The sequence below is a fragment of the Platalea leucorodia genome (genome assembly GCF_965183815.1).
Source record: "Platalea leucorodia genome assembly, chromosome: 3".
In the NCBI taxonomy this organism is placed as follows: Eukaryota; Metazoa; Chordata; class Aves; order Pelecaniformes; family Threskiornithidae; genus Platalea; species Platalea leucorodia.
Window position 1 is genome coordinate 47,012,552 of NC_138825.1, and position 60,948 is coordinate 47,073,499.

The 60,948-nt window shown below is 43.5% G+C and overlaps 2 protein-coding genes across 8 annotated transcripts; both read right to left on the bottom strand.

The window, feature by feature from the left end:
• Positions 1–16,529: 16,529 nt before the first annotated feature.
• On the bottom strand, positions 16,530–18,935 carry ACTA1 (actin alpha 1, skeletal muscle). The gene is made up of 7 exons (XM_082306311.1): positions 18,834–18,935; positions 18,604–18,744; positions 18,110–18,434; positions 17,807–17,968; positions 17,395–17,586; positions 17,097–17,278; positions 16,530–16,947 (listed from the first exon to the last, which is right to left on the bottom strand). The coding sequence occupies exons 2-7, from the start codon at positions 18,730–18,732 to the stop codon at positions 16,804–16,806; spliced, it is 1,134 nt and encodes a 377-aa protein (XP_082162437.1). The 5' UTR covers positions 18,733–18,744; positions 18,834–18,935; the 3' UTR covers positions 16,530–16,803.
• A 583-nt stretch (positions 18,936–19,518) lies between these two features.
• NUP133 (nucleoporin 133) lies at positions 19,519–60,683 on the bottom strand. Of its 7 annotated transcripts, none has more exons than XR_014227711.1 (27): positions 60,446–60,683; positions 57,536–57,654; positions 56,629–56,732; positions 55,439–55,546; positions 53,559–53,690; positions 50,946–51,116; positions 50,154–50,309; positions 49,999–50,069; positions 48,719–48,866; positions 47,691–47,838; positions 46,817–46,974; positions 45,577–45,668; positions 42,315–42,478; positions 40,567–40,661; positions 40,206–40,430; positions 39,101–39,223; positions 38,562–38,661; positions 37,279–37,521; positions 35,890–36,023; positions 34,101–34,259; positions 32,550–32,685; positions 30,641–30,759; positions 29,047–29,127; positions 26,945–27,009; positions 24,425–24,513; positions 22,805–23,363; positions 19,519–22,195 (listed from the first exon to the last, which is right to left on the bottom strand). XR_014227711.1 is itself a non-coding variant. In XM_082307198.1 (26 exons), exons 1-26 carry the CDS (start codon positions 60,628–60,630, stop codon positions 22,222–22,224), a joined length of 3,339 nt encoding a protein of 1,112 aa, XP_082163324.1. In that variant the 5' UTR covers positions 60,631–60,683; the 3' UTR covers positions 22,207–22,221. The 7 variants fall into 7 exon arrangements, 4 of the variants coding, with proteins under 4 accessions (XP_082163324.1, XP_082163321.1, XP_082163322.1 ...); XR_014227712.1 differs by having other exon boundaries at positions 19,520–21,866; XM_082307198.1 differs by lacking the exons at positions 19,519–22,195; positions 22,805–23,363 and adding an exon at positions 22,207–22,235.
• Between the last annotated feature and the right edge of the window lie 265 nt (positions 60,684–60,948).

The window sequence follows — 60,948 nt, forward strand, 5'->3', positions numbered from 1 at the left end:
AGGTTGCACACCATTGCTGACAGGTCAAGGGGATCCCAGGCAAGGCAACAGGTCTTAGGGCCAGCAGTAACGGGGTACTTGTTAAGGTGCTGCCCCCAGCAACCCATTTGCAAGCTGCCTAATCAGGCTGAGAAAAATCCAAGCTTACATGCCAGCCAAGGGAGAGGCAGGAGAATCGGGGGAGATTCCTTACCTGCTCTCTTTTTATCTCCTGCTTGAGCAGCCCCAGTGACCAGCAGCCTGGCCGGCGAGCCTGGGTCGCTGCCTGGCTGTTGCCCCTCCCGTGGCCAAGGCGAGGAACCGGCTTCCAGCTGTGCAGCTCCCCCTGGGCAGTGCAGGGGACCCCGCTCGCGGCTACATACTTGCATGTGTGTTTTCCGTGATGGACATGGTGCGGGCTTCTCCGGAGGCGGCACAGCTCAGCAGGAGCAGCGGGGAGTGGGCGTGTATGGAGGTGGCTGCTTGCTCGCCCCTCACTGCCCCACCACATCCCTTCTTCCCAAGCGGCCGGTGAATGGGGCGTAACTCCAGATTCAGCTGCTTCCTGAAAATGCACGTGTATTCGCTTGGCATCTCCAACCTAGGGCTCTTCTAAAGGCTTAGGGCCGCTTTTCCCAGTGTGAATGCACCCCCCTCACACACTGCCTTCCCCCGTCCCAACAGCCAGCCTCTCTCCCTCCAGCAAATTAACCCTCGTTCCCCTATGTTGTCCATCAGATTTGCTTGCGTCCCCCTGCTCTGTGCAGGCTGCCCACTTGCCTTTCTTTCCGACAGAGCAAAATGTGTTTCTTCACAGCTGGACTGTCGCGGGTAGACCCAGGAGCTATCACCTCTCATGGATTTCCTGGGTCTAGTCCTGCTCCAGAAAACCATCTCTGGACTTTCTCATGCCTCTAGGCCCTTCTAGCTTGTTCCTGTATCTCTCTCCCTCTGAGGTGCAGCGCGGGGGCAAGCAGGAGGAGCTGGCCCAGCGTTGGTGGGGATGTGCTGATTTACTCTTGCAGGGAAGGGACTGGTCCCAGGTCTGTGCCCAGCTCCGAGGCTTCCCTCACGAGAAAGGGCAGGTTTGGTTCAACATTCTGGATCGTGCTGTAGGGACAGGCACTCCAGCCATGGTGAGAAGGCAGGAGGGGTACTGGAAGGCAATTTCCATGTACGTGTCCCCTGTCTTGGTCCCGTCTGCCTTCCCTCACCCCCCATTTTGCTTTCTTCCTCTCTGCGTGACCAGCCCTGCTCCACACTGTCAGCCTGGCCACATCCCCACCAGGAACGCGGAGCGAAGCTGGAGAGGGGGTGGGAGGTGAAACACTGTGGGAACCTGCAGCCACCTCTCCATCTCCATGCTTAAAGGGGATAGTTCAAAACAACGAAACCCAGCCTGGGAATGTCTGGGTTCTGAATGTCTGTCAGAAATAACTTGTGTTATTTCTGAAGTTCCCCTGAAATAAAGGACAAGCAGGGATCGAGGCAGTTCTCCATGTGGAGGGATCTCACTTCCATAAAAAAATCATCAAGGCAGAACTGGATCATGCTCCAAGTGGCAGAGCCCAACACTGTCACTTGCAATGTGCAAGATGTTATCAAGTTCATGGTCTCAGTAACACCTGCAGGATGCCGCATCCATGAGCCAAGGCAGGAGGCAGCCCGTCTGCAGCCATGCAGGGAGAGGCAGGCGGTGGAGCAGTATCTGAGCACACACGCTTCCTCCAGCCTTATCTCAAGCTCAGAACGCTGCACAGAGCCGTTCCCCGCTCATACGCCCATCCCTCTGGAGCTCTGGGGCAGCAATCCAGCCACTGGTTGGGATTACTTTTACTGTTGTTCCTGTCTGTATTCCTTTTTTCAGTCCCAGGCACGTCTTCCTCTTCTCCTCTCACCCCTGGACTGCAGCATGGCACCCAAGAGGCTGATGCGGCATTTGACACAAGCAAGGGACTACAAATCTCTGACATGGGCTGGCCACCTCTGAGAGCACAGTGAATCTCTGTCCCTGGGAGAACAGAAATTTTGGGGGAGAAATGGAGGCGCCTGTGCTGTAACCTGCTCCCCATCTCACAGTAGTAAGGGAGTGCTGCTGAAATGATCAGCTCTGAAAGACCAGTGCTTCAGACGGTCACCGCTGGGCTAGTGTCACCTCTAGGTGATGGGGACAGAAGCTGTTCCTATAGCTTCAGGCTGTTTTTTCCAGCATAGGAACCTGCATGCCTCACCATTCCCCACAAGCAGACCTGGCCCCTGCCTGTCATGGGGCCCAGTGCCTGTCCTGAATCTAACACCAGGATGCTCAGTGGTGGGACTCAGTTTCCCAAGGAATAAACTGATGGGTAATAATAAATGCATTGTGGAAAATAAGTCAATGCTTGAAAAAAATTCACTGAATTTGCAATCAGAGGGCTAAGGAACAAGCCCAGCTCAAGTGCATGTTCCTGAATCTGATTTTAAACACCAGAAATTAGTGGCAGCTCAATGTTGACTCTTGGCTGATTTCGGTGTCAGTTTGTGAAATCTGTGTAGCCTAATCTCATTGTTCCTCCCCCTGGAAATGGTGGGTCTTGAACACAGAAGAAACCTCATCCATTTACAGACCTCAGTGGCATGACTGTGTGCCTTGAGATCGTCCATTGAAGATTACCACAGCCGCCTACCTTTTTTCCGAAGCACCTCCAGCACCAGTTCAGAAAAGCCTGCATATTAAAAACTCTTCCCCAGCCCACCTAGAGAAGCAGCCCTGAAGGACCTGCCGGCTCCGGCTGAGGATGAGGGGTGGAGGAGGATGCTGCGATGGGGCAGGGGGCAGGAGGAAGGCTGTGGCAGGAGGAAGGCTGTGCGGGGAGCTCCCCGAGACGGGGTTTCCCTGCCTCAGCGGTACCCGGCACACAGGAGTCCCAGCCTCTTGACGGGGCACTGCTGTGCCCTGCCGAGGTTCAGTCCCAAATAAAGCCACTTGCATCGAGGGCTCAACTCCCTTCGTACCAAACAGGAGCAGGGCTCAGCTGCTGAGCTTCTAAATTGCTTCCAAAATTGCACAGGGGCAGCAGAAAGAAACCGGGAAATGACCGCTGGAAAGAGAGAGTCAGGCTTGGGAACCACGAGCAGCAGGCTGGGGGCAGGCTGACAGCTCCCCCTTCCCTCCATGGTGTTACCTTGGCTGGTCCTCACTTCTGTCCGTTTGGGAAGAGCACTGGCTTGGAGGGTGAGCGGTCGGGCCCCATCCTCCCCGCCTCTCACCCGGGAGCTGCCGCCTTTGCTGCCTCTTTAAGTCAGGGTAGGGGAGACCTCGCAGGGAGCCTTCCTATGGGGAACATGATGGGGATGTACAGTCAAGACTCAGGGAATGGGATCCCTAATATGGTCTCAGCTGCACTGACTGGCTGGGGGCTCCCGGGGGAGGAATGGAGCCCCTTATAAAAGCACCCAGGTCCTCCCATGAAGGCAAACCTCCCTGGGCTTTAGCAGAGCTGGAGTGAGGCTTGCTTGATATGGGAATTTTGTGTGCCCTTTGGAGATTATCCAGGCTTTCTTGGGTTTCACACGGCGTGAGGAGGTGGCCTGGGCTGTGCGTGACCTGGTGGATGCCAGCTGAGAAAGCCCCTTTTCAAGCAGCACATGGCTCCTGCTAGTGTCGCTCTGCGGAAGAAACCTGCTGGGACCACCCTGCCGTGCACGCCCTGCCTTGCGCCCTGCTCCCCGCTCCTGGCCACCGCGGTGGCAGCAGCACACGCCTCAAAGGGTGCATACCACTGCCGCCACGCCAGCCCCCACCTCGTTGCTCCCCTCCATGGCAGGACCCACAGCAGCTCTGCTTTGGTTTTGCTTCTTCTAAATCTGCCCAAGTGCCCGTTAGTGTGCTACGCTGATCACCTCATCCCATCCACATCCTAAGCAGCGTCCTTGGCCCTGGGAGCCGTGCGTGGGAGGCTCCCTGCCCCGCAGCGCCAGCTGGGGCTGGACCCTGCCCACACTGGGGCCACTGCATGCACCATTCCTCCTCTGCCTTACTGGAGGTGGCAGCACCCGGGGAGCCGACCCGCGCAGCCCCGATGGGGCCAGGGAGGGTGCTGGGCCAGGGGTGGGTCACGCGTGAGCTGGGGTGGCTGGTGCACCCAGGTCCAGCCCCAGCTGTTTCCTAGGGTGTGCACATGGCAGACACTTGGAGGAACGCGTGTGCCAGGTACCTGCTGGGACTGCACCGCAAAAGTAGCACCACCGCGGCCAACACAAACAAGTGGCAGAAAGGACAGCGCTCTTCTAACAAGTCTTCCCTGCACGAGGGCATCAAAATAAAAAAAGAAAGAAAGAAAAATGAAGGAAAACATTTTACTCATTCTAGAGAGCAAGTCCCTGCCTTGCTCAGAAATATGAACTCGTTAGCTGCTGACTACATGTTGGGGCAGCCACCACCGCGGCAGCAGCGGAGAGCACCACAAACGTGCCGGAAAACATGCTGCAGTTCCCCATTTAGAACAAGGCAGTCGGGGGCGAGTGCAGCCCCCCTGAAATAGCGCTTCAAAGGGGAGCTAGCCCGGGCAGCCACAGTTTTTTTTTAAAAAAAAAAAAAGGGCCTTGAACAAAATGTCACCACCGCAAAGGCATTTTCTCCGGTCTCACATGAACTGCATGGCACACCTTTAAATGGACATAAAATGTGCCATCAGTGGGGTGGGATCCATTTTTAACCCTTTGGAGTCTGCAGATGTGCAAACCCCATGTGTGCAGGTCTCTGGGGCTAGCGAGAGGCACGCAGTCAGCCATTTGGCTATCAGACTGGGAAATGGCTGTGTAGTCCAAGGTGCCCAGGGGAGGGTGAGATGCACGCTGGCGGCCCGCCAGTAGCCACCGGCGGCAGGACGGTGCTGCCATGGAGGCTCAGCCCATCTGTTAGCACTGCTGCGAAGCCGGCGGGGCTGGACACCGGCCATCCTGGCCTGTGGTCTGGCATTGCCCTGCGCCCCACTGCCCCGGCTGCACGGGCAGCAAGCGACAGGCACCCGCCGGCCTGGGCCTCCTCCATTTCTGTAATTAAACCGCTGGCCTACCCGGGGCAGGGGGGTTGTCTACAGCCCTTCACGCCGTCCAGCATTTTGTGGAAGGTTTCCCATCCTGTCTTAAGGGCTTCCTCGTCGCTTCCTTGTAGAAAGCCTAGCTGTTCAGCAAAACATAGTACCAGTTTAAAATACAGAAAAACAAACACTACAGCCATTTCCCCAGGTCTCTCCAGATTAAAATTTTAATCCATTTGTCTCCAGACACCTGTTTGTCCCCTCTGGTGCTCTCCATCCTAAAATACTCCAGCAAAGCAGCTTCCCCACAAGGACAGTCACCAAAAAGGCCAGCCACTCTCCAATGGCAGCTACAGACGTCCTTATAAAAAAGATACCTCAAACCTGCCTGGATTTCGGTTCTTGGGGGAAGGGGAGCAAGTGCAACCTGTGCCCAGCGGGAAAAGCCCCAGCTTGAAACATTGCATCCCCCCCCCCAGGCACCAGAAATTATCTCGAGAATGGTTTTGACAAATGGATGCCCTTGAAAAAAACCTGTGCACCACTTGTGAGTGGCTCCCCTAGAGAGTGCTGACATCTGTGTATATTGTTTATAATGAATTATCTACTCGGCACGGGGAACCTGTTGGCTCTGGAGAGTGGTGTGAGGCTGACTTTCATCTCCCCGGCTTGCTGGTGTGAATCCAGCCTGAGCCGCCCGTACACCAGACCTCTCCCCGAGCCCACAGCGGCAGCAAGGGGAAGGCTGCTGGACCCCCATTGTCCCCGCCGCCCCGTGCAAAACGAACCATCGGTGTCCAGAAACACCGCTGTAAGTGTCGGCTGGGCTGCACGTGGAGAATTACATGCCGGTTTGCCCTTCGAGGGGGCCAAGGGTGCTGCCAGGGGCTGGTTTTGGAGCGGCGGCGGAGCTGGCTGCGGAGCTTGCTGGCTTCTGCCCCAGCACCGACACTCGCCTGCCACCCTGGCGAGAAAGAAATGACTCCCGCTGCACCCACCGCTCGCCCTAGACCAGGGGTGGTGGACAACACAAGGAAATTCAGGGGATACACAACTAAAACAGCTGCGCTGAGCTGAGCTCACCAGAGGAGCTCGGTAGCAGCTATGCGCTCGCTGAGGGGAAACGCGAGCATTATCCACGAGCAAACTTGAGCCGTGCGTTTTGCTCACAGCGGCTGACGAGGCAGGTGGCTTTACTCCTGAGAGAGGAGACCGGGAGTTTGGGACTCTGGGTTGTGGTCCTGGCACTCCCACAGCCGGGCGGGCGTCCCTGCCCTCCCCACGCTCCCAATCCCCTACTGGCGCAAGGGCAGAGCAGCGTCTTCCCCTGGCTGCGAAATACTAATTCACTTGTAGTTGTACTGTTGTCTATCATACAGCAGTATGTGATTGCTTCCTTACGCTGTCCCTGTGGTCCTCAGACCGACTGCCTGCCCCGAGACCTCGCAGAGGAAGGTGCTCAGCAAAGCTGAATGAATGCTACAGCAGCCCGGCCTGGCTAAGCTGGGCAGGAAAGAAATCGCCTTCCTGTGAAGTCCTTCAGAGTCAAACAATGTCCACCAGAAAGCAGTTAGCTCCAGGAGGCACACAGAAAGAGGCAAGCAGGAATGAACCCAGTACCTTCAGGCACTGAAGTCTCAGAAACAAGCAACTCCACAACCCCACCGATCTGCTTTCCAAGGAAGATTATGGATGTGCTGGACTTGCCTACATTGATATTCTTAACCTGACAGCTACCTCCTAAGGCTCCAAGGAAGACAGAGAAGTAGGTCTCCTGCAGAAATCACCCTCCATCCCTCCCCTGTCAAACGTCTCCATGGAGAGGAGCAAGGCCACATGAACCCGAGATTCTCCCTGGACATTGCTCTGGGGACAAGTTTGGCAAAAGATACAAGTAGAAATAGCCTTCATTAAATACAGTAAACAATGAGCAATTTCGTTTCCCAAGATACGGCAGCTGTGCCAACACAGGGCTCCACGGTCAGCTGAGGCAGAGGGGCACCATGCCTGGCTACTTCAACGTCACCAGAGAAAGAAACAGAAAGACCTCATCTGACCTGGCTTCCCGAAGAGGACTTTTGATTACCTGGGTTTTTTTGTACAGTCATTCCAGAGGCTTTGTCTGTCCCATGGAGTCTAAATACTGATTTATGTGTAGGGAACTTTGTGTATGTCTGTCTATGTTACCAAGCACACTGACCGCATCATCCTTCCTTCTGCAAAGGCAGACACGACCCTCAGGCCCCAAGGTGGCCCCGAAGATGAGGACTTGTGTGTGTCTCACATTCAGCCCCGGTCTCTTGTTTGCCCAGTGCATTTGCAGATGATCACCATGGAAAAATGACTGACAGGGGAAAAGATGATTATGCACTCATCCAAACCACCCTTTAACAACTCTTTGCATGTCTTTGTCCCTCTTTACCCTTTGTCTGTAGAGAGGAGACAGGCACAACAGGTCAGGACTCTTCCTTCTGCATTTAGTGGCACCACCGCTGTGCTCCCCAGCACAATTTCCACTGCGTATCTCATGCACCCTTGCCTCACCACCGCTGCCCTCCGCCTGCTTGGTGGGGAGGTGCGCACCACTCTGCACGAGTCACTGATTTGGACATTTGAAGAAAACACCGAACAGGACTCCCTGCACAAGCCAGCAGCTGCACACGAGGGGTCTGGCTGGGTCCTTGTTGGGGATGGAGGGCCCATCTCTGCCCCGCAGAAGGCAGCGGCAGGCAGGGCACAGGCAGCCTTTTCCTCCCCATTGCAGGGAGCAACACCGCCGGTGCCAGAGACCCTGTGCCGGCAGTTTACACTGAGGCAGTGTCCGGGAGAGCTTCTGCAGCCTGGCATTTGGTAACATGCTCTTTTCCCCAGCTGGAGCCCTGGGGAGGAGGGCACAGCTCTAGGGATGCGTCCGCTCACCCTCCTGCGTGTCAGCCCTGTCAGCACTGAGGCACCCCGCGGCCGGCGGGCAGCGACCCGGAAACAGCGCCGGTGTGCAGCGGGGCCCCGGGCAGATGCCAACGGGGACCCCCACTGAGACCCAGCTCCTCTCCACCAGCAGGGGTAGGGATGAGCTCCAGCAGCTCCACACCCTCCCTCCAGGCACTGTGCAGGGCAAGCAAACCACCGGCTTGATCGCGGTTGGGTTTGTGGGCGTGCTTCCCTGGGACAACCTTGCCCCAGTCCTCTGCACAGCCTAAAACACAGCCAGGGGCTCAGCCCAGATGAACCCTCGCTCTGCTCTTCTTTCCCCACCTTGCACCTGGCAGACTGAAGTCGATGGCCCGTGCCTCCCGGACTTTTTCACGGCGGAAAAGCTAAGTGGCACATAAGCTCTGCTATTCAGAAGGTGGTGGGCATGCAGAGATTTGCCATGCCCTTTCTAACTTCCCTTATTCTTCTAAATTATTCCCTGCGTCCCATAATATGCCACCAGAATCCCTTCCACAATTTGGAAGGCTTATTTAGCAAGTCAGATATAGCAAGGCATGAATTTATAAATAGAGAGGGGCATGGTTGGGGACTGTGCAACGTGACTCACAAGTCAAACTGCCAGTGAAGAACTTATCAGACATTTGCTTTAAATATTCATTTAGCAATACCAAACCCCACTCACGGTTACACTTACCATATAAAAACACCATTCCCATACATGGTCAGTACATTTATGGTAATTTTCTCCAAAATTACTCAGAAGCCACTTACCATTTTGCTGGTTAGAGATAAACCAGGGTTGGAAAGAAAAATACCTCCTCGGAGCTTGAGCCTGCCCTTACTTCCAGCTCTGCAACTCAGCGCTCTTTCCCAGAGCAAAGCCGATGGGATGACAGTTATGTCATAAACCATTTTCTCCTGAAATGTTTTTTTTTTTCCACCCAGGTATCTTGTTTGTCAAAACTGCTACTCCTACAGAATACCTGTGGTCCAGACTTGGGTCTTACTGCTTTTCAATTTTCTTCTATATCTTCATTTGCTCAACCGGTCCTTAATTCAGACTGATTCTTCCACAGAAAATGGAGAAAAATAGATGTGAGTTATGAAATCAGCAATAGAATCTCTAAAGAAGAGGCAATAGATTAAATGCATACATCTTACTCATTTCAGGAAAAGGATATTTTTTTAATCTTTTTCTTCCAGCTGATCACTTTGTGGCCTCAAGCCATGCCAGCTTCTGGACTTACAGCAAGAAATTTAATTATTCCCTCTTCCTCATGTGATTGCTTTTGTTGCTATGGCTTTGTTTCTTAATCTGGGTCCTGATCATGCAAGCACTTAAACATTAACCAAATCTGTTGTCCTCTCAGTGGCTTCAGTGAGGATTACTTGCATGAATAAACTCCAGCATGTCTTCAAATCGTTAAATCGAGGCTTTGTCTAACCCAGCAGAGGGTATCTGAGACTGGATAAATGGGCTGAAACTTTGCTGCAATGCTGAAATAGGCACAAATAGTAAAAATTAATACTGAGTGCAATGTCAATACAGGACCCCGGGAGCCTTCTCCATCATTTCTGTGCTGCAGATCATCGCAGACGCCTTCTCCTTACGTGGCCCCTGCGTCCACAGCTCGCAGTATTTGTTCTGTCCTTGCCCAGACCCCGCTGCCCAAGCACGAGCCCTCCCCACGCCGCCTGCTGACCTTGCAATATTTTCCATGTTATTCTTTGCTCTCCCCTTTTTATTTTTAAACAATGATGCACATTCAGCAGGTGTGCTCGCTGGGCTGCCCGCGGTCCTGCTTCAGCCTTTGCCCGGGAAAGCTGCAGCTGATGAAGAAACCAAGCGTCTCCAGTTTGGGCAGAGCTACACCTGGTTTCTGGATCCCGGTCAAGATGTGACAGGAATTAAATCAAGTTGCTTCTCCACACAGGAATATGTGCAGCAGGCACTAAGGGAAAAAAAAAGCAAGGTGTCAGCAGAGGTTAAGCACCTCAAGGATTAAATGATACCCTTTTTAACTTGGACTTTGGATTTTAGCACCAGGTTCCACTTAATGCCATATTTTGCTGTCTGAGCAGATCAATCTTCTTTATTAATGTGTCTGGCATTTAAGCCCCGACATGCGAACAGGGGGATCATAACCCCTCCACCATGCAGTCTCGGCCAGGATGGGCTGGCTTCAGTGGACTAACAAAAATAATGGAAAGAGGGAGTAAATCTCAGAGTAGTAGGTCTAAAATCAATTGCCATGTTTTTCCTAAAACATTTATCCCAAGAGAGATTTCTTGTATTCTCCCTGAGTTGACTGGATTGAATACCGTAATCCTCCTAAATTTGCCACTTTTCTTAGCTTTGAAAAATAATCTCATCCCATGGGGCTCTTGCGGGCCAAGTACGGATGCATTGCACCTAGAGCAAGGACAGAAACTGCTGGTGTTTCGGGTTGCTGGTGTGAACAGCTCGGGAGGAAGAGGGCGGTCTGGGCTCTCCGCAAGGCGACGGACTCTCCGGAGGCACCGCAGGAGATCCCCGGCACCGCTGGCAGCTACTGCAGCCTCCGGCTTGAGGCCGCGCTTGGAAAACGTTCAGATTTCAAGACTTTCTCTGGTATTTGTGCCAGGAAACTGGGCTGTATGACTTTCAGAGCTAAATTTAGGATTGCAAGTATTTCACATTCCCCAAACACCTTCTATGACAACATCTCAAAGCCCTTCATGAACATTAGCTGCTCCTCATTATCTTCTTTGAGACGGAAAACAGAAAAGCCCCTTTGCTGGCAACAAACGGAGGCGCGAGTGTTGAGTTGCTCATGGTCACAGAGGAAAACCATGATGGGCTTGGGATGGGAAGGGAAAAAAGGGAAAGAAAACCAACCTCCCAATGTAAACAACTGCTCAGTTTCTGCAGTCACAGAAACATGGCATATCACCTGCAGCAGTGCTGCTGGGATTAGGTAGGAACAGCACCGTCTCTACTTCAAAACGGTTGGGGTTAGGGAGCTCTGGTAACTCTCTGTTGGGTTTTTTTGGGGGTAGGGGTTTTCCAGGACAAAAAAACCTTATGGAGGAAATATCCTGTTCTACAGCCTTTTGAAAAGTGCCTCAATTCCTACACAACCACTCCGAATAACTTGTGGCAAGAAAGCGGACGGCCTCAGCACCTGGGCCACGCTTCATTTTCAGCATGGGGCGTAGTGCAGAGCGCGCAGAGCTCCCCGCTGCGCCCTTTGGCTGTACTCCACGGGCGGACAGCCCAGTGACAGCATTGTTCATCGCTGGCAAACTCTAAGCAGTTTAGATCCTCATGCCCATGTTATTTTAACCATTCTTTGTAATTATGGTTGCTAAAGGGAATTAAAAAATCTTACAGAAGCCGATATAGTTGCCCTGGGAAACGTTGTTGGCTTCTTTTGCGTTGACCTGCTTCAGACCTCCTCCCGCTTGCATGGCCCCCCGTCCCTCCCTCTGCAGACAGCCGTCTCCCTGCAGCCACGGGGAGGTCTGGGAAGGGCAGGACGATCCTGTCATCGCCTGCTCCCCCAGCACGGCTGGCAGTGCTGCGAACCTTGCTCGCACCGCTGACCGGCCCTGGCTCTGCGTTCTGGGTGTCCCCTTCCCAGCGCTGTCCTAGCCAACGCGACACCACCAACCCACGCTCAGCACCAACCACTGTTAATGGCGATGTCGACGCATTTTATTTTGCACTCAAATAGATTAGGTGATGGCTGTGTCTGAGGGACCAGTAGGCGTGAGATCAGGGTCACTATCCCCTGTCACCACCCCAGTGCTGCCTGTGGGAGCACCTCTGTCCCTGCCTGCCTGCACCGGGCACCAGGGCAGCTCACCCCCTGGGAAAAGGACAGAGCTGCAGCCATACAGGGGTCCCCTTACACTCATGTACCTGAACCCCCTCTCAGAGCGCTCCTGCTTTGGTGAAGGAGGGCAGCCTAACCAGAAGAGCTACAAGTCATGATCTCCTTTGCAAATACAACTCGGGTCCTCATGGAAGAGCCCAGCTGAATTGCAATGAAATAAACGTGCCACCGTGAGCTGGGGTCAGGCACTGATGCCTATTGCCATTCTCTTTATGCTGCTCATCTCTGAGCACATGTGAGAGCCCTCTTATAAGGCAGTCCTCCCTTTTTTCCCTCCAGCAGTGATGTTTCTCAGATTTAAAGCCTTGTTTTCCCTGGAAAGGAGAGAAGCTGCTGGAAGCCAGGCAGCGAGGGCACAGGGGGGCAGGGAGAGCATGTTTGGAGGGTACTGCGGGTGGGAGGGATGTGCCAAGGAAGAAAGCTGCTTCCAGGGATCTATATATACACAGGTCCCAGAGGTGGGGTTACAGAGAGGCTCATTCCCGGGCTGCCTGCGGCACTCCCTGAACAACCACAGCCAGAGCTGCCTCCGAGCCGCACGCTTCAGTTTCAGAGCACGGCCCCGAGCAGCTGAGACAAGACAGGGTTTGGCTGTGGTCCCTGCAGGCACAAGAGGATAAGCTGCCCAGGGTCGCCGCAGTGCGGGAGGTTTGCATGCTGCTGGCCCCAGTTCTGCACTGGGCAGTGCAGTTTCAAGGTTGACAAGATGCCCTGGCTGGGGGGGAATAAGGAGACCCCCTGGGCAATAAAAGTTTTCTCCATCGTCTGCTCATCCCCATCACGCACAGCACACATCCCCAGTGGGAGCCAGCAATACTCCCGGCGTTCCCTGATGCATAGCAAGCAGAAGCTGCTTTATTTTTCAGGTCCTGAACAAATAAAAACCAGAGCCTTTGCCGGCTGCAATTACAACTAATTCGCCAGGCTTCAAGCCAGACCCTTTTGTTCCCCTCAAAGGCTGTTCTGCCCCTGAGGGACTGAAGAGGATCCCCAAAGCTGCCAGCAGTTCCTGGGAAAGAGCTCATGGCTGGGGGATGCTCCAAATGGCCCTGTCGCTAAAGCTGCCCACCCTGACTGGCATCTGTCCCGCGTGGGAGCCCTTCGCACCAGCACTGCCTGCAATTATCCATCCACAGGATCAACAGGTTACAGTTGCCCTCATGTGCTCCTTTTTCCAGCCCCAGGAGATGCACCATGGAAATCTATACATCTGAATAGCTCTTTTAATTATCTTTTAAAGAAAAATGCCAAGAAAGAAACCCTAACAGGCAATGTTCCATTTGAGTACATTTTTCTGTGGATTAACGAAATAGAAACAGCAAAAAAGTTTCTTATAAAATAAAAACTTTTGAAGTTTTGAACAACTGTGCTTTGAAGGGCTTCGTTTTAATGCTTCACTTTCAAAAATAAAGAATGCCACAGAATTTGTTGCTTAGGAGTTCCCTGTGAAAAATAATGGCAATTTTGAAGTGGCCTCTAATTTTTTCTTTTACTAAATCTCATTGAATAAATATTATTGGCCAAATGCCCACAGGAGATTCACAGTCAACCGAGTACGCAGGGGAGCTGCGCTGATGTCGGCGCTGAGAGGGTGTTCAGGTCCTCTCAGCAAAGCCAAACCCAATAAATACTGTAGGTCAAAGTGCTTCTTATTTCTGCAGTTTTACGAGTTCCCTTTCCCAAACGGGGGACAGAGCCATCACATTTTGTGGGAGGTGGCCCATCCTGGGCCACATTCTGCTCTCTGTGCAATGCAGATTATCACATTAGCAAAATCTCTATCAAAATGAAATTAGGAAGCACCTTCAGTGCCCTCATCTTCTCCAGGATTCCCTTTATTGTCCCGCTCAGAGGCTCCCTCGAGCCTGTCCCTCAGAACCCAGGTTTTCCCTGTTACTTAGTTCTTAATTAATTTTGGTAACAGCCCATACATCTGCAGACCCTGGGGAAGCTTACCTCAAAGCCCAGTCATGACCGTGCCTCCCAAGCTCATTTAAACAGCCCCACATAATTTTTGTGCCCTCAAGGACTCTTTCTTTCTCCAGATTTTGCATCCCTTGGTGTTATTTGCATCCAGGGCAGTTTCTCACGTTGCCCACTGGGTGCAACTGCAGAGCCAAGACACGAAGGGTTGTCCTGCACGGGTCCGGCCCCAGATGTAGCAGGCTGCGGTGCAAGCAGTGAGCTACAGCCCCAGAGGATGCTCTTGGTGCAGGCAAGAGCCGTTCTGCAATTACCCTCCCTCTCACGGCACATTGGTGTCCTTCATCCTTCCTTCTAGTCCCTTTTACTCCTCTGCCATCACACTTACTTATTCCTTTACCTCTCTCAAACCAGAAGATGCTGGTCCTGACCTGCTGCCGATAGCACTGTTACAGGAGCAGGGAGGATAATGAAATTCTCAAGAAACGCACAACAAAGACCAAACCCGGACTGCTGTGCACAAACAAAATTTCCCAAAACACCTTCCCAACACCAGGGCTTATAAACCATGTGAAAATTCAACTCACCTGTTTCAAACAATCTGTGTCTTCAATTGCTGAAAATCCCAAGCCCAAATAAAAGGCTGATTTCAGATTAAAGAATGCGTTTTGGTTTGAAATTAAAACCTGAACAGGTTTGGCAGGCTTAAAAATTTGTTGTGCCTCAGTGCATTGATTGAGCAACCAAAACAACAAACCAGTCATTTTTTTTAGCTGTAAAAATACACTTTTTGGCACTTAACTTCAACGGGATGAAATTGGCACTAAGACTATTGAGAATACCTGGTGCTGTGGGCTGGTACGAGACAAAATGCTGCTGTTAGAGAGAGCAGACAAGATGCCAGTGGCAGCATCAGCCTCCCCATGCAAGGCAGTGCCTGTGCAATGCCCAGCCTGCCGGAGGATTGCCCTCTGCCCATGGCTGCGCTCACACCAGCGGTCCTAAACTCACATTTGGCGCTGCAAAATCTAGGTCTTCATTCAGAGGGAGCAAGCATCCCCTGCTCCCACTGATTTTGATCAGGCTGGAGGGAGGGTGGCTGGCTCATTATCACCCGCCCCCAAAATCAGCGCCTTCTGTTGTGGGTTTAGGACCCTAACTTTAATCATGCAGGTGGAAAAGCTGAGTCTGTGCTGGTACCCCACAGCGAGCGCTGTCTAGTCCACGAGGCTGCTTTTCTAACTTAATTTTTATCTGTACTTCTAAAACAGCCTTTTAATCAAACAGCAGAAGCAGGTCTTAAAATCCATCTCGAAACACCACTTAAGGCACAATTGAACCTGAGATCAGGGCTCAAGTACTGAGGACTTAACGTTAGTTAAGCATCTCCCCAAATCCCAGTACAGAGAGCTGCCAGATGAAATATGTGCCACTGTGCAACAACTTGCGCACACGGCAAGCGAAAGCTCATGTTTGGATTTTAAGAAGCAACCGTGTTCCTGCTTTCCAGTCCAGCCCCCATCACTCGGAGAGGGATCTCGGCTGAGGAGCTCCTAGGGCTGCTCAGGGGCCTCCCTGCCCCCAGATACCAGGGAAGGATCAGGCCAGCTCCTCCCGCAGGCGTTTCCTTTGGGATAGGGCTACAAAAAAGTGTACTCACGTATGGGTCTCACTTCAACGCAGGTAAAAACAGCCAAAAGGAGTGCACCCTTAGCATGGTCGCAGCAGAGCAAAAAAGCTTCCTGGGCTGGAAGTTTCACTGAGAATCATCTTTTTTCCCAGCACTGCTGTCTCCCACAGCAAAGGGACACCCCAAAACTCAAGCACTACTTCCCTGCCAGGGCCCTGTGCTCCAGGAAGAGTCCTCCTCCAAAGACTGCCTGCTCCTGCACACGTGCCCTGACCCAGGGAGCTGTGCCAAGCCTGGCAGGGCTTTCGGGTGGCTCCCCAAGGGACCTGAGCACCTGGTGGGGTGGACAGTGGGAGCAAAGGGGTCCCCAGAGCCCCCCACCCCAGTAAGAGAAGTGAGACAGGCAGGGGCAGCGTCCCCACCTCGCACGCTGCTCTGCCCCCTCAGAGGCAAAAAGGGCAAACGCCCGTGGCAGGGGGAAGCCCTGGGGTTTTCCTTCGGGCTCCCGGGGAGTCCCTGCGTGAAGGATCTGGCGCAGGGAGGGGCTGGTCTGGGAGAGCAGGGGAGGGGGTGGCCCCTTTGCAGGCAGCCCCTCGTGTGTGACCATGGGCAAGGGCAAGCGTGTCAGGCAGGGTGAGGAAGTGGCCCGGGCTGCCCTCGGCCCCCCGGGCTCCCCAGGGACAGCGTGATGGCAGGCAGGCTTCCCATAAGCGGAGTGGAAAGCTCTTTATTTAACCTGCACCCGCCACCTGCCCTCGGCCCCAGCCTTGCCTCCATCCATCACGCCTTGGAGCTGCATGAGCGTGCCAGGGCTACTTTTTTGGCAGGCTGAGCCAAGTAAAATCCTTTGCAAGCCAAGGCTGTCAGGTCACCCTTTCCCCCCTGGGTCTAGGAGGAGCACGTTGCAGAGCAGCGGGCACCCACCTTGCCACGGCGTGATGCAACACACAGCCACCCCCAGGCTGCTCTCTGCAGCACCCAGCTCTCTGCCACCCAAGCAAGTCAGGCAGGGCTGGCTCCTCCGGCTGGGGCCCTGTCCCCTCCCCGCTCCTCCTCCTGGCCCGGGAGGTCCAGCCCCACCACCCCCTGCCCTCGCTGTTAGACGAGGCGCTGCCTCAGCCAGTGATGGAAGAACCCAAGCAAATGATGACAGAGACAACGGCATTAAGGGTGTGACAGAATGACTGATGATTTAATGCTTCTTGAAGTTTTTTGTTTCCTTCCACAGGGCATTGGTTTTAAAAACAAACAAAAGGAGGTAAAATAAATTAATTTATGTACACTTTACATACACTGTGTCACATGGAGCTTTGCAGCAACAGTAACCAGAAATTGTTACAAAATAGAAAGTTACATGGCTGTTGCAGGTCCTCAGCAGCCTGCAACCTAGAAGGTTGTCATCCTGAGCATGGTTGGCAAAGTGATCACGTAAACATGTTTAGAAGCATTTACGGTGGACAATGGATGGGCCAGCTTCGTCGTATTCCTGCTTTGTGATCCACATCTGCTGGAAGGTGGACAGGGAGGCCAGGATAGAGCCACCGATCCAGACAGAGTACTTACGCTCAGGTGGGGCAATGATCTAGAAAAAGCCAAGAGAGCAGAGATCAGTAAAGAAGCAACCGCTGCGGGTGGCAGGCACAGGGGCGCGCACCGCCCGGCGCGCTGTTTGCGGGAGGGCAAAAGGAGGCTGCTGCTCCTCCGCCTGGGTCCTTCACGCTCCAGCCTTACCTTGATCTTCATTGTGCTGGGGGCCAGGGCTGTGATCTCCTTTTGCATGCGGTCAGCAATACCTGGGTACATGGTGGTACCCCCAGACATGACGTTGTTGGCGTACAGGTCCTTCCTGATGTCAATGTCGCACTTCATGATGCTGTTGTAGGTGGTCTCATGGATCCCTGCGGACTCCATACCTGGGGGCAGGGAAGGGGAGAAAAGGAGGCACAAGTTAAGCGCAAAGCGAGAGCTCCACGGGAGGACTCGGGGAGAGCTGGTAGGGGAGGAGAGAGAGGGAAGGGGGCGCACGCACCAATGAAGGAAGGCTGGAAGAGGGTTTCTGGGCAGCGGAAACGTTCGTTGCCGATGGTGATGACCTGCCCATCAGGCAGCTCATAGCTCTTTTCGAGGGAGGAGGAAGAGGCAGCGGTGGCCATCTCGTTCTCAAAGTCCAGCGCCACATAGCACAGCTTCTCCTTGATGTCACGGACGATCTCACGTTCAGCTGTAAGGGGGCAGCAAAGGCATCAGCGATTGCAAAGGAGGAACAGGGAACGCTTGCATCTCCTCCACAGGTCTGCTGGGACTCCAGGCCCCCAACCACAGGCAAACTCCCAACAGGGAGCGCTCACGGGGCTTGCAATGGGGCGAGAGGCTGCATCATCCCTGGAGGTGCAAGGGTTGGAAGTGAGTGGCGACGTTTTGAAGGAGGGAATGGTGCTTACCCGTGGTGACGAAGGAATAGCCACGCTCAGTCAGGATCTTCATCAGGTAGTCAGTGAGGTCCCGGCCGGCCAGATCCAAGCGCATGATGGCATGGGGCAGGGCGTACCCTTCATAGATGGGGACATTGTGTGTCACACCATCGCCGGAGTCCAGCACGATACCTGGGGAAACAAAAACCAGCCACCTGAGACGCAGCCCACGAAGGACCCTGCCCCAGGGGGCAGAGCACTTGTCAGCTGTGGGGGACCCGTCCTGGGCGTCCTCGCTTGGGGAAGCGGGGCCAGCAGGGCGCTTGCACTCACCGGTGGTACGGCCAGAGGCGTAGAGGGACAGCACAGCCTGGATGGCCACGTACATGGCAGGGACGTTGAAGGTCTCAAACATGATTTGGGTCATCTTTTCACGGTTGGCTTTGGGGTTAAGGGGGGCCTCAGTGAGCAGGGTGGGGTGCTCCTCAGGGGCCACACGCAGCTCGTTGTAGAAGGTGTGGTGCCAGATCTTCTCCATGTCGTCCCAGTTTGTGATGATGCCGTGTTCAATGGGGTACTTCAGGGTCAGGATACCTCTCTTGCTCTGGGCTTCATCTCCTACGTAGGAGTCCTTCTGACCCATACCCACCATGACGCCCTGCAGGGGAGGAAAGGGGGGGCTCAGCAGCCTCTCCACGGGCGGCGGCGTGGGGCTCCCCGGCGAGCCAGGCGTCCCCCCTCGGCGCAGGGCGCCGGGAGGCGGCAGGGAGCCGCAGCCGCCGCTGCGGCAGGGCGCGGGGGGAGGCCGGGAGGGGAGGGCGCCGTACCTGGTGGCGGGGGCGGCCCACGATGGAGGGGAACACGGCCCTGGGGGCGTCATCCCCGGCGAAGCCGGCCTTCACCAGGCCGGAGCCGTTGTCGCACACGAGCGCGGTGGTCTCGTCCTCGTCGCACATGGTGTCGGCTGTCTGCGGGGGCGGAGGGGCGCGGGCTGAGCCGGGCGGCCGGCGGCAGGGAGGGAGGGCGGCAGGGAGGGGGCGGCGGGGCCGGGGCTTACCTGGGCTGGCTGCGGGCTCCGCGCGTCGGGCCGCTGGCAGAGAGGCCTCCCGCTCTTCGCCGGGTAGCTCGTGGGCCGCCGCCGGCCGCCGAGCCTTTTATCGCGGCGGGCGGCGGCGGCGGCCGGCCCCCAGGAATGCGGCCCCGGCCGTCGCCATATTTGGGCGTCGGGCCCGGCGCGGCCCCGGCCCGGCGCTGCCCAAAGAAGGCGCTCCTGGCCGCGGCCCAGGTGAGCCGGGCCCGGCCGTATAAGGAGCGTCTGCCGGGCCCCCCCACCGCCCGCCGCCGGGGCCGAAATAATCCCCCGGCACCGCCGGGCCCGTTAAGGGCAAAGCAGGTGGGGGCCGCAGGCCCGGGCCTTTCCGCGGCGGCCCGGCGGAGCGGGCCCGGGCCCGGGCCCGGCGGGGCGTGAGGGCGGAGCGGGCCGGGGCTCGGCGGGGCCGGGGGAGGCGAGGGGCCTGCGGCCGCCGCTCACCGCAGCCCGGGAGTTTGGGGCTGCAAAGGGAAGTGGGGACCCCGCGGCCCTTGCCCGCGGGTAGGGGCGAGTGCCGGGAGAGAGGCGAAGCAACGCGGGAGCTCTGTGGTTTGCACGTCGTGGCGTCCCACCCGGCGACAGCCCCCGTAAAAGCCACCGCCTTACACGCCGAGCTCAGCCGTGCGTTTTTTTTCCTTGCTGTGATTTAAAAACGGAAAATAAATGGAGGGGATAACATCTGTGAGACAAAACGCCTGAAGAGGAACCCGGTGAAGCATTAACGCCGGTGACCGTCTGATCCCAGGAGCCTGACATCGCATGAACGCTGGTGCCATGACCGAGTACCCATTGCTGGCCGCTGAGCTCGGCCAGGCGACGCGGCATCCCCCAGCTATCGCCGTGGCTCACCCTCTCCAAAAGGAGCGCGGTCTCACAGGCAAGGCATCTCTGACGAGCCGAAGGTACTGTGCAAGTGAAGAGCAACAGTTCATCTCCTTCAGCTATGGATATTTAAGCGGAGATTCCACGCGGGACACTTGGAAGAGTTTATACAGAAATTCTGGTTACCAATGGAAAGAAGAGGCAGTAACGCAAGCAGATTTGCAGCCCTGCCAATGAGTCGATACGAATCAACCTCCAAGACCTTCTCTGAAGGCACAACTGGCCAAGGGTAAATCCTTTTAGAGAGTCAGGAGAGGATGAAGAAGAAATAGTAAGCCAGAAGTGCTCGTGCTTTGAGGAGTCTCCTGCAACTGAAGGCATTTCTGCAGCTGATTTCCTCCACGGCAAGGCAGAGCGGAAGGGTCAACAGAGAAGCAGACAACTTTTCTTCTCCTCTATTTAATTTCTGCACCTTCCAGTTTGGCAGCTTTCCTCCTTACCTTTGGCTGCTCCCTATTTCATTCTGCTATAGATTTTCATTTCCCGTCGAGTTATTGTATTAAAGCACACTGGGGATAAACCACGCTATTCTCTCATACTGTTCTTCAACTTCTTGTATTATTCTTCAGTTCTGTCATCAGCAACTGGCAGGACAAAAATCAGAAGCCTGAAAGCACTTAAAGGCATGGCAGCCATCAAATCTATTTACAGAACTGTAACGCTCCATTGTGGATTCCAAAATACGGTCAGTTGTGTTTAATCAGAAATCAAGTAACAGAAAGTCTAAGGTCGCTGAAAGATAAATATTCTTAATCCTTCAGTGAAACCTCACGCAAGCATAGAACCGCTCTATCCCTTCCGTTCCTTTTGATTTTCTCTCTGCCACAATTTACAGCAAAATGCCTGACGGCAATGTTAAATTCTTATAGTTCTGCGTGAAAGATCATTTTCCGCACTTAGATACGATATTTAGCTGGACTCATGAAATGAACTTGGTTTTGGTCCCAAGTCAGAGAACTTTGGAAGTTAGTTTCCAGAACAGAGCTGGGCACAAAGAAGATCGCTATCCACGAGGCACAGCTTCTGAAATGGATCACAAATGACAACTGACAAGCTTTCCTGCTACTCTGGTGACAACAGAGGATAGAAGTGCGGACATCCTGTACCCTGTGTATTTTCCGCTACTGAGAAAGCAACTATTTAAGAAACAACGTATACTTCCTTATTCCAAAGGAGCTATCCGTACTCCTTAAGCCGTTTTCACCAAAGCCCGGATCTTTTTGTCCCAAGTTTATTTGTTTTTGTTACACTGGGAAACAGCCTAGAGCTCTGGCACGGCCTTCGATGGGCGGTGGTAAATGAAGGCATCCTCCCCGTACAGTAACCCGAGACAGGCGTTCCGCACCAGAACAGCTTATTACATAACGAAACGGGGGACGGAGAGGAGGAACAGCCCCGAATCCCAGCCTCTTCAAGCTTCCCAACGGAACAGCGAACCAGCTCGACATTCCTAGTCCGAGAACATTAAACTCCAGTTTAGACATGGAAGTTATTTTAATGAGGTTTTATTTAAGTAAACTCATTGCCCGTAGCCTTCTGTTTTGGCAATAGTCAGATGGAAAGCCGTTGTACAAATGCCAGATGCCTCCCAGCCCAGCAGTAGAATAAAACACAAGTTGCGAAGCCTACGGGGCCGATCGTTTCCCGAGAACCCGGAGAGCGCGTTTACACCGCGCGGAGTAAACCCATCCCAGCAGCGCGGCCAGGCGCTTTGAAACCAGCAGGTAGCGAAGGGTGGACAGAAACGCCTGCTTCTGCGGCAAGCTTCCCGGGGCTTGGCCTGCCGCTCCTGGCAGCGCACGGGTGGCCGGCGGTCGAGGAAGGGATGAGAGATCCCCCAACTGTTTTACTGCCGACGGTCAATTAAAGAGATTCCTCTTCAAGCAAAATTTAAAGAGTCTAGTAAAAGTTCAGGTAGAACATATTTCGGCAGGGAGCGGCAACCATGTTAGATTATTCCCTTTCTCCCAAAACGTGAAGTTTATCGATCATGTGAAACCACCTTTAAAGTGGCACTTAAAGAAGCAAGTGGAATCCTTCTACAGCTTTAGCTGACCTGCTCCTTTGAGGCCGCAGCTGGGAGTTACACCCGCACCTCTTCCTCTCAGCCGTGCAAGGCTGCAGAAGAGCAAAGTTCGCTTCTTAGAACAATCTGAGAAGATGGCTGCTAGTGCATTTCTTTCCCATATTAGTTAGAACCTCTCTAGATAAATCTATTCTTCCAAACATGTTCAGACTCTCAGCCCGGCTTACTGTATTAGTACAGGGAGGAGGGGAAGCCACGGAAGGGGAGCTGTGCTTTTAAAACTAGAAACTGGATTCTCTTCAACCAATTTAACTTCTGACCTTCTCAGCTGTTGGATCAAGTTGTTGCAGCAGGCATTGAGCCAGACAAGTAAAACATAAGGGCATGCAAGTCGCTCTGCATTCACTCGCTGGCTGTTGAGCTACTTGCAAAGAAAGGTACAACGTGTCAGATTAAAGTAACTTTTATTTAAAAGATTAAAATCTGCTGCCAATGAGAATAATTAAAATTGAAAAGTTTAATGGATTTTTTTTTTTATTCCCATGTCAGAGATAACTAACTGGGGCAGTGGGCTAAAAAAAAAAAAAAATCAGTAGCATCAACCAGTAGAGAACAAGTCACTGAGTAAGGAAGATCGTGCTGGACTCCCACACTTTCCTAACTGCTTTCTAGGTTTCTTCTGAGCCTAGGTTCAAGCAGTTGCTGTGAATGACTGCATGGTGAGCTGCTAATCTCATTTTACATGTATTCTAGAGATCTGGATATATCTGTATAACTGTCATTTAAGTTAAAAATATTAAAATGTTTTGAAAAAGTTTAATCTTACAGATATGAACTGAAAGAAGGGTATATTTACTGGACCAGAGGACCTTGAATGAGAACTGTTATTCATTCCTTTCTGTCATGGACAGAAAGCTGAGTGACCAGCGACAAGCCAGTTACCCTTTCTGTGCCAGTAATCTTTAATGCAAAATTGAAATTCCCTAGTTTCTACAACAAAAAGTGGTGTACAAAGAGAGAGTAACCTTACAGAATAATCATTTGTTTCTTCAGTAAGCTACACAGTCACCCAGCATTAACGTTCTCGGTATGTTCTCTGAACTGCAATCACAGCCCCAGTGAAGCGAGAGCAAAAGTTTCCACCTTCTGCAGCGGGTCCCACGTTTCACCCTGTGCATCTGTGAGTCTCTGGCAGGACTCATACCAATGAAGATATAAAACGAAACAGCGAGTTTATGAATGGCACAGAAAACGAAAACTTTATTTTTCTTTTGCCTGAAAACACACCTCTGCCTCCCCTGACTAAAGTGCCAATGTCTATGAATTTAAGACCAAGTATATCACTCATGTAGACTTTATTACAAAGTCTTAGCAAAAAAAGAACAGAACGTAAAAAAAGAATACATGAATTTAACAGCTCTTTAGAAAAAATATTAAAAGAAATAGTGAGAATCATGCTTGTCCCTGAACGTAGAGTTCGTAGTTTGCCTTTAACACAAATTCAAAGTAAGCGTTACATTTCAAGTTGCCAAGTTCGTTCGCTTGCAGCAAGTCCTTCACCTCTGGTAAATATTCACTTAACTGAACTCCTACAACACAAAACCTTTTATTACAGCACTGATAAAAGTACTTTGCATTAGCAGTTAAGATGATTTTTAAGTAAACACCCGTGCCTGCCTCAGAGTTAAATTACTCTTTTGGAATTGAGAAGATCTAATTCTACTATACATGTCAAGAAATACAATAAAGCTTAAGTAGCCTGCAAAACTGAGTTTAAAGGGGAGAAAAAAAAAAAAAAAAAAAAAAAAGTATTTCCTACCAAACAGAGCTTCTCAGTGAATTTATGATTAAACCTAAAATCCTTAAACCTAAAATCCAAGTCCTTACATAACACTTGACCAAAATAAAAAAAAAAAAAAGAGGGAAAAAAAAAGAAAAGAAAGAACACTCATCTAATAAAGACTTATATCATCAGCTGCAACATGTCAGTCTGGGGTGTGAGAATCTTACAAAAGGAAAGAAATTGACAAGACTGAACACACAAAACTAGAGTTGTTCTGAGAACTTAATTGTTGTATTTTTGACATGGAGCCTTCTCTGTTCTGGAAAAAGCTCATATGCAGTAATATTTAAAATGGACTTTAAATTGTTTCTCTCCTCTCCCTCCCCTCCAGCTGTTATTTCCATGGCCATCATTTCCTGTGGTCAGCTTTAACTGGGAGTGTGTGGGTTTTTTTGCTTTTGGGGAGGGAAAACAAAAACACATTTAAGCGAAAATAGATTAAGCTTTTCTGAGTGACAGACAAATAGTTATTAATCCCTTATCTTACAGAAGAGATCTATTTAACTCCAGAATACATACTTTCCTGTACAGTAAGAAACTGCTAAAAAAATCCAACGGCTGCCCTACTGAGCAAATAATTTGAGTGCACTAAGATTATAAGCAAGAAATCTGCTCATCTCTTATCCCCTCAACATTTTACAGAGAGAGAATTAGCTCCATATGATTGTAATTATCTAGTGGAATGCATATGGGAGTTTTTATTACTCTGAGAGTTTATTAACACTACTACTTGTATATTAGTCTTCAGCAGCTTTTGAAACAACTACACAATTTCAAGAAGTTAAATTATATTTAAGTACACTTTACCTTCTTTCAATAGTTTTTGTAATATTTTCACAAATATACTATCTTTAGATGCTTCAATTGGATCATCTTTCCCATCTGAACTGGACCATCTGCAAGTCAAAAAACAATTTGCGGAAAGAATTGCACAGATGAAATCAAATGAAAACTAACAAGAAAAAATATACAGGAAATGTGATAAATCATCAAAGGTGATTAATACATGTTCACATGTGTTATGTGCTTGGCTATAGCTCAAAGCAAGGTTTTTTTTTCTATCTTGTGTTAATTATTCTTTATTCTAAGAGTAAAACTGCAATAAAATCGCACTACTATAATGCAGTCTAGTTAGGACAATAGAAATGCTTCCTGTCTTCTAAACTGTAAAAGAAAACATAGTATTTTTAATTTTATCAAAGAAATATTCATCAAGATAAGAATTACCTATTCTCAGTAATCATATTTTACGACTGAGATTATGCAAGTAGAGATTTTTTTTTTTTTTGGTAGAATAAAGCAAGAGCAGCAATTTGCTGACATATTTGAAAAAAACAAAACAGAAAAGCAAACACCGAGAAGAGGAAAAAGGAGGAAAAAAAATTGTAAAAATCTAAGTTACAGGCCTGCAACAGCACACACAGACACAAAACAAATACAGTTTCTCTCATTTGTGATTAAATGTGAAGGTGAAGACTCGTGAGTGCAGGTCTCGTCTGTGATAAGGAAATGCCAAACATTTTTCTAAGAGAAGGATTATTTTAAATGACAATTTTTCATCTTTGCAGAGCTTTATGTGTAGCAGGTTTAAGTCAACACCAAACTAACTTCTTTTGCTGTGGTTCTAACCTCTCAGTTGTTACAACTTCCCGTTCCGTACGTTAAACGGCCAGAGAAAACCAGTTCTCCTATCGCTCCCTAAAGCAACGTGAGCCTCCGTGGGCCAATGGGACATGCCTGCAACAGATCTGGGCCCGGGTCCCAGAAGCTATTACTGACAAATCACTGAAACCGTGCTTTTACCCGGGATGCCACTTAAACTCCCAGACTTCTAGGATTTTATCTTGAATTCCACTGGGAAGAATGTGAGGGAAGGGGCAGGGGGACCTGAGGAAACAAATCACTCTGAGGCACAGAGGAGGACAGCGAGGACCCTGCCAGAACGTCAGGAGCACGCTCAGCAAGGCTCTCCATTCTACCCAAGAACCTTGCCACCGTTTGTAGCTGACAAGCTAGAACACAGATGCCATCCTTAAAAGTAGGTACTGCAACGTGTCAAACGCTTATTTTTGCACACAGATGAAAGTTAACACTGCCTCTTTTCAAATGGCAATGGACCTCTTTGTAAGCCTTTGTGAGCCTTGCTGGACTGGAAACTCAACTGGGACATCAAGTTTTGTAAACACTATTCAGTGCAAAGTGATGTCAAATTGCATCTGGTCAGCTAGCAGAGTGGGCAAAGTCTTGTCAGCATTTTATATGACTTGAATGGTTTAAATATTATGTCCAAAACTCTGTTCTCGGCCCGGGGTAGACAGGACATAAATCAATTATTGGACTGGTGCCATGCAGGAGCTCTGGATTCTTCTCTCTTGAAAATAATAGGAAGGGAAGAAAACACGTGGAACAGTGTGAACCTGTTTCTGCATATTATTTGTGTCATATCTGACAACAACTTAGTCATGCAGCTAGGAATTTATTTTCTACAGACCACTGTCCTTTGGAATCTATCCTATGCATAAGCGTGAATCCAAATGCTGCTTGTTTCCATTTTAATCACAAATGGCACAGTGCATTTGGAATCTATTCTCTCCTCATCTTTTCTTCCTTAGGTCCTCTTGGAACATGGATGGGAGCTAGAAAAGGTGGATAACTTCTGAAAATTAGAAAGGTAAGGGAGGAAATGCCATTTGAGTTATTTAACCTGGGAGAGAACAGTAGCACTGCTTGGCGAGAAGATTCTTCTGACCAATTGGATTCAGCCTGTATTTGGTGTTGAACGTCCGTAAGAGGGCCTCTCTTTAGCAGCATTTAAGGCTTCGATCTCTTACAGTCAAGAATGCAGCTTTAACTCAAAAATGTCATGAACTTGTTGATGTGGTTCAATGGCCAAAAATAAGTGAAATAAAAGTTTGCAGGAGTGACGTCTGCACATGTTGCGCTTAAAAAGCTTCTGTTTGAGATGCTTCAAAGGAAAAAAAAAAGTTTCAACATCATTGGTCATTTCTTTTAACCCTAGCAAAGGGTTCAAGAATGAAAACTGCATGGGTACATTCCTGTCTCAGGTGCTGAGAATGCATAGTAGGCTGCCAGCGAGCTAAGTGAACAAAGTACTACAGATTGGGTTGTTTTTTTGTTTTTTTTTTTCCCCAGGGTTTCACTTTACAAATAAAAAGACACATTCAGATCAGATACTTTATACTTTACTAACCTTATACTATGAAATTCAATCTTTTTCACTGAGCTAGAGAATAGTATACTAATATGTAATTCTGGAAAAGCTATGTCACAAATACTCCCAGTAATTTATATTCATATTGGACTTACCCATCCCTTCGGAGAGCCTTACAGAGAATTTTAAGTTTAAGATCGTTTACATCCACTTCCTCTTCCTTCAGTTCAGATAAGGAAAAAAGACAGGTAAGTTAATTTTTTTTTTTTTTTTTTGAAGAAATAATCACCATGTCACACAGATTATACCAATGAATTATATTCTTCAATTAGGGAACACTGTTTTTAAACACATGCTATTGTAACAGATGACCTGGTCAGACTGTTGAAACACCAAAGACTGTTCATTTCCATTTGAAAACATGGCTCAGACTTTCTACATCACCACCCAACTGCTGAAGACTACCTCAATTTGAAAAAGGGCCTGTTTTAAAGCACATGAACAAATACCAATTTGTAAAACAGTGTCTTCTAGGCAAGTTTTATTTTAAAGCGTGCTAAATGGTGACTGAAGTCAAGGCTCTCTTTTCAGCATGGCCAAGCTAACTAGCATGCATTAGTGTCCACATGAGGATGCATGTTTTATAAATATGTTAGTAAATGTCTTCAGAGAGACACATTTGTCTTGGAAAGGGCAGTCCCTTCATTGCACAGAAACTTTGAGATAATTGGTGTCAGAGCCCCTTTTAAAATATAACATCAGAAAAAAGACCACATATTTTTTTCCACCTCTCAATGTCCTGAATCATCTCATCTATTTTTAAATTCCTCTCATAAGAGATAAGAGAAACCACAAACTCTTCAATTTAGAAGCCTGGAAGCAAGAGGATGGGTCTTGACTTTATGCTGTGCTTTTGCAAGAGAAAAGCAGGGAAAACTAAGGAACAGCTAGTTTTTAGACTCTAATCTAAACCACCATCTCTAATTTGTGCTGAATGGTTCTACTCAAGTTGTTAGAGACTCAAATATCTGAGCAAAAAATAATTCTGAATCTCATGTTTTTGAGAGACATTTATTTTATTTAGGTGTAAAAAAACCAATATAGTTGTCTCAGTGTTCATGAATTGTGTTGACAAAATTTAAGAGGAAAAAAACCTAATTTAAAAGAAGAAACCAAATGAGTTCACTGAAGTTTATTTTACTGCAAAATATTATTACTTGGACTATTTATGTTGTAAAAATGAAGGGGGGAGTTAGAAAAAAAAAAAAAAGAAAAAGCATTGAATTTTCTTTTTAAACCAAAGAGAACTGACTCAGAATAACATGCTACTCTAAGTAGTAATACTCTTTCCTCAGTACACGAAATATAATACAGTACTAAACACAGGACAAGTAAACATATTCATACATAAAGCAAAAAAACCCCTAGTTAATAACAGTAAAGAAATATTATTCAAAAGAAAATTTTATAATAAAAAATGAAACAATTGAAAATAAATTTAAATTTTAAAAACAATTATAAAGACATTTAATTATCAAACTAGAGTTATTGAAGGCCAACAAAATAGCACAATGGTGTTTACAAAGCGCTACTACAGAGAGGATTTTAACTTGGAGCCCTACCCAGACTAGCAGGAATTGGGATAATCAGAAAAGAGTTTTCATTTTCAATTAGTAAGGAATACTTCCACTGAAATAATACAACTTTAGCTTTTTAGCAGAGACTGTTGCTAATTCAGGTTTGATGCTCCTCAGAAGCTGATTTATTCATGCTTAGTGGAAAATTACTCCTGACAAGATACTAGATCATACAACGAGATGCAGTGAGAAAGCAGATAGCAAATCTGTGTTTCAATGCTATTTACATGTTAAAAAGCTGGTGACTATCCCACATTATCTCATGACAATCAGAGAAACTGCCAATAGGGGAGACGCAAGAACTGAACTACTGAAAACAGATGATCTTTGTCCTGTTTGGAGAAAGCCTGTAGGGAAGCAAGGCTCTAAAAAGAAACTATAGACTATAAATGGGAAGTGAAGATGAAGAGTGTCATTTTTCTTAAATGATCTAAACCACATTTGGCATTAAGTCTCCAGTGACTTAAAAACAAACTGAAAAAACACATCAGGGGTTATTTTTAATTACTGTACACTAAGCTTAGATGCACTACAGATGCACCATCCTAGCTTAAATAATAATAAATAATAATAAAAAAAAAAAGTCTCTGGATTAGAAATCCTTCAAAAACTTTTCCTACCTCATCAATATATTCCAGTAGATCAAGTGCTTTCTTGAAGTCATACTCATTGGCCCTTCTGTTCTCATCACATATGTACATCTATGATATGAGAGATTAACATAGAGAATTATTTTTAGCCTACAAACTAATGTAACTGATATCACGGACAACTCATTGTGGGAAGACCACCATGTATTTTCCGCTTACATGACCTTCTCATGAAAATATGTCTTGATTCAACTGCAAGTATTTTTATAGTAAGGAATACACTTAAGGTTTTAGAGCAGCATTCCACCTACGTGACAATGGTCTGTGGACAAATGATATTGAATATAAGGCTGCTAGGTTTCAAATTTAAATGCCATTTAAGGCTGTAACATTCCTGGACTATTGTAGCCGGAGCTCAGCTCCACAAATAAGCTCTCAGAATTATTTTGGTAATTAAGCTCAAAGCAGTACTTAAGCACACGTACTGCCGTTCACCTTTTAAAAACAGACAAGTTTGCTATCAATATTTCACCCCTCCCAATTCTAAATTAGTACTTTAAAGGAAAATTAACATTAATGCTCTTTTTATTTACACTTTCCAAGTTTCATTCTCACATTGCAAGTAGCAAGTATGAACATCGGTTCGACCACAGAGAGAATTCAGAAGCAAAACGGTCACGGTGCCAGCGCTTGCCCAGTCACGAGTGACACTTCCTAGCCTCCCCTCATTGCACAGATAGTCTCACTTAAAGATATGGGTAATGACTTTCAGAATCTGCTATTAACATTGTTCTGAGAAAATGAGGAGAATGTAAACAAGCACACTATCAGGTTTTGACTTTCCCCAGGATTACAGGAAAAGTAAGGAGTTGCAAAACTGACACCTAGACAGGACCTGATTTGTTTTACAATGTATCGTTGATGCTCATTGAATATTTTTTGTGTGCATCACTGGATGGTAAAAATATGCTGCCAACAAGGCAGAAACAATAAGGGTACTGGTTGCTGGCTACCGGTTGCTGGCTACCATCAGAAAGGGGTGTGGAAAGGAGTCAGCACTATTACTGATCCCAGTACTGGAGCAGTTCATGGTTTTATTTCAGTATGGGTTGGGGTTTTTTTGGGTTTGTTTTTGAAAAAGAAGGGAAAAAGTAGAAAAACTTCAGATGCCTCTTTGCAACAGGCGACCAAAAGCCTCTCCCTGCTTCTAGCCCTTTCTTTTTCTAGATTGCAGCATCCTTCTCCACTGAGGTGGAATTCTTTGTTCCTTCTGCCTTCCAGGTTCTGCCCTACTGAGAATGTAACAGAAGGTAAAAATTGTCTCATATCCAAAAACTGGCTTAAGCCAGTAAATCAACTTCTGGCACTGATTTAATTTGCTTTTTCTCCTAGCAGCACTCTAAAGCACACGTTCAACAAAAAGAAATTTGAACTAGAAACAGCATTCTGAAGTTCGGTGCTGGTAGAAACTAAGCAAAGATAAACAAATTCGTATACCAGATCTTTAAGTGCTTAGCAAGTCATGTAAGGGATAAAGACAGCTGCGTCATTTTATTTTATCGCACGGAGGCGGAAAACATACTGGAACTTTACCTGTGTAATGAAGAAAACATGAGATACTTACATCAATGAGCTGAGATGCAGACAACACTGGCATATCATTGAGGTTCAACTGTTTCTCTGCCAGTAGTTGTTCAGGAAGCGTCTCCTGATGTAACAGAAAGCGTTCCTGTTCCGATATTTCTTGTAGTCATTTAAGGAAACGAATGTTTCATGTTATTAAAATGTAATAATAAAGTCTATGGAACAGTAACAACTGTCAAGTCGCAATATTATTCAGGTCCACAAGTGTTTGTTATGAAGCATTCTATTTGGACACTTATCTATGCTCCTGAAGCACAGGAATACTTCAATATTGTCATCCTGGTGAACCAGTTCTTACTTTCCACTCAGGCTTCCAGTGTAATGCAGACTGATAACTCTCTTTTCTCACAAGCACAAAATGAATACATGGGATTGGAGGGAAGTTGTTGCACTATGCGGGAAAGTAAGTTGGTTGCAATTTTTAGGAGCTACCTTTTGGCTGAAGACATGTGCCATGGACCTGCTCCATCTCACGAATTATTCCATTTTTGATTGTTTTATTTTCCAGTATAGTCTGCGTCAGGGTTATAAACTTATTAGGCAGAAACAATCAAAATGGAATAATTTCAGCCACAGTATGTGAACCCCGCTTCCCCCCCCGCCAAGTTCCATTGCATGGTAGAAAGGAGCATTTTATTTGTTAAGATGGATAAGCAGAATGCGGCAGAAATAATTATTCTTTATCAGTAGAAAACTGATACACAAAGAGAGTAAGTTTTAAAAGCCATGTCATGTGTCGTACAGAAACGTGTAGCAAAGTCCAGACCAAGTTTTAAGAGTCCATTACTCTACTAAAGTAAAGCTTTGATTTCCTCATTTTTCTATGGTTTTCCTATTTAAAGATTAGATTCTTCACATTAGCATAGGTTTTTCTCACAGCGGTGAGAAAAACAAATTTCAACTTCAAGATTTCATGCAATGCTTTATAATTTAAAGGACAGACAACATATTATTATTACAAGCTAAAAGTAATTTGTGAAGTTATCATAATTATTCCCAGCCTTTTTCAACAAGATTTCTTTTAAGAATTGTACAAAACATACATGAATAAATATGCAGATAAACAGAAGTAAGCTTGAGTAGTAAACCTTGAGTAATATTTCAAAGCTTTCCTCTGGTGGCTAGTATTAGCTTAACTGTTAGTGTAGAATTGCTGTTTCACAAACTCACTGTGCAGCACATGTTGCTGTATCAGGAAAAGGTTTTTTTCCAAAGTGATAGGAATGGAAGAGCAGTGGAACTGTTGCATTTGGTAATGAAGTAGAATAGGTATTCTTACTTTTCCCATTAACATCCTTTCAGCTAGAGCATAATGAAACACTGTCACCGTAACCTTTCTAGATACAGAGAGAGTAAGATGCTGAGAAAGCACTTCTTGATCACAAATGTATATATTTGTGGGTACATTATTAAAATACAACATAGTTACAGGATTTCCTTGTACAGCCTAAGAGTCTCAGGACTTGAGAAGAACTCAAAATTGAGAGCCATTCAATAAACAGGCCTTAAGAAATTAAATCATTTTTACCTTGCTCCTGAAATATAAAATGCAGCTTCATCTACTTCAGAACTGCCTAATGACTTCTCAAAAAGACTGTGCAGCTTGTTATTTATGCCAATATTTTGTGTGTTATTAGAAAAAGTGAAAAGGTACAAATTTCCCTTGCTTATAGTCCTAACTCACAGGTGAAGGTGAATACTAAAAGGTTACTGCCTTATGCTCTCTTCCTTATCCTTCCTGCAATGAGCAAAATCATCAGTCCATTTATCCTTACCACATTAAGTTAGAGCCCTCAGCCTAATAAATTAACTATCTGCAAAATTCACATGATTCTAATTCAATACCTTCATTAGTCTATTCTTCACTTTCCTCTGTTTTTATTTCTTACCTTCTATTTTCTCTTGCAGTATATCTTCTGAGAAGTCAGATGCCAGTGCGGCTAATTTGCTCAAGCCAAGAAGTGTTTTCTTCTTTGCAAAATATCGGGTCTCCATATTTGCTAAAGTCTGCAACGTTCTGTGAGCCTGAAATTAATAAAGATGTTAGAACTCAGTTTTCGAATTTAACATCAGAAGCTTAACAGATAAGGATTTAATCTGAACTGTAGTCTCACAGCTATTTATTGTCTATAATACTATAACCCTTGTTTTTAAAAGTCGTACAACTTGCACATTAAAACTCTGCATTACACTCTTCAGGGAGAGATAACAGATCTCTACTCCAATTATAGCCAAAAAACATTTTTTCATTACTAATCAAGAAAAACTACCTTATGATCAAAGGATAAATTGCAACTTCACGTATTATACCTCTGGGATTTTATTCAAGGCTTTGCCATAAAAGCCAGGCAAAATATGCTTTGACAGGACAACTTTGCATACAGATTGATTTACTTGTTAATTCAGGAATCTGAAAACCAGAATTATATGTTTAACTGCTGCAGTAACCACACATTTAGGCAAGAATTTGTCTGTCAGACAAAGGAACAGAAAATTTCTGAGCACCTACTCAGAAACAAACTATCCAGACTGAATTGCTTGTATATTTTGGAGTCTTTGTTCCTTCTTCATAGTGCTTTGCTATAAAAGACAAAACCTCAGTGGACAAAAATGGAATATTACAAGACTCACAGGGTGGGTTTTGGGGTTTTTTTGTTGGTTTGTTTTTGGGTTTTGTGTGGTTTTTAAGGGGCATAAAGTATTATCAACCTAAAACTTGCAGTAGGATAAATGTTTCCATGCTCTGCATGCTTAATAAATGTGCACATGGACCAAAAGAAGCCATTTTTCTTTAGAATTAGTTTATTTGCTAAAGTGAAATACATTCATAAATCTAGCAGAAAGAAGGGAAGACTGACCAACAGGAAGCAGGGAAAGAATAACTAGGCAGCCTACAAAGCAGCAAAGACTCAAGTTTAAAAACAATGCCACATTATCCACATGCACATTAGCTATTAAAAAAAATATTGCTTTTATACTATGAATATTAGTGATTAAAATAACTTTTTTTTACTTTTGTGATACCTCCAAATTCATTTGCTTTAAATAGTTAGTTTTGAAATATAAATTTCAGTTTTTCCCTTGCTAGATAATCTGATAATGCTATTAATATTCACTGTAAACTCCCAGTTCCACCAAAGTGGTGATCACGTAGCCATATAAAACTTCCTTGATACAAAATGTTAGTCACCAACAAGGGATGAAAAGCAGCCCTAACTTCCATTATGTGGTGCAGTGGCTTATATGATATACCAGATGGTGCCTGGAGGGAGGCTTTTGGTACTCCATTAATAATCCATGTCATCTCTCCCTTAAATCACCTAGATAAGCTGTCTTCTTTTGATGATGAAGAATCAGAACTAGGTAATTTGCCTACCTGAATATGTACTTGACTCATTTAACATGTGATATTTCTGTTTGGTTGTATTAAGAAAACCTACCTTTTGCAAATCCTGACTATTGATTTCATGTAACCAGCTCAGATGCTCATGAGCTTGCAAGAAACTGGCCAGCTGTCCGTGCTGAGCAATAGGCTGAGATAACAGCTTCCCTCGCTTTCCTTTTTCTAAATACCAGCGAAACAGGAAATCTGAAAAATTCTGAATATAACAGGAATATGAGTAGATTTTAAAAGTTACATTTAAATATCTTGTTTGTCTTCTAAGGCAAAATGTTTCATAACAGACAATCGGTAAGGACATCATAAGAACCTGCTTAACAAAACAAGACACACACACACAAAATAACATACTGTTGATGAAAAAAACTTAAAGAGTTCTGATAGAAATAATGTTTAAAGAATTCATCAGCTACAGTGCAAGAGATGCTGATACGCGCAGCAGGGTTCATCCTTCAATGGAAGCAAAGGAAGTGCCAAATAGAAGTTCTTCATGATAACACACAAGAATGGAAACAGGTATCACATCGCCCACAATTCTGATCATCTTTTACCTGTTCCTTTCCCCCCTCAGAACTCTGTGCTTACTACTTCCTTTCATATATAAGTTTGCTTCTGCTGTCACTGTTTTTGAAACATTCCCTCCTACCTCCAACTGAACCTACAACCTTACTTCTCTCAGTCATTGTTAAAAACTAATGTCTTTTTAAAAACAAACACCTACTTTATCTTCAAAACTTCAGTGTGGCATAACTAATCAGGGTTTATGTTTGAGATGTAACTTAGTCTTTTCAGAGTAGTTTTAGAATAATGCTAAATTCTAATTGCATTAACAATTTAAAAAATAAAGTTTGAAGAGGCCACCAGCCTGATAGTCTATCCATTAGACTTGATCTATTCAGCTCTACATTCACTAAAGTAACTTCTTTTCAGAAAGTGTTACTTTTTTCCTTAAAAAAACCCAAAACCATCTGAAAAGAACAAATAGAGAATTTACCCCCTTCTTTGGCAGTATGTGTGAGTATTTAACCCTCCCTGTTAAAAACGTTTACTATAATTTCTGTCTGTTACTAATACTTTTGCTTGTTCTTATTAAACAACCTTTCTGTACTCTCTTTATTAGGAAACCTGTAGACTGCAGGATTTCTCCTTCCATAGTTGTTGTGGAAAGCTAAACAAATTGATCTCACCAACTCTCAAATTAGGAAACTTTAGTCCCAGTCCCCCTCACTTCAGGTAGTCTCTATGGCCTTTTCCTTAAGCTTTCCAGTTTTTCAGCACACTTAGAGGTTTTTACAGCGGATTTTGACAGACATTGAAAAATTGTCCAAGAAGGACCTGGCAGAACAATAAAAAAAGACCACAGCAACATCCCTATCTTCCTACTCTTCTTAACTACTTTCCTATTTATACATTTAACAATCTCATCTTCCTTTTGGAAATTATCCTTAATTTCGTATTACATTAGTTTAATAAAACAACAGTACACTGACTACAGCACCTCAGCGAACAAGTCACAAAATGCCAGAAGACGTGAAGAGTGAGACGATGTGTTTGAGGCACAAAAAAGGTCGCATGAAAAGCCACTGCCCATACAGCTAGCACCCATGTTTCTGCTGACTTGCTTTGCGGTCTCACAGTAAAATATGCCATTAAGTTCTGCACAGTGAATCTTGACTTGAATTTTCCACATTACGCCCATACGTATATGCAAATACATTTATATAAACAGACACTCCCTCCAAATCATAACTTTTGCATCATTTCAGGTGCAAACGTATGATAAAACACTATCTAAAAGAATTAGGGGGAAAAAAAAAAAAAAGAGTTACCTGATCTGCAAACTGACTCATGTAACGTTGTAATCTGGCCTGGTTGTCTGTCTGCTCACACATTTGCACCAGGATATCAAAGTCACAGTACTTCTCTGCTAAAGCAGCTGCCATCTGATACTGTCCCAGGGAAACTAAGTAATAAAGAAGAAAAAGAAGTTATATCAGACAAGCTCATCTCTGGCTGTTGAGAGATGTTTGATTGAGAGCAGAGACCAGAAGAATGAAAATAAGTTTCAAGTGTTCACATCACAGAGATACTTACACATTCCCAAAGACACATTCACCTTACTGCATCCATACCCTGTGCACAGGCAAGCTGACATACCCACCACCTCTGTCCCCCAACACAAGAGGGAAGAAAAGTTTAGAATACTAAATTACCAGTATACATCCTATTTTCTCTGAAAATTAGCAGCATCTGCTATTTGCGCTTTTGGGGGAGGGAAAAAAACCCCAACAAACCCATAACTTAATATCTGTATTAATATCCACTTAATTTTGCAAAGTGACAAAGCAGCAGGCAAAGGCTTTTGATAACAAATAAAACAAGTAAAGACAACATATTTTGAATACAAATCTTATTATTTAAAATCTTTCATTTTAGTTTAATCAAATACATAAGAGTTAGCAGAACACACAATTCTGTAAGGAAATACTAACTTTAGATTGAACATAATGATATAAAATGTATTTACAAGCTAACAGAGCCCATGAATGTCAGTAAAACTGGCAATGATAGTTTAAGAGACTTTTCTTAAGGTTTAACAATGTTAAAAGGCAGTGATTATTAGACTGTTCTATTTATAGCGTTCATTTTTAGCCTAAAAAAATTAAACCTTATAAGCTTACTAAAATGTACTTGCTCAGAGTTATTTCCACTTAACAAGGGGTCTTTGCTTTCAATTACTCATTAAAGACTTGACCACATCTGACATGTTAAACAGCGGGTTTGATTATTAAATAATCAAGATTCGAAAAGTAACTTTTTCTTGATAAACACTAAACAAACTTTCAGGCATATAAATTTATGTCAACTAGCAACAACACAAACCTTTAGAAATCCATTTATAGGCTATTTTCAGCTAGCTGGCACAAAATAAATTCCTATCAGAAAAATATAACAAGTTACCAAAGAAAAAAATTCAAGCAGCAATGTGTCTTATTAGAGGTATGGGCATGGGCGCAGTCTTGGATGCAATTCTGTAACCTGTTGTTATTTTGTAAATATCCCATTCAATCATAAAACCAGTCATTTATATTCTGAAGGCAAACATGTAGAACAACTAGAATTCACACGCAGATGACATCTACTCCATCAGATTTGCATTATTTCCTCATCAAATGGAACACTTAATCCTTGCATTAAGGAAAACAGACAGTACTTACGGAGAGGAGACAAGAGTTCTGATCTTTTCTGCACATATTCCATTTCCACATTGCTGTATCTCTCTTGATCAGCAGGGCGGTCCACAGATTTCAGCTGAGAAACATAGCCATCTAGAAAGCGATCCAGCAGTGCCACCAACTGTTCAGCCACAACGCTACGGAGGTTACTGTCCACCTGGGGATACACCATCTTCAGAATGATTCCATGCTGACGTATTATTGCTGTACGAAGGCCACTAGATGCTTGGGAAAACAACACAGTGAACATCAAAACAATAATCCTGTCATCACAGGAATCTATGCTGAAGTATAACAAAAGCATTACTATGTATAATTAAAAAAAATAGAAAGAAAAAAGCTAATAAACATTTTAATTTTAAAAATCAAAGCAATACTGTAAAAAAAGAAAAAACCAACCACACACAGACATACTCCCATCTACCTTTACTTATTAAATTTGGTCAAAATGTAGTAAACAAAAAAAGAACAGAAACATAACGACCCCCTGAACTACACAGATCTACGCTATCAAGCATCAATACCAGCTATTTTTCAGAAGAATCACTCGCACGAGCTGTAAGCAGAGGAGAACACACGCAAGGAAAAGGCAACTTCTAGTAACCCGATTTAAATACATCAAGACATAACACACCAAAATAGCTTGCATGGGTCCTGCTTTTCAAAAGATTTTTATATTGGGAGCACTAAACAAGTGTGTAGAGGCCACAGGGAAGCTTAAGCACCAACTGGAAAGTGCTTGCTTCTGCAAACATCTGTTCTAATAGTTTTTCATGTTATTAAACCATCAAAACAAAACACTTAAGGAAGTGGAGAATCATCAATCCTTTTAAAACAATTATAAATCACATTTTATGATTCATTTTAACATTATGTATCCCATAGGTCTGCCAACCAGAACCAGTGCATGCTAAAAAAAAAAAAACCAAACCAAAACAAAACCCAAAACACAACCAACAAACAAACAAAAAACCCCAAACAATCAGCAAGTTAACTTTGTCTCTCAAACTTTGTTTTTGTAGTCAAGTTTGCAATGCAAGTTTTAAAGAATTATCACCAATACTGGACAAAATAAGTGTTCATTGATTCATTCCATTTCATTCACCAAATGAAACCTTTAGCTTCTCCTGTTCTTACTGACAACCTTGCAGCAGCTTTCAACAGTAAGTTTAACATTCAGATTGAAATTCTTGTGTTCTGAAACTCATGAAAAGTATTTTTATTTAGGACAGACAATTAATAAACTAGTAATAATAATTTCTCACCTGTCCATGGAATATATTCAGGTTCTCTTTCCGGAAGCTCTCCTGTTTTATATAAAGAGGCTCTAGATTGACGATACTGACAGGCAGCTTGTAGCATGTCCTATTTAAAGGCAAGGACGTAAGTACTTTAAAGTCTACTTGCATATACACAGACTGTAAAAGATGATGTTCTTTATAACTCTGAAATATTCTTTTAATATCCCCCTTCTTTCTACGCCACTTTCTCAGATTTATAGAAGAGCACATACTGACTGAGGAAGACACCTCAGTGCTCAAGCATAAGCTCTTCACTCTTTGCTACATACTCATGCTTTCACAACTTCCAACAACGCTGCAGCTTCTCAAATTCCCCTTAGCAGTGGCTCAGGAGGAAAAGGAATGTCCCTAATTCTGCATGAGACCATCTTTTCCTTTCTAATGTATTTGGACACGTGAAAACTGCATTCACTTTTGTTCTCATATCAGTAACTCAGATGTACTGAGTTCTTCAATATATACCTTCCCCTCCCACAAACATTTTACTTAATGCAGTTCTATACCTTAATGATGTTGTTCACATTGACAACTATCTGGGCCCACTCAATTGATTCAATAGGCATATCTTTCAGGATTTGTTCCTCTTCTTCCAGTAAGCATTCAAAGATGGAATCTATCTGGGACACCTTAAAGATAGAAAGAAAAATTGCACCGAGCACAAACATATCCATTACCAGCTGACACCTGAAAGCCAAGTTATGAGTTGTATCGAAAAATACACAAATATTGGTAGAAACCACATCAATAGCCAAAAATATTAAAAGGTATCAACTACTCAAATGGATAATGAAATCACCAGCTTATATTTCATACAATACTTAGAATACAAGAATTGCCTTATTTCTGGACTTAAATCTGGAAGAAAAATAAAAGTATCCTCTTTTTTGAAGGCAACTCCATAAACTTTCATTAGGCATATTCCGCCACATTCTTCTGAAACATTTGGCAGTAGAACCTTTGTTAGATAAAGTATACTGGATAACATACTTATCATTTCTATTTTCTTTTATATTTATTTTTCTCCATTAGCAGCTACTGTCCCCTACAGGAAAAAACTTCCTAAGAGTAAGTGTTTTGTGTATAGTTCTTCTCAAGAAGGAAGGAAGAAAGAAAGAAAGACTGGGCACTTGACTGGAATGCGGCATAAACTGAGAACTAGCTTAGATTCACTAATGTTAGAGAGGACAAAAAATTATGAGAGACTGAAGTGTTACAATTCCATCCAGGACAGCTCATCAAAGCAGCTCTCCTATCTGGAAAGCTTCATACTCTCCAGTTCACCCCGTAAAAATGATAATTTAGCATATGTTTTCTGATGTGCCAGAGAATTTCACTTGTCTTCTTCACTGTGCATCCATGTAGATTAGTTGGAAATCATAACAACTTCTGCTACATGAAACATGTCAGAATTCACGTTTCAGCTCCAGACATAAAAAAGTACGTACACTAAAGTGAGGAAAATACTACCTCACCATCCCTATTTAAAGGGAAATTGTGTAAAGCTGAATTGCTTTTTTAAAGGGAAAAGTGTCAAAGTATACATTAAAGCACTGCAACTTTTCCTACATGCGATACTATACAATGATTCAGAAGTAACAGGTTTCTTACCTCTCGAAAGAACACATCTGCAGGGGTAAGACTGGGTGGAATGTCACACTCCCTTTTGTTTAAGGCGATCAGTATAGCAGCATTCACTAGATCAGGCAGCCTGGACTGGTGATTCTTGAGAACAATAGCTGCTGCTAGTTTCTCTGCATGCTCACAGAGTAACAATCGAGTTGCCATCGGCATCCCTCGTACTGGAAAACTGCCCAGACGTTCAAATATACCAACCTTTTATTAAAAAAACAAAACAAAACAAAAGAAAAACACACCACATGCACTTTAAACAGTGTTCTACAAGAATAACTTTAAGACAAAATAATACTCTATTGTGTGTGCTGACACCAAAAGAACAGTAGAATTTTACCTGATGAAGAAACTCAATGAAGAAGGAATGTGCTTTTGTCTTATCCTCTAGCTGATGAAGAAGAATGAGAGATGTGTTGCTGAAACCAGCTGCTTCTAAAAAGAGAAGATTGATCAGAGCACTTGATATCTTCATTTCTTTGATAACTGTTTTTTTTGCCTTTGAGGCAAACACATTTCTATAAATTTCTACAGTATTACCGCACTGGTACTTTTTTAAAACATACACACACACTTTATATATTGCTTACCGTGCTATTTTTAATGTGTTTTTCGAACTCTATCACAGCTGAAGTAAAGCCTTTAGTAGAAATCAAGTATCTTTAGATCAGTACAACTATTCTGAAGCCCTTGATTCATTATGCTGCTAAAACAGCAGCTCACCAGCTTATTCAAGTTTTAGTAAGATTTAGATGCAAATTTTTAACTTAGTTGTGGACTAGCTATTGCTAAATTTATTATGCCCTAGACCACAGCTACTACCAAATAAAGTGTTAACAGGCATTCAGACCTAATTGACTCTGCGTTGCCTGCACAATTCCACTGCACACCGTAAGTGGTTGCCCAGCACTGCTCTACTTACTTTTCTTCTTCCTCAAATAAGCTTGCATCTGAAAAGCCAGCTAACATTTCTGTTTGGACAATCAGGTTCTTAAAGGAGTCAGTAAGGATGATGGAAGCTGCCTCATAAGTATCCTCACAAGCATCTCACCTCAGCAGAGTTCTCCAGAGCCCAAGTTATTTTCCTATTTCAGAATTTTTGTATATTCTGAGCCTGCTTTAAGCCAAAAGACTACCAAGATACAAAAACTCAGAAGAACTAACACTATGAGCAAAATTAGCAAGACTATTTCCAAGAAGCTATCAATTTTCACTTCTTGCTTTAGCCAGGAATAAATGCAGATAAGCCACTGAATTAAAAACAAAGTTGATTCAGAAAATACTAAGGATCTGATGCCTGACAATTTTTAACTGGCTGCCACACAGAAACAACAGCAGGAAGCATCATCCATCTGTAACTATTTACTACATGAACTTTCAAACTAAGTCTCTGCTCAGTAACTGGCAACTGCTGCCTAGAGGTCCCAGGGACAGTTTCAAATTAACACTGTTCATAAGAGACAGGGAAGCATGAACAAAGAAGTTCCTTGCTGAAAACGTGTCTGCTTTAATCCTTCATGTACAACACATACTCCAAAATAAATTTCTCTAGTCCTCTTTTAGGCAGACATAAATACCAATGCCCCAGAGGAATACGAGCTCACTCTACCCAGGATCCAAGCCCACCAGAAGCTGTGCAGCCACACTGACAAAAGGCTAAGCATGAGCAAATAAACTCTTTCTCGCAACATATCTATTTGTGGAAAATAGATCTATCCAAGGAATCATGGAAACACTAAAGTGACACCACCTGTTCCTTGCATAAAGAATCCTTCTCAGAAATGTTTCTTTGCTGTTTGTGTTTACTATATGAAGTCAAGAACTAACCACAGTAGACTGCACGTTTATCTGGCAGTTTCATAGGATGCATCTTTTAGCCTTTCTGGAAACAGTGGTGGAAGAGGGCAAGGGACACCTGTGCCTTTTTTGCAAACCTTAGATTATAATTTTATCTAGAGTACTGTAGACAGTTTTTCACACACACAAAAAAAACCCAAGCCACAACCAAAAAACAAAACCAAAAAACAAACAAACCCAACAACCAACACCAAAAACCCCAACCAAAAAACCCCAGACCATTATGTTTACCTTCAGGTACAGATTCAGCCCATCTTGGATCAGAGGCAGGGTAATCATCCATTAAGTCCACACTGATCTGAGTCACTGCCCTATCCAGTTCAGCATCAGACTCCAGATCTGCATTACCTGGAAAGAGCTCAACTACCATGCTTTGTGCGTTGACTATATCTTTCCTGAAATAAAAGAAATACAAAGTATGTGAAATAAGAACAATAGAAAGGATTATAGGAAGAAGAACCACTCAATTAGTAGGATTTTCTGATATGCTTTTTGTAAATTGCTCTAGATTATAAACATCAAGCATTGTTTGGGCTATCTCTAAATGAATTACAGATAAAAGGTATTCTGATTCTATGGATAAAAGGTATTCCAATTCTTTTCAGGCAAGTAGGCTGCACAATCTATAAAACAAAAAAACACAAGACAGGAAGTGTTTCAAGTCACTTATTATTTTATTATCCCTATTATGATAGAATCATAGAATTGTTTGGGTTGGAAGGGACTTTCAAGATCACCTGGTTCCAACCCCCCTGCCATGGGCAGGGACACCTTCCACTAGACCAGGTTGCTCAAAGCCCCAGCCAACCTGGCCTTGAACACTTCCAGGGATGGGGCACCCACAACTTCTCTGGGCAACCTGTTCCAGTGCCTCACCACCCTCACAGTGAAGAATTTCCTCCTTAGATCTAATCTGGGGAGCCCAGAGCTGAACACACTACTCCAGGTGGGGTCTCACGAGAGCAGAGTAGAGGGGCAGAAACACCTCCCTTGACCTGCTGGTCGCACTTCTTTTGATGCAGCCCAGGATAAGGTTGGCTTTCTGGGCTGCAAGCACACATTGCCGGCCCATGTTGAGCTTCTCATCAACCAACACCCCCAAGTCCTTCTCCTCAGGGCTGCTCTCAATTCATTCTCCGCCCAGCCTGTATTTGTGGTTGGGATTGCCCTGATCCATGTGCAGGACCTCGCACTTGGCCTTGTTGAACTTCATGAGGTTTGCACAGGCCCACCTCTCCAGCCTGTCAAGGTCCCTCTGGATGGCATCCCTTCCCTGCAGCGTGTCGACTGCACCATACAGCTTGGTGTCGTTGGCAAACTTGCTGAGGGTGCACTCAATCCCACTGTCTGTGTTGCCCACAAAGATGTTAAACAGTGCCGGTCCCAATACTGACCCCTGAGGAATGCCACTCGTCGCTGGTCTCCACTTGGACATCGAGCTGTTGACCACAACTCTTTGAGTGCGACCATCCAGCCAATTCCTTATTCACTGAGTGGTCCATCCATCAAATCCATGTCTCTCCAATTTAGAGACAAGGATGTCATGTGGGACAGCGTCAAATGCTTTGCACAAGTCCGTGGTATTATTATTATTTAAGAGAAAATTATTATTACTATTTGAGAGAGAAGATTCATCATACAGAGCTACGTCTGGATGCCTGTGGTAGCTAAATCAGCAAATTTCTATTGCTTGCTTTAAAATCCTCTCAAGAGTATATGTAATCACTCCTACAAATGGCAATAGAGTAAAAGCTTTCAGGAAAATGCTTCAGCAAATATAACGCTTTATTCTTATTTCCTATAATTTCAGAGAATCCTATTCTATTTGGGTCAATAAGTAAAAGAGTAAGAAGCATCCAAATGCTTAAACCTCCAACGTATGAAGTTGTACTGAAGAACTCTATGTAAGAAGTATGCAATATTTACAAAAAGCACTGATGCGATTTTGTGACTAAAACTTACAGTATTCTGACCGAGAAGGGATACTGTGATTCCAATATATTATCTGATTTTGGAAATATTTATATTTTTCATGAGACTTTCAGTTTGAATGTTTATATGACCAAGATATCTTGCAATAAAAACCAGCAGTGCATCCAGAAATTGGACAAAGGTTTACTAAAGCAAACTATACTTTTAAAAAGTGGGATATACTGAATCTTCTGTTAAACAACCTTCCATTATTTGCTCTGCATCAACTGCTTGGCCATGTGGACAGGCCATTGCTATATGTGTTCTCTGGAAGGTTTCTCCATTCATTTTACCATACTATTTTTCTGGAAAAAAAAAACAAATCAATACTATACAGATCAAATTATTAATTTCTTCTAGTTTCATAAATATAACCCAAATTTTAATCAAAATAACATTAAACTTTCATACTGTTTCACATTGTTTTCCTTACTACCTCCTACCTTCTTCTGACTCCACTTCCAACCCCCTTGTTCACATCCTCAGTGATACCAACTTTGGTATTTATCATCTGTGCTCTCACACCTTAGCTACTCCACTCACCCCAGGACTACAGCCATCTTCAGCAGCAGTTCTGTTTACTGACATGTCCACTTGTGAATACATGTAGATTTTCTTTCTAAATTCTGTGCGTGTTTACAGATCTTGTCTTGATACCCTTTATTACATGAGCCTGATCCCCTTCATAATCTTCTACCTCACATGCAGCTCTGTGTCAAAAGCACTCCTACTTCCTGTTATCTTAAATCTGTTCTTTCCAAGTTTTAAGACTCTTTAAGGAGATTAGTCTTAAGAGGCTTTGTGGGTTGGTTTTGGCTTTTTTAAAATAAATATATATTGAAAACAATCCTCTTTAAATATAATTAATCTAAGTCTACAGCTCTGTTTATCTTCCTATGTCTCCTCCTCCTCCTTTGTTTACATCACTCATCTCAACATCAAACCTTTCAGAAGCATTGCATGCCTCCCAACTGTCAGGTTGCTTCAGTCAGGATAGTTTGACGAACAGTGTATTTCCTTCCACTCCCACTCCCCCCATATCAGTCAATCTGAAAAAAAAATCATCTTGCCACAGAACCTGCCATGCTAGTTATTCTTCATGGCCACGTAAACAGTAATTAAACATATCCAAAAGTATAACTGAAAACAGCTATGCAAATAAAAATGAGGAGAAAATGAAAGAACATTTTTTTAACAACAAAATACCACTTACTAAAATAAAGAAGTTAAAATGACAAAGTTTAAAGTTGTTTCACTGACAGTAATGTAACATCACAGAATTTATGCAGAGTAAGCGAAAAGACATTGAGATTGTAGCAGTCTGCTCCTTTCTAGCACATATTGCTTCTTCACTAGCTCAAGATGTCTCTAACACTTTCCTAGTAAAGATGTGTATGTATCATTAAAACAGCTTTAATTAAAACAGCACAAGAGTATCTTTACCAAGACAATATCTTACTCAAATATCAGAGTGCCTCCAAGAATAGCAAACAAAGCGTCAAAAATCAAGTGCAATTTCTACCTGCAGTACTGCAGAAAAGCAGCTTTCAGTAATTTAGTCTTATCTTCTTGAGATGTAATTTCTAGCCTACTGGTTGCATCAAACGCAGGACTCTGAAAATGCAAAGTAAAAACTTAGCTGAAAGACAAATATCAATCTTCATTAGAAAAACTGTTTTCATTTCATAAGTAGCAACAACATAGATTTAAAATAAAAATGCCACCTGGAAGCAGTTGTGTTTATTAAGCCAAACATAAGCCCATAAGATACATTACAATGAAAGTCACAGTGGTTTGACCTCAAGCCTTTTAATAAAATTCACTCAAACTGCAAAGGAACTTATGCCATCTTGTTTCACCAGTCAAACTTTTTATGGTAATTTAAAATATTTTAACATTCAAAACCAGTGTTTTTGACAGAATTTAAAAGGTATTCATGAGTACTATCACCCACAAAAACAATATAAGTGCAGACAAATCTAACTAGAGATTAGTTCAGTAAGAAAAATATAGTTCCATCTGAGCAATCACCACAAAGGTCTTCCACTAAAATATTAGTTAATAATGACTGATTCAAAAGGTGATTTAATTAGGATTGAAACTCACTATTACCCCATTCTCTAATTTGTATTGTAACAACTTTTCTATTCTTCCCTCCCACTCCAGGGACATCTCCAGGGTACATACATTTTAAACAAAACATGTTTGATGTAAATATGAGCTTAATAAATGCACATTGCACAAAACATCAAGAAAAATACTTTAACATTTTTATAAGACTATATTAACAAAAACGTATAACAGAGCAGAAACAATATTCAGCCACTATATAGCCCTTCTCAGCTTAGCCTCCAAGCTTTTCACAGCACGATAAGAAAAAAAAAAAAAGTGTCTCTTATATGCACAAAAGAACAGACACAAAAGACTGAAGAAACCATCCTGATCAAAAAGAGAGATGAGTCTCTGCAGTAGTGTTATATCAGGCCTAGTGATATATAGTAATACATCTATGTGGAAAAAAAAAAATTCATAGAAATCTTGACTTCAAAAAAAAGGAAAACAAAAACGTTACCCAAATTGGCAGATGTTGTAAAATTTCTTGGGTTTTGAAAACTGCCTTCATTACAAGTGTTTGAGTCTCTATTTAAAACAACCTTTAAAACTTAAGCAAGCTAGGATTTCCACAGTGAAAATTCAAAACTGTCAGAAAAACATTTTATTTCTACCCTCAGTTTTCAACCAGCCAAGCAAACAACCATTACCTCACTTCTTGGTCCAGCAACAGAAGAGGACAGGGAATCTTCAAGGTCTTCAGGAAGCACAGAAATGTTTTCCCTGGACAAAATGGTGATAAGTCCACTTTTTTTGGTAAAGAAGATAGGGAGGCTAGTACAGGAACCTGCTCCTAAAATGCAATCTCCTAAGATGAGGGGAGAGGAAAAAAAAAAAAATAAAAAGCACATAAATGCCACTTTAATTTAAGAACAAAATGTAACAGTTTCATAGACAATTATTAAATTTTGTTATGAACCAACCAACAGTAACTGACAACTGCACATGACAAACAGAAGTTGTGGATACTATTTGCTACTCAAGATGCAGATTTCCAGATACTGCAAGTTTAAAAAAAAAAAAAAATCAAAGAAAAAAAAAATCAAGATTCAGGTGGTTCAAATTCTACCTAAGGACCGATGTGCACATCCTACTTGAAAACACCTCTGAAGGTCAAGGATGACATACTTAGAGATATCTGACATAGACACCTAGTATGAATTTTAGGCTGAGCCTTAACACAAAGTTAACTTCAAGAAAAAAAAAAATCCACCGTGAATGTTGGAAGAGAAAAAAAAAATGGGCCAAAAAATCCCACAAACAAAACCCCCACCCTTTCATAGACCAAGAGTGGGGATCTACTTCATTTTCATCTGAAACACTGTAAAGCAAGCAATAACAATACTGGATGTCACGTCAGCGCTTTCTCCATACACTCATGAGAAACTTGCAACTTGAAAGATTTAATAACGAGAAAAAGGAGAGTAAATATGATTCTGCTCTCCGAGAAGTCTAAATACTGTAAAAACATTCAATTAGAAAGTATCAATGAGATGTGATTATTGTTTTTTCCCTGCACGTTACCTTGTATGCCAAATATGATTTTCTCCTGTGGTAAAGAAATTCTTCCAGTTCCAGTGGAACAAGCAAACACTTCATCTTCCTTATAGAGGTAAGCAGCATGGCTAAAGTAATCTGGGACTACCAGACAGCACAACACTTCCTCTTCAGACTGAAAGGGTTACATATGAACAATATCACATACATAATTAAAACCTTAAACAAACATCTAACATTTTAAAAGCTGATCTGAATTGCCCGAATTTGTTTTAATTTTTAACAAGAAGATATGGATATAACTTATAACCTAAAAAAACAAACAAACCCACTTTTAATTTGCCCTAAAACTTAAGATCCTGGTTTTTTTTTCTTCCACGTATATTAAATTCTTGCTAATTTCACATGGAGACATAAGTAAACAGATCAATTATTCTACAATTTTCACACTCTCCTTCCATTTTAAGATTCAATTTTAAGATGCCCTTACAGGCAAGGGAGAGAGGGGAAGAGTGGAAGAAGTTTACCAAAAAAAGTTAATTCCCAAGTTTATGCTTCCAGAAGAGATAGCACAAACAAGGTACACTAAGGACAACCAACATGTCCTCTCCTCCCAGCAAGCCAGTTGTCTAGCAAGGACCAAAATACAGGTCTCTTAATTCCTTGTCCTGCTACAAGAGTCTCAACAGAATCAGAGACCTGTTCTAAATCGATTGCATGAGTATACCATACAATTACTCTGTAGAAACTTTCAGACAGGACAAAAATTAAAATAAATCAGTAACAATCAGATGTTTAGACTTCTATTTTTGAGGTTTTTTTTATCTTATACTTTAAAATGTAAAGCATAAACTTTACGTACAGTTACTATTAAACATTAAAAGATGCTAGTACATATTTTCCTCAGAATACTAGCAATGTGTACTTCTAAGAACAACCTTAAGACAGAGAACTTGATTTTCCTTTAGACAAAAATCCGATAGCTGATTTATGTACAGGAATATTCTGAAACACTGTGCCTTCTTAACTCAGTTTCAGAGCCTTCATTTGCATACCTGAAAAGATGGATTATACTGTGTGACCTCCACAACAACGTCATCAGACATCTGGTAGCCTTTGTCTTCTACTGTTATCAGAGTGTAATAGACAAGACATGGACGATCTCCAGGATGCCACGCTGCAGCAAGTATCACCAGTCCATCACTATTCAAAAACAGATATCACACCGTTGAGAGATGATTATTACATATTTTACCTGCTCAAACTCTACCAGTCACAAAACCAAATATTTAAGTACAAACACAAATAAATATTTTCCAATATTGTATTTTTTTTAGAAAGAAAGACTATACTATTTGTTCTTTCAAGCTGTTTTATTAACAGCATTCATATTGCAGTACAAAACTGAACCAAGGCAGTTGTGATTTTATGTAATTAAATTAAATACAAGAGATACTGAATTCTCTGCATTTGCTGGAACAAGTTACAATTGCTTACTTGCTGTCTTCGTAATATCAAGACAAAAAAAATACCTGTCCTGGTTTCAGCTGGGGTAGAGTTAATTTTCTTCCTAGTAGCTGGTATAGTGCTGTGTTTTGGATTTAGTATGAAAATAATGTTGATAGCACACTGATGTTTTAGTCGTTGCTAAGGAGTGCTCACACTAAGTCAAGGACTTTTCAGCTTCCCATGCTCTGCCAGCGAGGAGGTGCACAAGAAGCTGGGAGGGAGCACAGCCGGGACAGCTGACCCAGACTGGCCACAGGGCTGTTCCATACCGTATGGCGTCATGCCCGGTATATAAACCGGGGGGAGTTGGCCAGGGGGAAGCAATGCTGCTCAGGGACGGGCTGGGCATCGGTCAGCAGGTGGTGAGCAATTGCATTGTGCATCACTTGTTTTGTATATTCTATCATTATCGTTATTATTTTCTCTTCCTCTGCTGTCCTATTAAACTGTCTTTATCTCAACCCACAGGTTTTACTTTTTTCCCCAATTCTCTCCCCGACTCCACTGGGGGCAGGAGGGTGAGCGAGCGGCTGTGTGGTGCTTGGTTGCCAACTGGGGTTAAACCACAACAATACCCAAACCTGATAAAATGACACTAAAAAAAGTGAAAGAAATTATTCTTAGGTAACAAATTTGTAACGCCAAAAAGATAATGACAGCATAAAGTATAGGATAATGTAGTTATCTAATATGATATGCTTATTTTATCAACAGTGGCACTCAAGTAAAATTTAATTGCCGTTACTTAGATAAAGTTCTTGCAAGAAAACAGAACGCATTTATCTCATTAATGTAAGTCTTACCAGATGCAAGTGTACTTTCTTACCGATTCTGTTGCAAATCCATGTATTGTATATTTACTCCTCCTTTAATATCTTCATAGTTACTTTCAGAACCCTAAAAAACAATACATCTGACTTATAACTATATTTAAATAGGCTATTAATTAAACAAACCCTTTCCAGGTGAGCTGGCTCTTACCCAGATTGCATCTGTAATATGTTCTTTCAGGATCCTGTTGATATCCCAGCTGAGAATATAACGTTCTGATGAATCATCAATCTCCCACTTGTTTAGAGTTGAACTTGTTAGCATATAAAAGCTTGATCTCTCTTCATCCCAAAGAACACTAGAAATCTGCATTTAAAAAAGAAAAAGCTAAAAAGGTTAAAGCACAGCCTTAATATTTGGATACAACAATCTACACCGCTCTCAGTCCACAAAAAAATCACTTCCTTGGGCAACCTACACAAGTCACATTACAAGATGAGAGTATTATGATAATTTCCAAGAGAAGTCTTATTTTATAGATTTAAGAACATCTATAGTAAGCATGTTTCTCATACTTTCTTCCAACTTCTGTGGAGTTCATTGACAAAGCTGAACCCAATCACCAACACTTGGCAACCCTAAATCAGAAAAGTAAAGTTACAGTTACTGTTTCTTCAAGTAGTAATGAGGTTATTACTAGAAAGAGGCAAGACTTTGAATCATTGTGTATTCCCCAGGAAGTATTACTACTATAAAGTCTCCTTTTATTCAGATCTAAAGAGCAAGTCAGCGTTCTCCTTTACAAAGCATACCATTAGTTGGTTTCTGTCTTTCTTTCAAATTTCAAAGAAATATAAGTAACAAACTAGTTCAGTCTTGTCTCTTTCTTTAGTCATCATTCATCCTTACACAGTCTTTTCTTTTTTCTTTCTTAAACACTGATGCTAGAAATTACAGAGAGAAATTAAAGCAGATTGCTATATGAATGTTTTTCAAGCTTACCACAGCATCATGTCCAGGAGACAATATACCCAGAAGAGAAGAAACCTTTCTACCAATTCCAGAAAACATGCCCTGACCCTGTGGCAGGGCATGCTGATGAATCTTGCCAGAACTATCTGGTATCAATCGAACTAGCTGGCCTCTGGAAGACGATAAAATAAAGCTTCCTCCCTAATGAAAAGAAAAATACATATTAAATATATATAAATATATATTTAAAAAAATAAAAATCACATTCCTGAAACAATTCTATTGTCAGATAAAATTCGTTATGTCAGCTCATAAGGGTAAACACTAAACAAGAACAAGACACAAGGCATCCATAGTACTTGAGAGCTAACAAAGAAACTAGAAAAAAGAAAATATTTATCACATAAAAAGACTGTTTAAACAAATTTTCCACATTATTCTCTATGCTTGAATCAGTGCAGCGTACAGCTCACAGTATACTTTTTCTTTAATTTTAAACCAAATTTTGGAAACCATGAGAAGAAAATATATTTAATCAATCTCTACAGGCATTACTGGGGTAGGTAATTAAAAAATTAATAACGCATTAGTGAATGTATAACTGAGAAAAGGTATCACAATGCTAGTGTCAGACCAGGAAAGAAAACAATACAAAGAAAGAAGTTGTTTTCTGTTGGGTTTTTTTTGGAGGGTTTTGCTGTTGTTGTTTTTTATTTTTGTTTTTTGTTTGTTTGTTTGTTTTTAAGAAATAATAAATATTAGCACTAAGTCAAACATCTGACTGGTACTTAGCACTGGCAGAAACTCATTTTGTTATCATTGCAGGACATTTTTATCATGAAACCCCATTTCAGTTTAACAACAGAACTAAAATCTCATGTAATCCTAATAATGAAAAATAGTGTTACCTTTGCACTAAGAAAATGTGAAAAGTCTTGCTCATTATGCAAAATATGCACTCCATTGTAGGTGTTTAAATACCTCGTTCAGGAAGCCGAGACTTCTGTTAGTGCATCTCTTGCCTGTCCTAATGGCTGCATCTACATGAGCACTTTAATTACTATCGAGTCTGTTTCTGAAGTGACCTTCTGCGAGTCCCCACATACTACCTGCTGGACCACATCCCATCCCAGAGCAGCCTGACTGTACCAGCTGCACACCCTCTGAATGAAACCAAACTGAAAGATGGGCTCTGACCACTGCCAGATGTTCATTTCATGCCGCTGGGCTGGAACTAGTTTAAAATAACCACCCCCTCCCCGCAAATGACCAGTGTAGACAGTGGCATCGCCTCAGCACTAACTTTTTTACTTTATAGGTTCTCAACTACTGCCTTTCACTACTCGCTAACATAGACATAGCCTTCATGCCCCCTACCAACAAGACATTAAAAAAAAAAGTTGCCTTCAATTCAAAACTGATCAAAGTTTGTATGTTACAGGGAATGGACAAAGCCTGTTAGATGTGCAACAATTTTCAAAAAAAATGAACGCTAAGGGCCTGGAGGTTGCTGAAAGAATGAACTGGTTACCTGTACAGGAAACATTCACAAAACAAAAATAATAAAAAAAAAACCCCATAACAAAACCAAAACCACCAAGCACCATTTTCATCATCATATTATTTAAAAATTTTGCTAAAGGTTACATCTGCCCAGTGACAGGATGACTAATTCAGTACAGTTGTCATGTACGTAATAATGCAGCTTTAGAACATTGATTAGTAAAAGGGTTCTGCTCCAAAAAAAAAAAAAAAAAAAAAAACAAAAACAAAACTGTTCCTCTAGCTCTGAATTCACATTGATGTCAGCGTTTCAACTACAGGTGTGATAAGACCTTGCTTTCCTCATCTTGATATCTGAAACTTGGGCACAATTCAACTCTAATAGGGTAGATACACATTAGTGTTTCTTAACATCTTGAAACTCTTAAGAAATTCATCATTAAGATCACCGTCTTCTGATTAGGTTTACAACTGTTTATGACATGCGGATACCCTAAAATAATATTTATAATACAGGATATGAACAGTAGATGTTGAAAAGGTCATGAGATAAAATGTAAATTAATTGATAATAACTAGTTTTGAAGAAAACACATATTGTAACACACTGAATTTTTGGATGTATTTCATTTTGAGAGTTTTCCTCATTTAGGCACATCAACAGCAGAAAACAGAATTTCTGAGAACAATTCTTAATATACTTGCTCATTACTTTCATACAGAAATCTCTCAAATTCAGTCACTAGTGAGCTGCTATACAAGACGTTGAGTGTGTGGTCTGTGGATTCAGATGAACTAGTTCTCTGTTTTTGTGATAGCAGGGTTTTTACCACTGGAAGTAATCACAGTAGTAATACTGATACTCCTCATAGACTGAGGTATCAAACCAGGCCTGTTAACCTTCTGTTTGAATCCTGCATGCTTTCCCAACTTTAACATTATTATTGATGACTACCAGTCATCTCTGCTACTTAAGATCATCACACTCATCAACAATTTCCGAAATTACTCTTCAGAATGTTTGATAGTTTGCTTTGCAACATTTATTGGAGATTGAGGACTGATAATGTGGAGCATGCTTTTTAATTTTTAAATTAGGAATTAAAGCAGTATTTTAATATAAATAATACTGTACTGTACCTTTACTGCTGTTAGGAAACTGCACAGAGAGCCTCCAAAGTCTGTAAAAGTCTCCGTATAGGAACCTTCATGAGCAAGACTGGGCCAGTAGCGCACAGAACCTTCGCTGGTAGCTACCATTATTGCCAGAGACTTGAAGTGAGAAAATAATTAACAGAACATGCAAGACAATAATAATCAGACTGCAGCTTCAACTAAAACATATTATTTTACACATCAAGATTGTGTGTGACAAACATACAAAAAAGTAGTAAATACATATGGATGCACACTGACAAACCTAGAACTAAACTGCAAAATTATTCTGTAGCATAACTTAGTATGTGCAGGGAATGTTATACTCGCTTATTTTGCTAACAATGATATTTTCTACTGGTTCTTGCTTCTGATAATTCAGGGTCTGCTACTGAAATGCAAACAAAACTTACGGTTGCAAGACAGAAAAGAGCCTGTGGAAAATTCTAGATGGCAAGAGTTATAAGCTACTATGGAAGACTTAAAATGCAGACTATAATTTAACAAAGAAACTGCTCTAGTTTCACATTAAGAGAAATATCAAATCACACAGTGGCTCTTCTTCTTCATAAAGACACAAGCCCACAGTGTGCCTGCCTTAGGGCTTCTGACTCAGGAAATCACTCAGATACCAAATTCAAAGCATGAAGCAAGAGACTCTGTTCAAGTAGAGATTTAGACAGAAAGCACTGTACCTAATCTACTCGTTGTTGAAAAAAGGTCATAGAACAATAGAAGAACTGTAGCTGAGAGCTGTTATTGAGCTCCTTGGAGTTTTTTAACTGATTTTTGACTAGACACAGATCTTCACAAAGGAAAGCAGTTGGCTAATGAACGTCCTAACAATTAAAAAAACACCACAGAATACACTGTCCTTTGTGATTCCTGCCCATTACTTAGGAATTTCCATTTTAGTGAAATTTATTTTCTACACTAATATTTCTACTTCACTCTATAAAATCATAGTATCCATGCGTAGCTCACAAGCTGAAGAAAGAGGAAATAATAATAAAAAAATCTTGGTTTAGTCGTATTACTCCCTCTTAAACTTCTTTGGGTATGACTAAATCATAGACCATTTAAAATTTTATGAGCTAATCACAAGATATTAAGATTGCTTTTCATCATCTGGAAGTGTAACACGACAACAAGTCAAAAGAAAATGTCCTATTACATATTCTGTGCTGCTTCTTCCCTCAAAGACAACCGCTTATCCAGTTTTATTAGAGCACCACATATGTTAACCGAAAACTACACCCAAGCTGAAAATGAGACCTTCTTTTCTTCATGAATGATATTAACAGACAAATTAACATACTTTCAGAAAACTTAACTGATCTTCAAACCTCACCCTCTAGCACAGTATATTACGAAAGGAAAGTAATCAGTCAAGACAGCTTGAATCATCTGTCCTCTCAGTGCCAGCTTTCTTATAAAGACCAGCCAAGGGAAGGTGCTGGTGTTTGCTTCTCATCCATGTGGACTCAGGATTAAACCACTGCTGAACAACTTTTTCAGCCAGCATGCACTTAAATGGCACTTGTTTAGACTGAATATTTGATTGCCCTGGTGTTTGTAAACACAATACTTCTTGGTTTACCGTATTTTTGTTTGTTATGAAAGCACATCAAGTAATCCTTAGGAAAACTATTATTTAATCTGATCCTATAACATGTAAGTGGTGTAATTTGAAAAGACTAGCAGAATTTTATTTCAAACATATTTATTGCAAACTATCAATCGTGACCTTTTAAATAGATAGTACCACACCAAATGAAGTTTTCAAATAAGTAATCGATAAAATATGATACATTCAGAGTTACTCTGAAAGTATTTTTAAACACTAAAATTTAAAAGTTTATCACCTGCAGAGAAGGTGCTTCACCCGAGGAACTGAGACAAGATATAGCTGCTAAACTAGAACTCCACTGGAAGTCACTGGGTGGCAGCTGCAGTTCCTTGCACAGAGATAACTGTAAGAAAGAAAGAGATGCCATAAAAAATATGAGACTGGAAGAACTTATTCCTCTGCCAGAAAGTCTTTAGACTTTTTGACCTGCTAAAAATTAATTTTCAAGTAGCACAGACACTGCGTAAGGGAACCAAAAGAATGTCACAAGATATTTTCAGCAAGGTTGTCACAACCAGCAAACAGCTAAAAAACACTTACCTGTACATTTTCAAACATCGCTTTTTCTTTTAATTATTTCTGAGTGTTTCTCACAAAACTTCAATATTGAATTATTTTTTTCAGAGGTGCAATTATTTGACCATTTCTTAATACAACATGCTAACAAGGCAACAAAGCAAAATTAAACTAGAAGTGCTTGAGAAAGCCCACTAGGTACTAACAGAGTGGAGAGGGGACACACTCCTCTCTCCCCTCCCCCCCTAAAGTTAAACAACCAGAAAAATTTTAATCCCTTGAAAAATCTCTACAAGTACCAGAATGTGTATACCTGACACTCCACTGTAAGTGCAGGATCTGTATAATTAACATATGTTGCACTAATTGAAAGATACTGATTTTGTAACTACAGGTTTCCTCTGACTACATTTACTATGGCACTGAAAAAACCAGTGCCCAGAGGGGGAAAAAAAAAAAAAAATTCTTGACATAAGAAATCTAGATGAAACATTATATTCGGCAGAGCTGAAACTAACCCTTTTTTTTTTTTTTTTTTGACAAGTTGAAAATCAGTCTCGGAATAATCTAAACCAATCTGTAACATATCAACTGTTTTTTAACTATTAAAATAAGCCTTATCAAGACTATCTAACATAAGAGACACACCTATTAAAATGCAAAGAATTAACCCTAGTGTTAAAGTGACAATTAAAAATGAAGAGAGGAATATAAAAATGTTAAGCTCCCTCAAAAGCTTGAGTTTCAGTTACCGTTGTTAGTATGACTTCATACCAACCCTGCTGCTTTTGGGGGAAACCAGACAAACTCCAATTTGTTAAGAAACTCTTGCTTTAAAAAACCACAGCTGAATAACTTGTTCAACTAGCATAAAATACAGAAGTTTTTCCATCTTGATCTTTCAGTTACCTTAGCTACTGGAGATTGACCAATCTTCCAAATAATCAGCCTCTCTTTATGGACTAGCCAGGCCCATCCACTTTCATCAACTTGAACGCTCAGCTGGTCATCAGCTACATAAAAAGTAATTTTTTTTAAAGCATTAAGATTTTTAAAGCACTGCAGAGAAACCTTAAGACCAATAAACTTTAATTCTCATATGAAAATAAGCAATATATTTTCTATTAAATTAAATTCCATGTTAGAATTTCCATGTACTTGATTAAGATACCAAATTACTACATATAGTTTAAAAATCCATTTGACAAACGCTCAACTTTTGAGAGTGAAAAGCGAGACAATCCTAGAAGCTATTTCCATCAATTTACGGCAGATTATAATAGCTTTGTAAATTGCTCAGCAATTTTTAAGATACGCATTTTTGGTTCCTCCTACATCTATTATAAAAAGAAAAATTATCCACAGGGAAAGCTGCTTAGGAGACGAATTTCTTGAACTCAGAGAAAGGTTTGTAACACTGGGGCTTTTAGAAGTGATAGCAAATGTGGATTAAAAATAAATAATAAAAAAATTAGAGTACCTACTCTAGGACACAACAGAATCAAAACAAGTGAAAAAGGTAAGAAAGAACCAATAAGCAAAAGTTACTAAAAAAATACTATTGGCTTTCTTTATAACCTTGGATTTTACAATACATTTGTTAAGACAGCACCTGAAGGATATTGACATGCACCCATACCCACATGGGTGTTACTACAATTATAGTTACATAGTTAACCAAGTTGGATTCAAACCAAGGCACAAACATTTCAGTTTCCACTGTGAAGTCAGCATTTAAATGGCATCAACAACATGTTAACATTTCTCTCGCCTGTCAATTTTCATGAGAAAAATAACAGATAAAATCAGTTCTTACCATCAGCCTTCTTCAGGGCTTCCATAACCTTAACAGGCAGAGAGGATCCAAAAGCCTTAACGTCATAGTTAATAGTCTCACTTGCTGAGGGATGCTGGATAACTCTGGTAGGTGTTGCTCTTAAACCAAACAAAAAGTTATAGTTAGTTTTTTATTGTTTCTTCATCAGTGTCAACAGACATTTACTTCACTAGTATCTGTTTAGAAATAGATGTGATGAAATGGGTTTAGGTAAAATAAACATGCTCCCTCTGGGAGCACCATCTAAAGCAGTAATTTGGTGGCCTCCTTAGAAGTTGTTAGCTGTCATCAAATTCCTTTATTTTTTTCAAGAAGTGATTTTGAATATGCATTCCTCCACCAGCAACAGAATCACTGTTTAACTTCTCTACGTTCTGGTTATCTATAGAACAAAGCTATCCACGATGCCAGGAGAAGCTTAAGAGAAGTTCGTCCCTGACTGCAGGGCCTATTTCCATCCCCAGTTCTAACACTGCTGGGCAGTACGCGCTGTGCAACACTTCGAACACCCATGGCAGCCTGGATCAGCTAGCACTTCTGCTGCCCGTGTTTTACTCTGGAGACCGCGGTTCCTATCTGTTTCAGTCATTATTTGTTTCACAATATAATTTATAAAAGCTGCTTTGCATCTTCCCCCACCTCTGGAAGAGCACAGGCCTGTCTTGTCTTTTGAACACGACTAAGTGGGTGAGTTTCTCTGCTTTTAGAAGATACTGCCCTTTTTTATTTCTCCTCACAAGTAAAGCGATGTCACAGACCTTCCCAGTGTGAAATGCCAAAAGATGATGATACACAGCTAGAAGACAAGCCTGACACCCGGTTTGGAAAAATACTGTATTAAACAGAGCTGAAGTAAAAGTTCCCCCAAACTGAAAATGGGCAACCTTGTTTATCTCAACAACAAATAGCTGCCCCTGAGAAAAGAGATTCTGAACCCCTGAAATTGATCTGGGGCTCATGTTAAATCTCAGTTCTGATTCATATGGGAGAAGAAGGGAAGCTGGGGGGGGGGGGGGGGGAATGCCTAAACTTTGACTATTTTATCTTCTTTTTAAATACAGAGGTTCTTATTATTTTCATATTTTTCCTGTATCAGGGATACATCTGATGAACCCTGAAATTCAAATGCTAATAAGAGATATTTATAATGCTGAACACATGGTATTGTACATTTATAGTTTTAATGTACAATACCACTTTTAAAGAACCTTAAAACTGTTCAACTATGAAATGTTTCAGTCAGAATTTGTTATCATGAGAACAGACTATATAGTAGGAGTATATATGTAAGGTATTTGATATATCAAATATCCTACAAAGAGTCTGAGAGCACCTGAGAAACCACAGAGTAATAAAGTCTTACTACTCCTGTAGGGAAGTAAATGAGCAAAATGAGTAAACATAGATTAGTAACTCCCATAGATTTTTTTCTTTTTTTCCTTTTCATACAGAAAAGTCATGCCTCACCGTTCTATCAGAATTTTCTGAAAAAAGGTCAGTGAATACAATCCAGACAATATTAAGTACTTAAATTTCCCAAAAATCTTTCAAAAAGATCCCTTATCAAAGATTCCTAAAGAAATTAAGCCAGGAGATATGAGGGAAAGTCTTACTGTAGACCAAACTCAGTATAAAAGAAAGCAATAAGCAAAAATAATACAGAGGAAAGAAAGGCTAATGTATACACTGCAGGAAAGTTTCCATTGTGTACATCTGTACTGGTATCTAAAATTTTCAGCACAGTTGTAACAGAAACCAACTACCAGAGTAACAGTGTCTTGACAGTACAACATTATTTAGGACAGTCAAATAGCAAACAGAGTATCTGAGTTAGTAAATACAGAATAAAAAGTGAAACAGGAAACATCATGACAACTCCACATACAGCTTCTTGAGTACTAGGACAACCTAGCATACACACACCTCAAAAAGATATTGTAGAAGAACTACTGAAAAGAGATTTAAGGATGATCAGAGGTACACCATATCTTACAGTACATCCCAGCAGAACACCAAATGTTAACACTGCACTCGTGAAACAGCAATGTTGTAACCTACGCTGGCTTGAGCACGTAAAACTGAGGCAGGGTTTGCAAAGAGAGGTGAAATATGTTGTTAAACCTTCTTTTATAGACAGCTGAAAGCGAGAGCTTTCAGGCAGAGCCCTCTCATTAGGCTCACTTAGAAGTATGCCTTAATACATTTACACAGGACCAATACAATCTAATTGCTGACTAGTACACAAGACCAAATGACACTTCTCCCCCTCCTCTTACTCCGTAAGGGCGAATGATTTTATCTAACTAAAAGCCTCGGTGCCTGCATCTGGGTTTTGGTTGCGCTCGTAAGACTCAAGCAGGAGATTCAGATGGCAAGCGCTTGAGCACTTGGCTCTTTTTTCTTTTTAATTATGATACTTTTTTGCTATTTTTTTTAATCCCTCGCCTAGCTTCCTGTTAGCGCTCTCAGCGATTCCTGCTCCTTCAGCAACGGAAGGGCGAGCTGCTGGGGTCGCCCGGAGCAGCGACCCGCCCGTGCCGGGCAGGCTCCTTCCCCGGGGGCAACGCGCAGGCCGCCCCCGGACGGGGAGCGGGCGACAGCAACGGCGCCCGCCCTGCCCCGCGCCCCGGGTCGCGGTGGCGGGGGTGGCCCCAGAGACCCGGCGGAGGAGCCGGGGCTGCCGCGGCACCCGGCGGCGGAGGGCTGGGGGTCACCCCGGGAGCGGGAAAGGAACAGAGAGGGGCCGGAGGCGGGCGGGAGCCCAGGGAGCCCCGGCCCCGCCCCTCCCGCGAGGCGGGGCCGGGGCCGAGGCAACGGCCCGGCGGGAAAAGGCGGCGGGCGCCCCCTCGCCCCTGCCCGGGGCCCGGCCGGGGGGGGGGCGGGACTCACCGGGCGGAGAGGGAGCCGCTCCTCCGCGCCACCGGGGAGAACAGCACCGGGGAGCCGGCTGCCGCCACGACGGTCAGGTTCTTCCTGCCGCCCGGCCGGGAGAGAGGGCTGGGGGCGGCGCTGCCGAGGTTCCTGCGGGCCGACCCGCCGGGGGTCCGCGGGGAGGCGGGGGCCGAAGGGAACATGGCCGGGCAGCGAGGAGCGGTGCCGGCCCGCGGCTCCCGCCGGGCGCCGGCTGACTGCGTCACACGGCCGACGGCGGGGCGGGGCGGGGCGGGGCGGGGGGAGCGCGGCGCAGCCCCTGCCGGGGAGCGGCGGCGGCCCCGCGGCCCGGCGCTCGCACCCGGCTCCCCGGTAGAAGCCCTCCGGGGTAGGCCGTGGTTGTTAGACTCGGGCGTTAGCGCAAAGCGTGCGCTTCCTACCCTGGCTGCGCCGGTGCTGCCGCCGCCCCCCGGGGGGGAGCAGGCCGAGGCCGCTGCGGGCCCGCTGGCACGCCGCCGCCC

What these genes read in the sequence shown, in the direction of transcription:
- ACTA1 (XM_082306311.1), bottom strand. Translation starts at nt 18,732, where the DNA reads ATGTGCGACGAGGACGAGACCACCGCGCTCGTGTGCGACAACGGCTCC. An exon ending in CTTCCAGCCTTCCTTCATTG is followed by an intron (nt 17,279 to 17,394) that starts GTGCGTGCGCCC and finishes CCCTGCCCCCAG; the next exon opens with GTATGGAGTCCGCAGGGATC. An exon ending in CCAGCACAATGAAGATCAAG is followed by an intron (nt 16,948 to 17,096) that starts GTAAGGCTGGAG and finishes GGCTTTTTCTAG; the next exon opens with ATCATTGCCCCACCTGAGCG.
- NUP133 (XM_082307195.1), bottom strand. Translation starts at nt 60,630, where the DNA reads ATGTTCCCTTCGGCCCCCGCCTCCCCGCGGACCCCCGGCGGGTCGGCC. An exon ending in GCTTTTCTGCAGTACTGCAG is followed by an intron (nt 42,479 to 45,576) that starts GTAGAAATTGCA and finishes CTTTTATTTCAG; the next exon opens with GAAAGATATAGTCAACGCAC. An exon ending in TACTGGAATATATTGATGAG is followed by an intron (nt 27,010 to 29,046) that starts GTAGGAAAAGTT and finishes TCTGAACTGAAG; the next exon opens with GAAGAGGAAGTGGATGTAAA.